At 23.8% G+C, this 62,377-nt stretch overlaps 1 protein-coding gene across 1 annotated transcript; it reads left to right on the top strand.

Moving 5' to 3' along the window:
• Positions 1–3,707: 3,707 nt before the first annotated feature.
• On the top strand, positions 3,708–50,805 carry LOC136835125 (DNA polymerase delta catalytic subunit-like). The gene is given in 7 exon segments (XM_067098326.1): positions 3,708–6,304; positions 6,307–6,375; positions 6,378–6,623; positions 10,605–10,727; positions 10,826–11,629; positions 12,311–12,317; positions 50,664–50,805. Coding segments are annotated over 7 exon segments (3,984 nt in total). The 5' UTR covers positions 3,708–3,711.
• The last annotated feature ends 11,572 nt before the right edge of the window (positions 50,806–62,377 follow it).

The following is a 62,377-nucleotide window of genomic DNA, read 5'->3' as shown; positions in this document are numbered from 1 at the left end:
TATAGTCTTTTAAAATGAAATGGTATATCAATTATTTATAATTACTTTATGCTACTACTATTTTAATTATTATTCTTAACCAGCGAGTGTGTTTGTGAGCGCAATTACGACGACGAGAGGTTAGGGGGTCAGAGGTTGCCAGATACACTGTCCTAACTATAAATTTAAATAATAAATTTCATTGTGAATAGAAAGAAATTACGCACTTTTCTTTGATTTATTGCTTCATTAACTAACTTCCAAACTAATTTCCTAATTAGTTAAGCCATGCAATTTATTAACATGTTAGCAAGAGTCCCCGACTTCTGCCTAGCTGGCAAATGGTAAATGAATACTTTCTACTATGTGTTCATCATCAATCACGGAGGCCGGTCAACCAACCAATAAGCATTGAAATCAAAGGGGTTAAACGACGATCGACAATGGGTTCAATATTGGTCTTCTAAATAAATCGTGTCGTTGTCATCCTCTAAGTGATGATAGACCAGAATCTAAAATACTATCATCCAACATCATGATACGAAAAAAAAAACTGTAAAAGGGAAAAAAGTTTAGCATTCAAATCCAAATGACAATGTTTTTATTTTTGCACTGACGATACTCGGTCGGACTAAGCGATCTTTTTATAATATATATATATATATTATATATTATATATATATATATATATATATAATAATATTTTTTTGAGAACAAGTTCATTATCATATCTTCGCTATATTGTTGTTACTTGTTACTTGCTTTGTAAAACTAATTGCTAACAATAACGGTGCATATATTCGATTACGGTATGGGCGGGGCTATAACAGCAGCATGGAGTGAGCAACCACCATAAGAGGCGGGGCTTGTAGCAGAGATGGCGAATATTTTCTAACCGCCATTTTCCAAGATAATGAAAAACAGTTTTTAACAAATATCTCGCTTGGGACTCACTTTAACAGAAAATATGTAAATACATAAAATAATCTACGCAAAATTTCCTATAATTACTTTTCAATGCATATTTTTTTATGATTGTTTTTGTTTTATATCACCGAATATAGTGAACTACATTGTTCTTCATAGAAAAGTAACTATTATTATTTTTCTTTTTCTTCTTATTTTATTATATATTATATTCTTATTCTTATTATTATTTATATATATATAATATATATATATAAGTATAAATAATAAGAATAAGAATATAATATATAATAAAATCTCAAAAAACTAACGTAGATATATTTTTGAAATATTTGTTAAAAATAATAAAATTTTATTTGATTAAAATTTTTTATACTTATTTTGTACGCCAATGTTTATACTTTTAGGTAAAACTAATCACTCGATTCTAAATTTTCCATCACCATTTTAAAAAAAATGAACAAATGTATTTTTTGATTCCTTCCTTACGTTGATGATTATTTTTGTTTTACATATCCCACCAGTAAGGAAGGAATATAAAATGAATATGTTTTGACTTTAATAAAGTATAAACATTACCGTACAATTTACGCTAAAAATAAATCCATCAAATAAAAATCTACTATTTTTAAAAATATCTCAAAAAAATATCTACGTTAGTTTTTTTGAGATTTTTGAAATAACTTTTCTGATATAAACGACATTTAAAGAAGATAGGAATAAAACAGAATAGAATGAATACCATCATTGAAAAGCTAAATGAATTTACTCTTAATCTCAAAAGAGAAACACTAAAAAATACGTTATGTTGAAAAAAAAATGAAAAAATATTACCCCCAAAAAAATCTAACCGTAGAAATTTTTTTTATTTATTTATTATTTATAATTATTTCTTTATTCTTTTTATTTTTATTATATTATATATATTATCATTCTTATTATTATTTATATATATATATATATATATATATATATATATATATAAGTATAAATAATAAGAATAAGAATATAATATATAATAAAAATCTAAAAAAACTAACGTAGATATATTTTTGAAATATTTGTTAAAAATAATAAAATTTTATTTGATTAAAATTTTTTATACTTATTTTGTACGCCAATGTTTATACTTTTAGGTAAAACTAATCACTCGATTCTAAATTTTCCATCACCATTTTAAAAAAAATGAACAAATGTATTTTTTTGATTCCTTCCTTACGTTGATGATTATTTTTGTTTTACATATCCCACCAGTAAGGAAGGAATATAAAATGAATATGTTTTGACTTTAATAAAGTATAAACATTAACGTACAATTTACGCGTAAAATAAATCCATCAAATAAAAATCTACTATTTTTAAAAAATATCTACCTTAGTTTTTGAGATTTTTGGAAATAACTTTTCTGATATAAACGACATTTAAAGAAGATAGGAATAAAAACAGAATAGAATGAATACCATCATTGAAAAGCTAAATGAATTTACTTTAATCTCAAAAGAGAAACACGTACGTTATGTTGAAAAAAAATGAAAAATATTACCCAAAAAAAATCTAACTATTAGAAATTTTTTTATTTATTTATTATTTATAATTATTTCTTTATTATTTTTTATTTTTATTATATTATATATATTATCATTCTTATTATTATATTTATTTATATATATAAAAATATATATAAAGTATAAATAATAAGAATAAGAAGAAAAAAAATTCTAAAAATCTCAAAAAAACAAACGTAGATATATTTTTTGAAATATTTGTTAAAAATAATAAAATTTTATTTGATTAAAATTTTTATACTTATTTTGTACGCCAATGTTTATACTTTTAGGTAAAACTAATCACTCGATTCTAAATTTTCCATCACCATTTTAAAAAAATGAACAAATGTATTTTTTGATTCCTTCCTTACGTTGATGATTATTTTTTGTTTTACATATCCCACCAGTAAGGAAGGAATATAAAATGAATATGTTTTGACTTAAATAAAGTATAAGAATAGAATGAATACCATCATTGAAAAGCTAAATGAATTTACTCTTAATCTCAAAGAGAAACACGACGTTATGTTGAAAAAAAAATGAAAAATATTACCCGTAGAAATTTTTTTAAAAAAAAATCTAATCGTAGAAATTTTTTTTTTTTCTTTATTTATTATTTATAATTATTTTTCTATAATTATTTCTTTATTCTTTTTATTTTTATTATATATTATATATATTCTTATTCTTATTATTATATTTATATATATAAATATATATAAAGTATAAATAATAAGAATAAACATTAACGTACAATTTACGCGTAAAATAAATCCATCAAATAAAAATCTACTATTTTTAAAAAATATCTACGTTAGTTTTTTGAGATTTTTGGAAATCAATTATACTAACATATCTAGATACAAGAGATTATATATATATATATATATATATATATATATATAAAAAAGTGGATGATGATGAACTGAAATTATATTTCTTAATCTATGAAAATGGCCAAAAAATAAGGACTTAAAAGAATCAGGAAAATTTGATGGACTAATATTTTTTTATAATAAAGTTATTAAATTTATTTAATTTTAATTTTTTTTACTATTTGAGTAATAAAAATATCCTTAACACAAACTCATTCATCCATTCTTATTTTTAAAACTTGGTGACATTATTAAATAAATTTTTTGTTTTAAATATAATATATATATATATATATATATATATATATTATATAAAGGAAATATTTTACTTATATTATATATATATATATATACTTTTTATAAAAACACGATGAAAAGAAAAAATGAAAATAATAATGATGTTAAAAATAATAAAAAAAGATTTTCTTATAAAACGACCTTCTGTTCCTATTTTAAAAACTACTAGAGATTCTTTTATATTTTTCAATTTAGAAGTTGATGATTGTACTGGATTTTCGCCATTTTTAACAACGAAAGAACGTTATCGTACACCCGTCATACGTATGTTTGGAGTAAATAGTTTAGGAAATTCAGTATGTTGTCACGTTCATGGTTTTTATCCATATTTTTACGTTAACGTTCCGAAAAAGTTTGATCTTCATCAAGTAAATAATTTTAAAATGACATTAAATGATAAAGTTTCTAATAAATTACGCTGTTTAAATGGATTAATTGCCAAATTTATCACGTCTGTGGAAATAGTATCTAAACAGAATTTATATGGTTATAATTTCAATAATGAAAAGACTAATTATTTTAAAATAACTGTATCATTACCCAAGATAATTCGTGATGTACAGCGCATTTTAATAGAAGAGAAAAGTGTTTTTTATTTTAAAGATTATGAAAAGGTTCAATTTTATGAAGCCAATGTTGACTTTATACTAAGATTTATGATTGATACAAACATATTTGGTTGTTCTTGGATAGAATTACCACGAAGAAAATGGATCGTTAGAAATGAAAAATTAAAAGAAACAAAATGTCAAATTGAAATTGACGTTTTACAAAGTAATGTCTTGGGTCACGATCCCACTCAAACGCATTGGGCTAGTAGCATCGGACCTCTAACTACTCTTTCATTCGACATTGAATGCGCTGGTAGAAAAGGAATTTTTCCTACGCCAGATATTGATCCTATTATTCAAATAGGTAACGTTATTATAAAACACGGACAAAAAAATGATAATGATGATGATCAATATTCACATGTTATTTTTGTCTTGGGTGAATGTTCACCCATTGATAATGCTAAAATATATACTTTTCAATCCGAGAAAGAAATGTTGGAAACTTGGTCTCGTTTTGTTCAAAATGTAGTGGATCCCGATGTTATTACAGGATACAATATAAACAATTTTGATTTGACATATTTGGTGGAAAGAGCTAATCATTTAAATTCTAATCAATTTTATCTTAGTCGAATAGTGGGTTTAAAATCAACCGTTACTACAAAGACTTTTGAAAGTAAGCAAATAGGTAAAGCTATTAACAAAGTCATAAATATAGAAGGTAGATGTATATTGGATGTATTAAATGTTATTAAAAGAGATTATAAATTACGTTCTTACAGTTTAAATGCAGTTTCTCAACATTTTTTAAAAGAACAAAAGGATGATATTCATCACACACAAATATCAGTTTTACATCACAAGAACGCTCAAACGAGACGAAAATTGGCCGTGTATTGTTTAAAAGATGCGTTTTTACCTTTGAAATTAATAGATAAATTAATGTTATTTATCAATTCTATCGAAATGGCTCGCGTAACGGGAGTTCCTCTTTCTTTTATTCTTCTTACGTGGGGTCAACAAATTAAAATCATTTCTCAACTTCTTAGAAAATGTTCAAAATATGGTGGTGGTGGTAATGATGATGATTTTATAATTCCTTCGTGCGAGGACCGAGAAAAGGGCAACGATTATCAAGGAGCTACTGTGATAGATCCAATAAAAGGATTTTATAACGATCCTATTACCACGCTAGATTTCTGCGCTTTATATCCTACAATTATTATGGCTCATAATCTATGCTATTCAACGTTGCTTAATAATAATAAGCATACAGCCTTATCGAGTGATAATTATACTAAAACACCATCAGGTAATTATTTCGTCAAACCTCATATACGTAAAGGCTTACTTCCTCAGATATTGGAAAATTTACTCTTAGCTCGGAAAAAAGCTAAAAATGATTTGAAAAGGGAAACGGATCCGTTAAAAAGAAAGGTATTAGACGGTCGTCAATTAGCTTTAAAAATATCTGCAAATTCCGTTTATGGATTTACGGGTGCCCAAGTTGGTAAATTACCTTGCGTAGAAATTTCGCAAAGCGTTACGGCATTTGGACGAGAAATGATTATGTTTACCAAAAACATGATTGAAGAACAATATCCAAATGCTAAAGTTATTTATGGAGATACGGATTCAGTAATGATAAATTTTGGCGTAAAAACCGTTCAAGAAGCCATAATGTTGGGTCAGGAAGCGGCGGATAACGTTACGAAGCATTTTATTAATCCTATTAAATTAGACTTTGAAAAGGTTTATTGTCCATATTTACTTATCAATAAAAAACGTTACGCGGGTCTGTATTATACTCGACCAGATACTTTTGATAAAATTGATTGTAAAGGAATAGAAACAATTCGTAGAGATAATTGTCATCTCACCGCCAACTTAATAGCAGAAATTTTAAAAATAATTCTCATTGAACGAGATACGAAAAAGGCCGTTACACTCGTCAAACAAACCATTTCAGATTTACTTAATGACCGAATTGAGTTAAGTCAACTGATAATAACTAAAGAATTGACAAAAACTCAAAACGAATATAAAGCAAAACAAGCCCACGCTGAATTGGCCAATAAAATGGCCATTCGAGATTCTGGAACAGCGCCCACACTTGGAGATCGAGTTCTTACGTTATTATATCAACAACAACAACATCTAAAAAAAAAATACCTTTATATCAAAAGGCTGAAAACCCGATTTTGTTTTGAAAAATGGTCTTCAAATAGATTATGAATATTATTTATTAAATCAAATTAAAAATCCTCTATTACGGATATTTGATCCTATCCTTGGAAAGGACACTGAACAAATTTTATTACGAGGTGATCATATGATTATTATAAAAACGGGAAAAGAATTAAATGTTTTAAAAGTACGACTACAATGTACAAATTGTCAAAAATTTATTAATCAAAATAACAAAAATTTATTATGTATTCAATGTAGAAAAATAATAAAAAATAGTATTATTATTCATTGCATAAAGGATTTTTTTATATATATATGTATGTTATTATATATATATATTTTTATTTTTCTCTAACAATGGTGAAAAAAATTCATTTTAAACATTTAATATTTTTATTTATTATACAAGATAATCTTTTCAACAATTTTTTCCTTTGATTTTTCTTTGTACTATTAACTCTTCTTTTCCCTCCAACAAATCAGTTTTAAAAGTTTATTATTCTCTTTTCTCAAAGCTTTACATTCCTCTAAAAGTTGGGACAAATCATTACATTCATTTAAAAGTTTGGATAATTCTATTCTATTTGCTAGGGTGGGAGGTAACCATACTTTTGGACAAGTATTTACAGCGATCGTTGGTGATGATGTTCGTCCAAAGTCTAAACATTTTGATCCAGCAACTTCCCAAGATGATACCACCATATTTGTTTTCTCTGCAATATGAATTCAAAATGCGTACACATGTATATATAAATGTAAAATGAAAAATAATAAAAAAATAATAATAAATAATTATTACTTTTTATATTAATAAAATATTTTTATTTTATTTTTTCATTACACTAAATAACCTTTTCTAGTAAAAAAAAATAATAATAAATAATTATTACTTTTTATATTAATAAAATATTTTTATTTTATTTTTTTTCATTTTTTGTTATTCAGTATCAAATTGATAGCTGAAAATTTTTTTATTATTATTAATAAAAAATGTAGCTATTTTTATTTATTATTATTATTACATTAAATATTTTTTTATATTTTGTAGATATATATAATGTTAATAAACTTTTGTCAATATATATAAAATAATAATTATATATATTAAATAAAATAATTATATATATTAAATAACCGTTTTTAGTAAATTTTTTGTCGTGTCAAGAATCATAATTTTTATTTTTAATATGTTTTTATATGAATAAAAATCATCAATAGATGACAAAGACAAAAAAATTATTTTTATTATTTTATATGAATTAATTCTGAATATGGAATATACACAACAATTTTCCCATCAAACAATTCGAGAATACACGGTGTATTAGATATCCTCTGCTGATCATCGTCGTACTTTTTTATAGGATGAATGACTGAAAAATTATAATTTTTTATATCTCTTAAATTCAAGATATCCCTTTCTCGTTGAATATTAAAATCAAAAAACTTTAAATGAGACTTTAACTTTAAAAATTCAATACCCTGTTGATTGGTTATAACAGACATGTCATTATTAGAAGAATAATGATATGTCATTTTTTAATTCATATATATTTATTTAGTCATGAAGAAATATATATATTTTTCATTTATTCTATATATATATATAATTTATATATATATGTTTTTATATAATAAAAATATTATATATATATATGTTTGTTTAATAAAATATATATATATATATATACGACTTAAAAAATGAACAGTTGTGTAAATTCTTCTACTATATTTCATTTCATTAGTGAACCTACAAGTAGTTTGAAAATTTATAAAACAGGGTTAGAAAAATATAAGCAATACAAAGTAAATTATGATAAAAAGAATCTAGTACTTTCATTGCCCGGGTTAATAAAAGTTTTTTATAAAAATAATAAAGAATTGTATAACGTGTCTTTTATTGATGTATTAAAAGTAATATTACCAGATGAAAATTATAAATTTTTAACATTTGAAAACTTTTTGCGCTTTATATTATCAATCATATTTTTCACCTATATTATTTAAAAAAATAATAAACCATTGAGGTTATATTAAGTCCTTTTCTATATATATATATATATATATATATATATATATATATATATTTATTTATATAATATAATGGGAGTTCATTATTTGATAAATCACTTTAAAAGTTATTTTATTCCAATTTCTCTTTGTAATGATAATAATAATAATAATAATAAAATTTTAAAAATGATAAATTGAATTTTATTGGAGTAGACAGTACACATTTTTACATCAAACAGCAATAATAAAAAATAATGATTATTTAGATTTTAATGCTGAAATATTGAGTGATGCCATTTTGCATTACGTTGCGCAAGTATGTAATTTTTTCAAGTTGAAGATGGTAGTAATATTATTTTTTTTGGCCGTTGATGGATACCCTCCGGTTTCAAAACATAAAGTGATCGTTATAGATGATGAAAAAATATTTACAAATTAATTAATGTAGGCAAATTATTTAAAAATAGTTTTAAACTATTGGAGGAAAAAATGACACGAGATTTAAAAACATAAAATTTAATTTTGTAACAAATCTTGAATCTGATATTCAAGTACGTGGAGAAGGAGAAATTGAACTTTTAAATTTGCTAGAAATTTATCATCATCTACTAATAATAATGATGATGATGGTAAAAGTGTTATTATTTCTCTTGATTCTGATGTTTTAGCAATGATGACATTTTTAAAAATTCAGAAATTATTCTCGTTACTCTAATTTCAAAACAGGCATAGGACTTTTATACAACTTGGATAATTTATCTAATGACTTAAAATTAAATTATTATCAACTTATAAATTATGTTATTTTACATTTTATATTTTTTGGAAGTGATTACAATTCTGGGTTATTATTAAATTATAATGATGAAACCAAAAATGTGATATATAAAGCTGTTACTGAATCATCAACTAAAATGAATTTTAATGACGTCTTACAAATTGCTAAATTATGTAATGATACTTTTAATGATAATGATGAAAAAAAAAATGTTTATTTTTTTATAGAAGCCCTTTGTGCTATAACTTATTACCTCTCTTTAGGTGAAAATAAAAATATTTTAAAATTTCCTTCTTATTTAAAAAAATAAATATAATTTAGCAATTTTAATTTTTTATCCTTCATAAATAATTTGTCCTATACGGTCCTTTTTATTAATATCATATTTATTATTAGATAAATTATTTAATACAATATCACCATTTTTATCTCCGCCAATTACGATAATTGATGATTTTGAAGCTAAGCCAGATCGGCTAGCGTATCTAATATAATAATGCGAAGAAAAAGAGAGATGAGGAAATTTTATACCTGTAGAAATAGTAATAACATCATTTCCATTTATCGTCATGTTTTGAGGTGAAAAACGTCCCAAGCAACAGACCCTCGTCATTTTTTTCGCCAATATTCAGTACCACCGTTGTTATTATCTTTATTATTATTATTTTGTTCATTATTATTATCATTTATTAAATATTTTAACAATCTAGCTATAGCTATAATATCACCCACTTTAACATTTTTTTTCTTTTGTTTTTGAAAAATTATACATTATTATTCCTATATTACCCGAATAATCTCTATCAATAATTCCTCCCAATACGTCTACATCTTGATCTTCGTCCGGTTTACTTTCTAGTTTGATGTAAAAATTATTATTATTATTATAATTTAAATTAATATTCGTAAATATTAATCTTTTTCTAGGGTGGTATATTTACATTAATAGGACTAAATATTTCATAATAAAATTTTTCATATTTTTTTGTGGAGAAAATTGCAGAAAATTTAATTTTGTATATTCCATTTTGTATATATATATATATATATATATATATATATATATATATATATATATATATATATATATATATATAAATTTTTAGATTAGTTTTTATTTTTATTTTATTTTAGAAAATTTTTTATTAATAAAAACTTTTAATAATGAAAAAAATTTTAAATTGTATTTAAATTATTAAATTTCATTTTAAAAATTATTGTTTTTAGAGGATTGTATATATATTTTTATTATTATTAAATTTTTTTATATATATATATAAATATAATATAATAAAATGGTAATGTCATTTTTGTTTAGCTTAAAAGGGTTGATAGTTGTCAATCTTGCATTAGTCTAGTTTAAACTTTGTCGTGGTATAATTTCTGTTGTAAAAAATTTATTTAAAAATGCCAACCCCAATAGAAAATGATTTATTTTTAACAGACGACGACGATGATGATGATGATGATGAGATGAAAGAAGATGATAATTTTAACGAACAAAAAATGGCTGAAGAATTGTTTACTGCCATCAATAATATTAGGATGGATAAAGAAAACGATGAAGGTTCCTGGAATCCAACAGAATTTGTGATTCTTTATTACCACAATCACAAATATCTTCCTCTTCTATTACAACAATACAACAACAACAAACAACGACAGTTATCACCAGAAGAGGAAGACCTGTTACAAATAGCAGAATTGGCAACAACAAAAAAAGTTATCACCAGAAGAGGAAGACCTGTTACAAAAGCAGAATTGGCAAAAACGAGCGAGTTACAACAACAACAACGACAGTTATTGGCAGAATTGGCAGAAAAAGGAGCGATAATACAACAACAACTAACAGAATTGGCAAAAAAGGAGCGATAATACAACAACAACAACAGTTATCACCAGAATTACAACTAGTAAAATTGGCAGAAAAAGATGAAGATCTGTTACAACAACAGTTATCGGCAGAAAAAGAAGCGGTAATACAACAACAACAATTATCACCAAAATTACAACTAACAGAAAGGGAGGAAGATCTGTTACAACAACAGTTATCACCAGAATTGGCAGAAAAAGAGAAAGATCTATTACAACAACAGTTATCACCAGAATTACAACTAGTAGAGAAAGAAGAAGATCTGTTACAACAAACAGTTATCACCAGAAAAAAGGAAGATCTGTTATCACCAGAATTGGTAGAAAAAGAAGCGATAATACAACAACAACAATTATCATCAGAAAAAGAGGAAGAGTCAAGGATTGTAATGCAACAAATGTCTGATGAAGATTTAGTAATCGCAATCACAAAGAAACAATTCTCTGAGACAAACTGCAGCATTAATAATGAAGAATCAATAAAAAATTTACAAAACATTTATACACAAGTATCATCATATAGTGAGAAGGAAAGAAATGATGATAGCAGCAGTAATAGTGATAGCAGCAGTAGTAGTGATAGTAGTAGTAGTGATAGTAGTGATAGTAGTGATAGTGATGATGATTCATCTTATGATGATGAAAAAACGTGTTGAAAAAGAAAAGAAAAAATTTCAAGAGTTTATAGTGCTGATGATGGTGGTAGTGTTGTTGAAAAGAGAAAATTATCATCAATAGTTTATGATAGTGATGATGACATCGGTGTTGTTGAAAAAAGAGAAAATTATCATCAACAGATGATGACATCGGTGTTGTTGAAAAAAAAAAATTATCATCAACAGATGATGACATCGGTGTTGTTGAAAAAAAAAAAATTATCAGTTTATGATAAAAAGAAGAGAAAATTATCTTCTACTGATGATGATGATGATGATTTACACTTGTGTAACAACAGTAGTACTCATTCAGATCAAAGTTTGAAAAAGAAAAGAAAAATCTAGAGATGGTGAAAAGTTTCATAATGAAGAGAAAAATAACAACAGTAGCAGCAGTAATGGTATAAAGTTTAACATTAATATAAAAATGATCATGATATTAAAGTGAATGACACTCTTCTAATCATTGAAAAACAAAAATGTTTTCTTGTTCTTCACCGATAACTCGATGTCTAGTGGTTTATGAAAATTCCCCAGTACAACATAAACGCATTATCTTAGAGTATAATTCAGACTATATTTATTCTGATGAATACGATAGTTTCAATCTATCCTTTTACAGACAAGATGTAATTGAAGCAGTAACAAAAGGCCAGTCTATACCAATACGCGTTGAAATGAATAATCGTTTAAAAAACCAAGATCTTTACAATTGTATACGATTGGTGCAAGACTTTTGGTGTAAAAATAATATTGGAGATATATTGGAATACCAAACTTGCAAGGAAAGATGGTCTAGAAAATTATACGATGTCAACAAGTTTGTTTCCAAATACAAACAACAAAGTGAAAAAAGTTGGAAAGACTTTTGTGCTGCTGAAAAAGGAACAACAACTGATGAAGTTAAAAGAGAATATGAAACAAATTTTAAAAAATATTTTGGTAGTTTAAAACTAAAAGATATTTTAACAACTAATGGTATAGGAAAAGCAGATTATCATTTCATTTGTCAGAGTTTAGGCAACAACTTTCCTTTGTCTCCCAAACATAATGGAGATCGTGTTGTTTTTGAAAACTTTTTAAATTTATTCATTACTACACAGAAGGCAAACATAAGAACAATAACAACAACAAATGATGATGATGATGATGATGGTTATCAACTCTCAATAAAATGTAAAAAAAGATGATGTGCGTCTGTTTTTGAGGAAAAATCTTTTGTTATTTTCTCAAAAGATGCATTGGTTAATGTTAAAAATTCCTCAAATTTAAATCTGTTATGTAAAGATGTCTTGAATAATTTATTCAAAAATTATCAAGAAATGATAATAACAGAGGATCAGTTTCATGTTGCCATCTCAATTAATAATGATGATGACAATTATGATAATGATTATGATGATAAAGAAATTAAGAATAATATCGGTCAAAAAGAATTAATAATGAAATAAGATTAATAAATAATGATATAATATATATATAATTGTACCATTTGTAAATAATTTAATTTACTTTTTGAAAAGGTATTATAATAAACATTATTCTAGTGTTGTGTTGTAAAAAAAATGGAAGAAGAAAAAGAAGTTGTCATTGTTGTTGAATCTAATAGAAGATAAATAAGTTTATATATATATAATATATAGTAATGTATATATATAATAATAATATAATGTATATATATATATAAAAATTGTATATTTTTTTAAAAACATAAATGTAAAAATATATCTGTAAAACAATATAAATAAAATAATAAAATTATAAAAAAAAATTTTTATTTTATCACATTTTAATAAGGTCTTACGTTTATTTTTTATTTTATATATAAAAAACAAAATGGTAGTAATAGATACACGTGGAGTATTTAATAATCAACACAGGCAATGGGACCTATTCAATGGAGAAAGAGACGGTCATCCATTTTATTGTTTGGATTGTAATAAAAAAGATGTGAATGATAGTATATTAGAATTAATGTTGAGATTACATATAACTTTTAAATTACAAATTGAAAATGATAATTTTTCTCGGCTTTTTAATAAGTATAAAGAAATAAAATTTAATTTACTTTATCAAAAGGAAATCATTAATAATAATAAAGATATTAAAAATGAAACAGATTTAGTGGATTATTTTCTAAGAAAAAACTTATTTTAGGTGTAGGTTTTACCTTGACATCATTATTTGAACCAAATCTTTCACAAACATCTTTTATCATTCCTATTCTTAAAGAAGGGAAAATGTGGCAACTATTAATCCACAAAAAATCCTTAAAAAAGGGACGCAACCTGCGTTGATAGAGACGAATGGTTTTTCGTATACTTGGTTTCCTTTAAAATGTCTATTTTGTCAAGATTATCCAAGAGATTTATATCCTGGTAATTTTGTAATAAATCAAAATATATTGTATATGAAATCGTTTATCTGGGTAGATAAACGTAAAATTCACATTAGAAATATAAAAAGAAAAAGGTTAATAATAATGAAAAACAACAACAACGATACAAACAATTTATTATGTATAATGAATCAACCATTATTCATTGGCCTTTTTAGAAAATTATTACACAACAGTAATGGATAATAATGCTTTGAACAATACGGCTAGTTACAGTATGGGTGACGTGTTTATTTCCTTTATTGATATTTTAATCGCAAAAATTCAAAAAATAAATAAACAAAATGAAATTATAAATAAATTGAAACCATTTTATTATTATAGCAATAAAAAGAAAAATAATAATAATACAAGTTTTTCATCTTTGGACATAAATTTTCAAGATTTAATCAACATGTACAAGATTTGTAACGAAAAAAAAATATGAAATCATTAATGGTGAAAATATAAAACTTAAATCAGAAGATTCATCATCAAATAAAAAAATAATAATAATAATAATAATAATGATGATGATGATCCAGAAAGAGAATTAATTAAGTTAATATTATCAAAAAATAAAGATTTATTAAATAATGTAGATTTGACTAAAAAAATAATTAAATGGTTTCATTTTCCTCGGGACCTATAACTGAAATATCCCTTATTAATAACCTATCTCAAATGATTAAAATGGGTGAAACTGATATTACCATTTCTCAGACGAGTATACTAGATAAAGACTACATTAATTTTGACAGACAAAAACAAGACGTACCGTCGATAATTGGAACTGGCAATTATTTAGATTTTCATAGAATTGGTCGATTTACTAAAAATGCGCCTACTAATTCTTATCACAATATTTGCGGAATAGCTTGCTCCATACAGAAAATGTTGACCAAAGACTCAAAAACTACAAAACCTAAATACATAAACAAAGATAATTTAGGTTTTATAGATTTGATCGTAACGGCGGATACGCCTAAAAATTCTGGACTAGTATTAGAATCCGTAATCGACTGCTTCATTTCAAGACCGGGAGCGGTGATTAATGAGTACAACAACAACATGGACAAAATTTTATATAAATTATTTCCTAATGGATGTTGTAAAATTTCCCATCCTGAAAAGATTAAAAATTATTTACCAGACGATGAAAAATTTATTTATATATGTATCAATCACGTTTTATATCGAATTATTCCCCAAATTCCCGCTATATTAACGGAGCGACAACTACGATATCTTTACGATCAATTTTTGCATGATTTAAATTATTATAGAATGACTCAATATGCCTTAAAAATTCTCATTCCATTTATTGAATTAACGGAAGAAAAAGAAAATAAATTTTGGGTTTGTACGAGTTTTAGTAAGAATTTTTACAAGTTGCACGTAGATGGGTTATTTTATTCACCTAGGGAATATTGTTTATTAATTAATAATAATAAAAATAAAATACCAAACTTATTCGGTCCTTCTCTCCGTTTGACACCATTTCCCACACATTGTCATTTACCACGATCGGTCACGCAGCTTATACCGCCAAAAATTTTATCGAACGCCCACAAATTCTTTATCAATAGGAGAATTACATCAAAATCTCAAACGGTGGCCTTTTATTCATCTAAATCTTATCCTACAGAATTGATTAATCAACCAGGATGGTTTCCAAAAATTTTAATCGCTGGGGGTTTTAATAATCAAGAGGATGGTATTACAGTTAGAAGGGGGGCGATTGATAATGGTAAATTTTCAGCCGTTTAAATGCGCATTTAAACAGCTTCCATAAAACTCGTATATAATAATAATAATTTTGCTTCGTCGTGTATATCTTTTAAACCTTTGATAAAAAAATCTGACATTTTACGTATAGGAATGCCCATAGGATTATTTGAAGTCACAAATAATAATAATAATGAAAATAGTTTTTTATATCTTCAAGAATCATTCGAAATTACGATAGAAATATTTTCTCCCGAATTGATTGTAAAAATTTTACAAACGACAAAAAATGGTAATGAAAAGGAAATTATTATAAAAACGAAAGAAACTATTACCTTTTTCACGATGTTCCAAATAACTGGACTATATTTGTTTTTGGATAGGTACTAAACAACAACAAATGCAAGAAGAACAACAAATATTTTTTAAAAAAAGGAAAGAGCATCTTTCCCTTTCCTCTCAAAGAAAACTCGGTAACTATAGATGTGAAAATATTAAATGTGATAACATTGAAAATGCTTCTTATTTTAAAATGTATTTATGTTACGCAACTCAGTTTATACCTTCTGTCGGTGATAAATTACAAACTACTACTACGAATAAAGGCGTCATTGTGGATATAATCTCGGATGAAAACATGCCCTTTGTCATTCATCCTCAAACAAAAAAGAATATTATACCAGATTTAATAATTAACCCATTTTATTTAAAAAGGCAAACGTTGGATAATATTTTAATTACGGGATTTAATTTAACGAATAAAAAAAGAATCCATATTTAAACAATTCTTTTCTTTTTAACATTAATGATGCTATTCATTATATAGAACTGGGTAATGAATTAGTTACTGGTGATTTGATAAATCCCACGTCGGGTTTACCTATATAAAACCTATTATTTTGTCTAATAATAATAATAAATCAGCGGTAGATTATAAAAGAAAGGAACAATTAAATGAAAATGATGGATTTATTTACGTAATGAGAGAAAATCCCAATGATCCCCTTTATACCTCACGAAATTGTCAAAGGAAGTCTATATACCACTAGGTATTTTATTGTAAACAACCACAAGGCGACTTCCATGATGCAATGTTCGCATCCTGATGAAATTGTAAGAATGGAATTTTCAGGGGCCCCCACTCGAGGTAAAAAAAGGAGGATTTGCTACGGGACTTCAAGAACAAATGGCTTTTAGTGGAATGGGTTTGGCGCGGTTTAATAGCGATATTAGTCAAATTAGATCTGAAACTTGTATCTTACCCATTTGTAAAAATAATAAAAAAGAAAAAACGATAATGAATTTATAGCTTGTTCAAATACTTTTAAACGAATACACGATGAATTTATTCAATCTAATATAGACGTTGAATTTGACGTTACAATTATCAAAAAAAATTTTCGTTGGTTAAATAATTATATTTAAAAATATATATATATACACTTTATTTAAAAATAAAAATCTGGGGTGATACACACCTTTATCCACTTAATAATTATATATATATATACACTCTAGCAACACATTTTATTTTAAAAAATAAATTTTAATTCATCTTAAAAATTTCATTATTAAAAACTCTACGGGTGGTATATATCTTTATCCACATTTTTAATATTGATTCATCTTTAAAAATTTTTATTTTTCATTATAAAAAAACTAGGGTTGTACACATCTTATTTTAAAAACTCATATTATTAAAATTTCAAATATTATTTTTTAATAAATTATTATTGTAGTTTTCTAAAAAAATATATATATATATATATACACTCTATAAACATTTTATTTTAAAAATAAATTTTAATTCATTTGAAAATTTTCATTATTAAAAACTCTAATGGTGGTACACATCTTTATCCACATTTTAATATTGATTCATCTTAAAATTTTATTTTTCATTATAAAAAAACTAGGGTTATACACATCTTATTTTAAAAAATCATATTATTAAACTTTCAAATATTATTTTTTAATAAATTATTTTGTAGTTTTTTATAATATATATTTTAAAAATAAAAACTTTAATAATAAAATTTATTATTATTATATATATATATTTTTATTATTTTATATAAATAATATTTTTTTTGTATTTTATAAAAAAAAATAATTAATTTTTGTTTATTTATATATAAAAATATAAATAAATATATATATATATATATATAAATATATAATAAATATATAATAAATATATAATATATATAATACTAATAATGACTTTGATTAATCTAAAAAATTTTGTTTTTGATTTAAAATATTCAATCAAAAATGTATATGACAAGTATTTTATTTTGGAAAACAATAATAATAATTTATTAATTTTAAAACATTTAAAAATGTATATGCAACTTTAACATTAGCCGTTTTGGCTGCTACAATTGGAGGATGTACACATTCATTTGACATTATTAAAGCTAGTTTATCAACTGCCCTCGCTAATTTAAGTATTGCATTTTTTCTTTTAATTATTATTCCACGTAATGCACAAAATCAACTAACGCGTTTGTCTTTGTTTGGTCTCTGCGCTTTTATAACTGGAATTAATTTAGGTCCTCTCTTTTCGCGATGACTATAGAAAATCCAGCTTTGATCTTACAGGCTTTTCTCGGTACGGGTGTCGTCTTTACTTGCTTTTCATTATCTGCATTATTCGCTCCTAAAAGTAATATTAATTACTTATTTTTAGGGGAATTTTGTTTTCAGCAATGATCATCTTAATTACACTCACCTTTATGAATTTTTTTCAATTCAGAATTAATTTATAATGTAGGAATTTATGTTGGATTGATTATAATGTGTGGTTTTATAGTTTATGACATGCATGACATTATAGAAAGAGTAAAAGGCGGCGATAAAGATTACTTTGCGCATAGTATGAATTTATTTTTGATTTTATTGGTATGTTTAGACGACTTTTAATCATTCTCGAAAATAAACAACACCGACGCTAAAAACGAAATAAAAGTTTTTAAATTTAATCAATAAAATATAAAATTAATTTTAATCAAATTAAAAATAAATCTTTTTATTTAAAAAAATTTTTTAGTTTATGTTTTTGTTTTTATTATTTTGTTATTATAAAACATTTTATATATTTATTTTTTCCTTTTGTTTAGTTTTTTTTATAATTAATTTAATACAATATTTTTATATATAAAATTAAAACAAATAGGTTCTTCTTATATATATCTTTTAATATTTTTTTCTTATTCATGTCTTTATTATAAAAATATAATTTGGCGTTATATTATAATAACCACCAATTTTTTACTTTTTTTAAATTTTTATAATAATAAAATAACAATTTTTAACTATAATTTTATTGTAAAAGTTTTTAAATTAATTGAAATACAAAAAAATGTCAAAAAATATTTTTAAAAATTGTCAATCTTTATATATTTTTTTATTTTTAATTCTAAAACAAGAAAAAATTATAAATTTACAATTTTATAGATAAAAATTTTAAATATTCATCAAAATATAAATAAAAATGAAAAAATTAAAAATTTTTTTATGAAAAATTTTTTAAATTTTACATTAAAAAATAAAAAAAAATTATAAATTTACTTTTTTTAAATAATATTTTTAAAATGACATTTTTTTTATAAATTTTATTTAAAAATGAAAATTTTTCATTGAAATACAAAAAAAATGAAAAAAATTTTTTTAAATATTGTCAATTTTTATATTTTTTTAAAAAATTCTAAAAAAAATGAAAAAAATTTTTTCAAAATATGAATAAAAACTTGTAAATATTCATCAAAAAAAATAAAAATGTCAATAAAAAATCTTTTTATGAAAAATTTTAACTTTTACTCTAAAACAAAAAAAATTTATAAAATTTTTTTTTATAATGAAAAAATGTAAATTTTTCTTTTTTAAAAAATGAATAAAAATTTTTAATGACAATTTTTTTTAATAAAAAAGTTGTAAAATGAAATTTTTTATCAAAATATTAATAAAAATGTAAAAAAATGTAAATTATATTTTTAATGAAAAAAGTAAAAAAACTAATGAAAAAAATTTGTGCATTTTTTTTTAGAAAAAATGTATTATTTTATTTTTTTTATTGTAAAATTTTTTTTTATCAAAATATTAATAAAAATGACAAAAAACTTTTTTTTTTTGTAAAAAAACTATTATTTATTGTTTTTTTATTAGTTTTTATTGTTAAAAATTAATAAAAATTAGTTTTTTTATTAAAAAAACTATTATTTATTGTTTTTTTATTAGTTTTTATTGTTAAAAATTAATAAAAATTAGTTTTTTTATTAAAAAAACTATTATTTATTGTTTTTTTATTAGTTTTTATTGTTAAAAATTAATAAAAACTAGTTTTTTTATTAAAAAAACTATTATTTATTAATTTTTTATTAGTTTTTATTGTTAAAAATTAATAAAAATTAGTTTTTTTTATTAAAAAAACTCAAAAATTTTCACAAAATATAAAAAAGGTGTAAAATATTACATTTTATCGCGTAAAATTGATACAAAAAACAAAAATTTTAGTTTTTTAATGTTTTTTGGTTGAAAAACTAGAAAAAAACCCGTATTATGGCAATATTAAGTACCCGAGTTCGGTTTTTATATGGGTTATAATATGGAAAATTCTATAATATTATAATATTTTACATCATATTTTAAAAAAAAATTCATAACATTTTTGAAAAATTCATAATATTTTTCAGAAATTCATAATATTATTGGAAAATTCATAATATTTTCGTTAAAATCTATTTTCTTAACCGTAATATTTTGAATATTTTTAAAAAGTTAATAAAAATTACATAAAATTACTGTAAAATTACATAAAATTACACCTAAAATTGACCAAAAAGTGTACCAAAATCAATATTTTTTTTTACTCAAAAAAAATTTTTTCCAAAAAAATTTTCAAAAAAAATTTTTCGGCCTAGAAAATAAATTTTTTTTCATTTTTTATATTTTTATTATTTTAATTAATTTTTTAAAATATGAATCGTTTAAAATTTCTTGTAAATAATTATCAGTAAAATATTAATTTTTCATTCTTTCGTTTGTATAAACTAAAAATCTAAAGAAAAATAAATAAAAATTTTTGGTATATATTTTTTTTTAGCATTTCGGCGTTGTTGTTCTATATATATTTTTTCTAAAAATATAAATCATTTAAAATTTCTTGTAAATTATCTGTAAAATATTGATTTTTCATTCTTCCGTTTGTATAAATTAAATCTAAAGAATAAATAAAAGTTTGATATATATTTTTTTGCATTTCAACGTTATTATAAAAATATTCTCGCCATTTCTTTAAATGCATTTGAATTGTTTTGTCATAGATTAACAAGTATTCTAAAATTAATTTAAATGCTCTTAATTTATAATATTCTTTTTCAGTTAATTTAATTATATGTGGTGATAAATTAGTATTATTGTTGTTATTATTTTTATTACTTTTTATACGATATACTGGTATAGGTCTATTCAACATCATTATCAATTTTTTATTATTTAAAATATTTTTTGTTATATTTTCATTATATTTTTTGTAATATATAATTAGTTGTTTATAATAAAGACTAAACATAAACATTCGAATTTTCAATTTACTATATAAAAATTGTATTTCATTGTATATTGCTATAATTTTTTCATTTTTATTATTCATGTTTTTTTTTTATTATAATAAATAAATATAATAAATAATATAATAATAATAATAATTCTCATTTATAAAAGTAATATATATATATATATGGTTGAGGTTTGTGGTTTCATATTCATTCTCGTTGTGACAAAGAAGATGAACAACAACAATAACAATAGTGATGATGGGTCATCAGTAATATTAATTCATGACCCAATAATCTTTGATAAAAAATCAGCGGAGGAAAGTTTAAAGAAAAATGTCTTACAACTATATTCAAACAACACTAGTGCACAGTTTGGACAAATATTTAAAAATGAAATGTTTGTACTTGATAAAAATAAAAATACGCAAACGTGGAAAATGTTTGAACGGCCAACGAATGTGGAAAGTATAATGGAAACAACTTCGTGGGAAGAACGTGAAATTAACATTGAAAAAAAATTATCAAAATTCAACATTTTGCAGAATAATAATAGTAAATTCTATATGATACCGAAGGACAAATGTCTTTAACGTGTAATGTTGATACAAAAATGCCATTTATTTTTACTTTATCTAACATTATTAATTCCAAGTATTTTGACACAGTAGTCATACCGGAAAATTTACCAGATGATCATGCACCATTATACTATAGTAAATTATCAATCAAGGATGTTCCGTATAAACATTCTGGTGATGAGAGATCGGGTAATATGTTATTACAACATTTAACCTTTACTAATAATAATAAAGAAACAAAAAAGTGTTACGCTGGATGCGTTGTTTTTCAAGGATACCGCAAGCAATCTTTTATCAGTTTGAGGATTGTGAACCGAATATTTGTATTACGGATAAAAATAATGACGGTAGTTTTAATGTATGGATTTACCATTTCCCATTAATTAAAGATTTTGTGGGCAATTCTAGTATTGCATTCATGGCTAAATTTGAATATAGCCCCGAAAGCAATACAGTAAAATGGTCATTTTTAAAACAACCTTTCTTTTCGGAAGAAAGATTTGACGTGGGTTTGATGATGAAGCGTTACCAAAAGATTTTAAAAATTTAATGATCAAATAAAAGAAAAACATTCTTCTACTATGAAGATAATAAATAATAATAATAAAGGAGAATATTTACAAAACTTTAAAAGACTAAAATTACATCATCATTATTATCATCATAAGAAGAATAATGATGATAATGTTGTATTAATCATTCAAGAACCTCTTTTAAAGAGAGAAAAGGAAAGTTTAATAACAAAAAATATGGTGGAAAAGATATCAAATTTAACCACCGTAACAACATATATACATTTCATCATAATATAAAAAAATATAATGTCGATGATGAAGATGATGATGAAGATGAAGATAAACATTTTGCGTTATCACTTCCAATAGGAGGAGGATCAGTCATTTCTGAACACGCATTAATAAAACTTTCTAAACCCATGAAAAACTCTGAAATATCTATGGAATATTCCAACGATATAAAATATTCCAAAAAGGCCATAATGATAGTTTCTAATGATTATAATATTGCCAATGCTCCTATTATATATAGTAAAATAAATGCTTGTTTTATTGTTGTAAATAATAATGATGTGAATCTTAATGATTTAAACATTTCTTTGGCTTTAATACATCAAGGACCCCTATCTACCATTTTTATGTATATGCCTTCTACAAATAAATATTTTTATATCCGTGGATTATGCGGTGACGATAATTTGAAATATGGAGACGAAGTTAAACTCGAAGATATTATTAATAAATATGGTTGGTCATCATCATCATCATTAACTGTCCCGGCATTTCCCCAAAATACGGATAAACAATCTATTTATGATATAAATGGAAAAGAAGTTTTTACCTTAACCAAAGAAAATAGTGAAAATTTTAATTTTATTTTAACGGCGGTAGAAAAATATGCAAACGAAATATATATAAAAGAAGAAGATGAGAAAAGGTTAATATTAGCTTTAAATGTGATTTTTGCTCAACTAGAAGTAGTAATAACCGGAGCAGTTTTTAATGAAATGATAAAAATGTTGGCCAATAAATTAAAAAATATACACACAAAAGGAAGTGTTTTTAAATTTTTATTAGAAAAAGAATTGATACGTGTAAATGATGAAAATTATATAAATAATAATGTGATTGATAACAGTGCTTTTAATAAACAGTGGTTGCAAAATGAATTGAAAAAATGTTTACCCAAAGAAATTACGAATGATTTTATTGCCTTTAATACATATATTTTAAATGTTAAAAAGAACTTGACAGATCTAATCATCATAAAAAAATACAATGAGATCATTTTGGACGTTTTACAACGATGCGTATCTACTAAATCATAAATGCGGAACGCGTAAAAGAGATGTTAGTAAAATGGTTAAAGTTCAAAGTAATGTATTAAACGTAAAATGGTTAAGTTCTAAAGAATTGGATTCGGTTTTAACGAAGGGATGCGAACAAGAAGGAGCGTTAATATATAAAATTAATTTTAATCAACTTCAACTAGCGTTAAAGGATGAAGAAAGAGATGATATCAATTTTTTATCTAGAGATGATAGATTTTTGAAACTCCGGGAGACTTGGCGGCCACATATTTGGAATCTTCTTATAATGAAGGAGGAAAGGAGGGTTATACACTCGCGTTTAAATATAATAATTCACCGATGATTATTATTCCCATTTTAGACAATATGATAAAAATAATGAGTAGCGTTGAATCGGTTACTAAACATAATTGGACTACGGTGATACCCAACGGAGATATAGATTACGCGAGAATAATGTTGAGAAATACCGTTTCTCATTTGATGAAAGAACGAGGTATTATTATCGAAGCCAGTTCACCCATCGTTGGAAGGATGGTTTTACGACTCTTGTGTAACGCTATACAACGTTTAACTGGTAATATTAACCATTTAAAATCGAATGAAAATGACGGAATAGTTAAAAAAGTACGAGGATTGATGGGCTTAATTTTTTCTATAATGGCGAGTGGAGTAGATAAACCCCTAACCCCCCTTTATCAAACTTTTCTATATAAAAATTTTAATAGAATTCCTAAATTTAATTTTATTGAAGATGTATACTTTGTCGAACAAATTTTGGATTTTTGGCCTTGGGTAAAACTAGACGAATTAAAAGTAAAATCTAACGTTATCAAATTTGTAAGTTCTAAAATTAATAACATTATTACAGCTACATTACCTCAAGTATCAGCGGATGATGATAATATTAGAAAAAAAATTCAACTTTTCAAGGTTGGAGAAAAGAAAAATATAATTTTGAAGTAGTACGTCCTTTAGTTACGCTCACCATAAGCTGTGGTAATACTAATAATGAAGAATTCATTCAATTTATGACAAAAGCTGATGAAGAATTGACAACATATAGTAAACCAAATATTAAGAATTTTAATGTTGACAATAATGAACTAGTGAAAGAAGAAAAAGAAGGAAATATCATTTCTTTGCTAATTTGTCCACAAGAACGACAAATTTCTTCTTTTAATAAACTGACAAATGATGAAATATTTTTATTGAAAATAAAATGTCCAATTATATAAAAAACCGTCAAGAATATTTGTCAAAGGAAAAGAGTAAAAGATGTAAAAATAAAACATACTTTTCATTTATTAATGAAAATAATATATCGTTTATACAACGCATGTTAAAATTTTTTGATAATAAAAATAATAATAATAATAATGATGATAATAATTCACTAATAAAAGGTATTAAAAGACTTAAAACATTTTTAACATCATCATCATCATCAACAACAACATTTAATAATGTTGATATGCAAAAAACATGGACATTTGTTCAATCTATTGCTTACGATAATTTTATTAAAAGGGGTGCAATATTAAAATATTTATTGAGCCAATATTGAGAGAAATAAATGATAAAATCATTTTAAAAATCTCATGATGATGATGATGATGAAGAAGTATTGATAAAATTGAAACAAAGTAGGGCCAATTTGTTTAAAGTGTTTTTAATTTCCATAATCCTTTTTATAAGTATGGACATTTACCAAGTCCGATTAAAGCTCTTTCATTGTGCCAAACAATAAATGATTTTATTTGTATATACATTGGTTATAAAAATTTATTAAAACTTGGCCGTGGCCGTCAAAATAAGTAGTGATGATGTAAAGAAATATTCCAACGTATTGTTTATATATATGTATCATTCTAATAGTGGTCATTTTGATAACTTGAATGTAAATGCTAATGATGATGAGAGAGAAGAGTTTAAAAACATGATAAATAAAAGACACGAGAAAATAATCAAAATTGTTACAAATAATTCAACGGCACAAAAAATGTGGTCTTGGTTTAGTAAAAATAATAATGATGACGACGATGATGATAATTCCAACGAAACTTTAAAAGATAGAATTAAGAGGGTTTCTTCTTCGTTTTAAAAATTTGAAAAAAATATATATATTTTATCATTTGTTGTAATTAAAAAAATAAAATAACATTTATATTTATGAGGAAATTTTATTCATCCTTTTGATTTTATTTTTTTATATAAACTTGAATCAATTAAAAATAATTTATTTATTATTTTTATTAATTATATATATATATTATATTTTTTTATTATATTATTATTATATATATTTTTTATATTAATAATAATATATAATTAATAAATACACACACCATTTATTTATAAAGGGTAAATTATCATTAAAAATCTGACTGATATAATATAATTGTTTATTTATTGTTTCAATAAAAAAATATACATAATCAAATTCGTATTACAGGTTTGGTTTAAAGTTGACAATTAAAAAAATGTTTATTATTATAAAAAAATTTTAATAAAAAATCATTTTAAATCAAGACGTTGGATAACTGACGCTAATTTTTTCTTGTCCCGAAAAAGCTGATGGAAGAGGGACAACCTTTTCTCAAGGAGGGCATTCTCTGCCCGTAGAGTAGACAATTCCCGAAGAAGCTGTGTTATTGTAGGTGTTTCAACATTTAATGATTCACCTTGACGCAACTTCTTTCTTTGGTGTTGTTGTTCTTCTTCTTCATTGCCTCGTTTTTTAGTTTTTTGAATCAAAGCTTCTGAGAAGTGTTCTTGCCTATTATTCTTCTTCTTCTTGATGACATCATCATCATCATTTCTATTTTTTATTAGTATTATTATTTTCCTCTGCTGTCGCAGAGCCAAGACTGGAGGCAGTGTTGCAGAATTAGGAACAAATGCTGCTACTATGGGGGATATCTTGCCGAGATCTAGACATGAAGAAGGCATGGTTATAACATGACCACTTCCAGGAATACGAACGAATGATCTCACCGGGTCACCTATTTGATGAGGGACTACCATTATATCTATAGAGAGTCAGTCAATTGCTCTTACCTCCAACGAGGCTTTGAAACAACTGTAACCCTTGTTGTAACAAGACGAGAATAAATAACCACCATGTGATGCAACATAGAAAAAACTATTAACGTTTTATCATTATTTTTCTTCTTTTTTGAACCTATATATATATGTTAACTCGGGGAAAAGGTATTTAATGTAATATATAAAATAAAATAATAATTTTTTTATTTAATATTTTATTATATATTATTTTAACATATATATATATTAAAATAATAATAAATACGACAAATGGTTATATTACGCGCAGAGGTAAAAGAAGAACAACAACAACACCAACAAAAATTTTCTAGAATACGAATATGCACTGTTTTGCTAGGTATTATTATTATTATTGTCGTCGTCATTACAACTATTTTTTATCCTTTTGTATTTGAAAAGACAGAAAAAAAAGAAATTATTACCACAACTGAATTTTTAAAGAATTTTACAGAAAATGAAACTACTACTACTATTAATCATGATGATGATGAAAATAAAACTATTACTATAATTTCATCAAAAGAATATAATAATATTTCAGAAGAAGAAAATTACAATAATAATAATGATACTATTATTATTACTACTTTTAAAAAAGAAGAATATGACGATACTACTACTACTACTACTTCTTCTTCTTTTAATGATGATGAAAAAAAATATCTAAAAACGGTTATACCATTAGATAAGAAGAATAAATTATGTTTAGATGTACATCATCCCGCTAAAATTGAAGAATATATAAAAGCACAAAATAAAGAAATACAACCATTTATTGACTATTGTAATAAAAATAAAATTAATTGTGATGAAAAATTTAACAATACATGGCCTCAATATTGCTATAAAAAAAAGTGGGGATTATTCTCTAATAGTCCTTGTATACTTTTAAAACTTGATAATGATATGTCCCAATCTGTTCTTCAAGATAACCCCCACAAACAAATATTTAATAACTTAAAATTAAAGTGTAATAATAATGATGATAATGTAAGATTTTATCCTTATGACCATTTTTCTAAAAACTCAACATTTCCCGCTTTAATTGGAATTGAAATTTTAAATTTAAAAGATTGGTTTGAAATTGATTGTTATATATTATTATTTAAAAGTGGTTACCAGATTAACAATGATATATCATTAAGTTTTAAAATAAGTATAAATTGTTAAAATATATATATAATAAAATAAAATGAATCAACGCACATTTTTAAAAAAATATTCACAATAACCATTTTTTTCTGAACTTCTGTAAACCAGATGAAATATATTTTTAATTATAAATATATAATTTAAATGAGTTGGTACATTTTTGTTCATCATCATCTTTTTTTTATGTATATCTTATTGTAGTCGGAATTTTTTTCATTGCCCTCGTTTTTATGTAATTTTTATAAGCATAATGATTACATTTTATATAGTAGCCTTTATAAAAAAAAGAATTCTTTTCGTCTGTTTTACCACAACTTTTATTATTATAGTTAATAATAATTTGAGATTTATCTTTTGTTCTTTGTTTACGCTTCACTACTACAGTTTTCTTTACATCTTTATTATCATAAAGAATGATAAAAAATTTCATCTTTAAATTTCCATTTGTTTCTAGTTTTGTTGAATAATTATTAATTTAAAATAATACTCTTTTCCACAACACTTACAAATAACATGGAAAGGTTCTTCTTGTATCTTTTTATTATTATTTTCATTTATTATAAATCCATTACACAATTCAATTCTATTTTTTATTAAATATATATTATCAATTTCTCTTGTTTTTTTATAAAATTGGTCTAATAGCATTAAATATTACATCTTCATTATCAAAAAGGTGTTTTAAATTTTTGTATTCATTTTTCATTAAATGTGACATTGTTGATTGATTTGATTAAAACTAAAGAGCACTATTAAATCGTGTAAAAAAGAACAATTTACTTATAATGATGATTATATATTAAAAAAATTACTTTTATAAATATATTTTTTTGGAGGATTTTATATTTTTCTTTTCTATTTTAAATAGAACATTATTTAAAGGGTTGTTGATTTGGTTAAAGCTGAAGAACATGTGATATATATATATATACTGGAAAGGGACATTTAAAAAAATTGTCTTTGATTTGGTGATTTAAAAAAATAATTAAAAACAATAAATTTTATGAATTTTTTTTATTTAATTTATATATATATATATATTTTAAAATAATATTAATCGTCGAACCAGTAGTTGTGAAAAATAATACATAAGAAAAATGTCATTTTACAGAATCGAGACTTTAAAAGTATCGTTCCAGAAGTGAATACAGATTTACATACATATTTGATGTATAACTCTATAGGAAGAATACTAAATAAACCTTTCTATAGTGATCAAACAAGATTAGTTTTAAATACATTTCCAGAAGAAAAATAGATTGGTTAAAAAGAATATTAATGATGGGACGAAGAAGGGATATATGTACATTAGAATATTTCAAAATTGATTTGAAGGAAATAGATAGAATTTATTATATTGACTATACTACCATCAAGCAATTTCAAAATAAAATTTGTATGATTGCTCGCGTAAATCATCGAGGAGAATCTCGCATCTACGTTGAATTATGTGCATGGGGTGACTATTGGGACGGAAAAAACTGGAATGGCAATATTTTTGTCAGTAAAAACGTTGTTGAATTTATGAAACTTTGTATAACGAGTAAAAAAAACGTGATAAATGGAACTTGATACAAAAATCTCTAAAAGAGGATGGTTTTTAGTCAATATCACATTTGATGATGATGTCATTTATGATGATGATTAGATAAAAAAATATTTTTACTATATATATATCCATCGATAATTTTTCAATTTTATAAAAAAATAAAAATTTGGTTGGATTCTTATTACTTTATATATAATCCATTTTTTCATGAAACATGTCTATGAAAAATTTATTCACAATTTTTTTTATATAATAATAAATGTGAATATGGAAAACAATCATAAAATATTTGATTTTTATTTTGGCACGCAAGATTTGTTGTTTGGTGCAATATATAAAAATTTTTATTTTTATACATTTTATATATATTTTAATGATGGATATTTTTTTATTATTCTAATAATCCATTGTATCATTTCAATCTCGTATTTATGATAAATTTATTAATAGATTTTTAGTAGATACTTTCTAAATTTTATTATATATATATACACATTCCCATATTTAGATAAATTTATAAAACTTTCATGACTGAAAGGTTATATATATATATAAAAAAAATAAAAATAAACCTTTAAAAGATATACTTTTGATTATGGTTCTATTTCAAACGGAACTCTTCTAAAGATGAATCAAATGTACCCTGGTTTAAAAGTGCCGTCCCAGCTATAAAAAACAATAATGATTTATATTCATGCAATGAATTACAAGAATGTCTCAGTTCTAATAATGTGAAATACTTTTGGAAAACAACATCACAAGAAAAATTGCCTGAAAAGTTTAAAATCACCATAGAGATGATTGATAGATTATTTGACATGGATAAATACATAGAAAATGATAAAGATGTTATGGAAGATAAACTTTTAAATTTGAGGTTGGTTATCCGAATAAATTTAAAGGATAATAATGAAGGTAATGATGATTTTTATTATATTAAATTTGCTGCACAAAAGGGTGGTGTAAAATATGGTTTTGTTTGGAATGTTGATATCTTTATCAATAGCATGTTAATCCATTTATAAACTGGTTGTAAAGAATGGTCACTTATCTAAAACCGTGGATCATGTAAATGAAATGTTAAAGGAAGATGGAATTGTAATGTCCCAGTCAAAAACCTGGTTTAAAAGCTTGTCCCAACTATAAAAAACAAATGATGATTTATATATATGCATGAATTACTAGAATGTCTCAATTATAATAATGTGAAATACTCTTTGGAAAACAACATCACAAGAAAATTGCCCGAAAAGTTTAAAATCACCATAGAGATGATTGATAGATTATTTGACATGGATAAATACATAGAAGATGATAAAGATGCTATGGAAGATAAAATTTTTAATTTGTGGTTAGTTATCCGAATAAATTTAAAGGATAATAATAAAGGTTATGATGATTTTTATTATATTGAATTTGCTGCAGAAAAAAGTGGTGTAGAGTATGGTCTTGATTGTAGTGTTGATATCTTTATCACTAAAGATGTTAATTCATTTCTAAACCATTGTGTAAAGAATGGTCATTTCAGCAAAAACTGGGATCTTGTAAATAAAATGTTAAAGGAGGATGGAATTGTAATTAAAATTCCAAAAAAAGTATAATACTTTATACGTTGAATATATATATATACACATATGATAAATATTATGTATGTTAACAATTCAGTTTCAAATGTAAATGAAATGTTTGTTAGATAGAATTGTAGTTATTTTTATTTCTAAAAATATAATAACATTTAACAGATTACATTTGAAAAATTTAATTTTTTTCATATTCATAATTATTAAATAATTTTTTATTCTATTATTTCATTTTATCATCCTGTATTTTTTACGGAAGAAAATATTATATATATATATATAATAAAAAAATATATTTACCATTTATTTATTATTAAAATATGTTTAACAAAAATAAATTTATATATATAATTTTTTTAAAAATAAAAAGTCTAAAGAAAATTAATTTTTCTGTATATGTATATATATATAAATACCACCTTTATTAATTAAAAATATTAATAAAACAAAACAAAATACATGATAGACACTCTCTCCCACAACTTTTAAAACAAGATACAACTCATTACCCCCTTCCTTCTTTTTAATAATAATAATTCTTCTTGGTTATTATTATTGGTGTTTGTTTAAAATATTTTTTTGGTTTCTCATCATCTTTATTATTATTATCAGTTTTTTCGTTCTTTTTAATTAATTCCTTCTCTTTCTTTATTATTATAATATCGTCTTTTTTACCAATTGAAATTTGTTTACATTTTTTTGTTGTTGTATTCATTTTGTATATATTTAATTTATTTATATATATATATATATATATATATATATATATATATATATATAACAAAATATTTTATTATTATTATTTTTTATAAAACATACAAATATATATATATATATATATATATATATATATATATATATATATATATATATATGTAAACAAAGTATTTATTTATAATTAAAATAATTTTTTATTTTAAATTTTGTCAAATTTTTTTAGAAAATATTGAGTAATTCATTTAAAATATTTTCTATATCATCATATTTCATTAATATTATTAAAATGTTTTCCTCTTTCTATAACAAGTGTGGGTGGAGAATTTTTAATCATTTGATTATATTTTTCTCCCAATTTTTCTAAATATTCTCGAGTAATATATTGTTCCCCGGGTCGATTTCGATTTTTTATTCTTTCTAAAAGCGTTGTAACATCTAGCCCGTCTAAATAAAATATAATGTCTGGGTAAAGATAAGGTAATGTTTGATTACAAATTTCTTTAAATTTTATATAATTTTCATTTTGAACATTAATTTTACCTTGTTCTATCAATAAGGGGGTAAAACATTCTATACAGGAAAGAGGTGATCGTTCACCAAAAATGATTATTGGGGGGGGAGGAGAAGGAGAAGAAGAAGAACTTAAAGACAATTTTAAAAGATTTTTAATGGGCAATAATGTAGTACAATAGGCTATTATTTGAAATGGCAAAGCGTATTTGTATGGTTCGGAATAATATAAATTTAACATGTCTGTTTTTTCCCATATTTCTACTGGTTCTGATATTATAAAGCAAGTTTTGTTTTTATTCAAAATGTTTATTTTATCCCTTATTTTATTTAATAAAGTTGTTTTTCCTACACCTATATTGCCTTCTATAGTAATGTAGATAAAATTTCTACATTTTAATGTATTTTTTATTAGAGTTCTTATTGAATCCATCATTTGTTTTTATCAATAAAATTTATATATATTTATTATTATATATATATATATATAAATAAATAAAAAATTTAATTTATTTATTTTTATAAATCTTTTAAATTTTTATATATTTATATTATAATAAAATTTCCTCCTCTTAATTTTTTATTTTAAAGATTTTTATTTATAAAAATATAATATAAATATATATATATAAAATAATAAAGAGAAGATATATATATATATAAATAAAAAGAAATGAAAATGATAAATTATTATTATTAACATCGGGTTGTCCCCCCTTGTCTCCTCCTCCTCCTTCTTCTTCTTTCAAGAAAAAGAATAATGATGATGATTGTTTACCACCGATATCACCTTCTTATCACGTACCATTATCACCTTGCTGTAATTCATTTCAAGGAAGAAAGTAACGTAGGCAACAACATAAAAATGATTTTTCCTTCTGAAACCAAAAATGTTGATCACTACTAATAGTATTTATTTAGGAAAATCTATAACAACATCATCAATACCAAATGACGACGGTGGTGGTGGTAGGGGTAATAATAATTATTATAAAAAAAAAATTAAAATAATTTCATCCACGACATATTATGATATAGTTGAAAATATACTAATGATACAAAAGGAAATAATAAATAAAAATATCAATAAAAATTTTAAATATTTAAAGTTAATCTGGACTAGGCACTTAACAAAAACTTGTTTTAAAATTCAAAAATTTATGATGGAATATGTTCAATGTTGTTTTTTCAAATTCATGAGTCTGTTGCCAAAAAAATAAAAATTGTCAGTCCTCACATCGTAACGTATTTTCAATGCTAAAACGTTTTTGAAACTAGCATAAAATAAAATTACAACAAGAAATAAAAGGATTTGAAAATAAAATGTCAAAATCTTCACGAAAATTTATTTTTATTTAAAATATATAAATTTATTTATATCTCCAATTTTTTAAATAATAATAATAATAATAATTCTTCCTAAAAATTCAATACCTTTTAATTCTTATGTCTCGACATCAAAAAACAAGTTGAGATTATGTTTTATATTATTCAATAAAAAGCATAATAATAAAGAGAAAATAATCCCCTTTGCCTTTTTGCAGGAATAAATAAACTCATCTTTTAAAAATTACTTATCTACCATTGATATCGCTCACAAACTAAACACGGCTCAATCATTTCGAGAAAGGTGGTAGTTAGTATTTAGAACCATTTGTTGTAATCGTAGACACGTTTCATCAGCCAGAGTAGTTATAGTACCTAGATCTCATTTAAAACCGCATTTAATGTATTTTACCCACGCTATATACGTTCAATTAGGAGCCCCTAAATACGTTCTTTGTCATCGATATCCCAAGCTCGATTTAAGTATGAGTTTTCATATCGTTAAAAACACTTGGCAATATCCTTGTATGGCTATATCAACTTCAATCATTTCTGGTAATAACGCTGATTTTGACGGGGATTGTCTACATATAATTCCAGCAACTACTTTAATTACTCAAGCTGAATTGTTTTATTTAGTACATCCCAAATATAATATAATTACGCAAAATAAACTTAGGGTATGTTTTGATCACGACGAACGCCAAACGCCTTTATTCAAGAGTACGGTTTAAAAGCGACTAAATATTACCGAGCCATTTTTAAATTGGCTATGAAAAAGGATCAATAACAGCTTATGATTTTTGTAAACTGAGAGATATTTGTTATTATACTCCAAGGATGAAAACGGTACTCGTTACATCGGAGATTTGCAGATTTTTAAAACATTATTATTCAACAAATAACGGAAAGGAAGCACTATTTACATTTTATTCGTGAATGTATACAACAAAATTTCTATTCACAATGGAATTAAAGAAATTATAGATTCAACATTTAGATTTTTTAGATCATTTATGGTAAATTGTGGGAGAGCCATTCTACGAAGCCAAAACGTGTTTTTTAGAAGGAATGGATAGAAACGCTTATCAATACGCTATAATCGTAATAATTTAATTAACGGGTTTTTATACGACATTACTATTAAATTGACGATTGTAATTAAATCTGTTTATATCAGATTTGGCGATGATGATAGCAGAGTATATACTATGATGGTATTTTAATAGCTTGGAATGTTAAAGACATTTTATAATATATGTAATAACATTTTTTTACCATCCTACTTCTTCTTCAAACGTTATCATGTCTTCTTCTTTATCGAGATGTTTAACTTCTAAGTATAGCTTTAGTGCACTCGTAGTTTATCATCATCGCTAAACAAGGTACGATAATTTCTAATCTTTTTTTATTATTATTATTTTCTAATGATAAATTATCATCATTATAACATTTTACGTGAATTACCAATTCATTATTTTTGAATCGAATAAAGGAGAACAATGGACAAGCGTACAAGATTTTAGGATTGTTTAACAAATTTGTAAAATAATCATCATCACCGCAATCGCAAGTTCTAATTTTAAATCAAACTCGGCAGCAGCGAAGGGGGTAAATCGCACAAACAAGGATCCTTGTAACAACTCGCACGGGCGATGGGATTAAATATGTATCCACGATTCTTGTCAGCATTGACATTCACATTTTAATTGAAAATTGCAAAATAGAAATCTTCAGATTAAATTTTTATAGGCATATCATCCGGTGATATAATTTACCATCTATTAAAAATTTACCATTGTGATCTTCAGGCGTTGACAAGGATCAAACACATCCAATTCAGCGTTATACACCGTACCTTTGAATGATATATCCATTTTGATTTTTAGAAGAATATTTCAAAACCCTCACGTTTCATTACATTTTATATTGTTGCGGTGATAGAGTGTTTATAGTCGCAATAAGATTCTCCTGTAATAATTGCATACCACATTAGCGAAAAATTTGATGATGATTCATTGAATATATACTAGAACCATATTATTATCATCATCTTCACCGCATTGACGACTTATTTTTCATACATAAAGGAGAATCTTTATCTTTGGGTGAAACGTAAAAGTCAGTGGTTTGTAGTTTCCATACGGATTATTATTATTATTAATCTCCTGAATCTAAAGTAATATTGTACAACCAACTATTTAATTCTTTTATAATCCTTTTCCCAAGCATTATCGATATTTAATAATTTTATATATTTTAATAATTTATATCTTTTTATATATATAACATAAATTTATATATATAAAATATAACATGGAAATATTAAAGGTAAAATATAAATTAAACAAATTTTCATGTTTTTTTTATTATATTTTTTATTTTATTTATTTTTACATTTTATTATATATATTTATTATTACATATATTTTTTCTTGTTATATTTATTATAATTCCTTAATTATATGTCTCTCCTTTTATAATTATATATATATATTCATGTTATATATGTGTGCCTCTATATATATATATTTATTAATTTTAAACAAGGATGTTAACTTAATAATTAATAAAATATATATATTTATTATAGAAATTAATTCACTTTTATAATTTAATATATCCTTCATTTTTATTCCTTAAAACATTATAAAATCATTATTATGTATAATATGATATTCTTTGTTTTTTCTTTTACAAGATTTGATATGGAAAGCATAAGGAGATTTAACCCATTTTAGACAAGTAACCATCTACTACGATATTATTTCTACACATAACCAATTTTCATAATGTTGTTGTAATATAATAATGGATGGTATAAATATAAAAGTTATGTTGAGAATTATAAATAAAACATTATGCATTATCAACACGTTAATATCTACCTCTATTATGATAATGATGAAACATCTATACTTCTTATTCTTGATGAACATTCTTCACGATGTGAATTTTGACTTTTTTAATATCTATTCTTTTCTCTTAAAGAAAGCATTACTATTATCCACCGTAATTCTAAAAATTTTAAAATCATCATACTTTGAGTTTATCTATTATATCATTTTATATCTGACATTCTGGGTTTTTGAATACCGAATTCCCAAGATAACATTTTGTTCTACATTTTGTTTCTTCTTTCTCTTCTTCTTCCTTTTTCTTTCTTTTCTTCCCTTTTTCTTTTTTAGAAGTCAGTCTTTGTCTGGAATGGATAAAGATGAAATACTACAACTGCCGTACTTTACTTTGGTGGTAGCAAATAACACTGATAAGTTAAAGGCAACAACAACTTCTTTTATTATTGTTCTCTTCTCCAAGGGGGAGATGATGGTGGTAAAGGAGTGTAATGGTGGTGGAGGATGTTGGTAGTGGTGGAACAAAAATTCCTCTTGTTGTTGGTTTTCATCATTATTCAACTGGCTCTTTTATCATTTGTAACACAAATGTCAAGTCATTATCATCATTATTAATTTCCGGTGGTGGTGGTGGTACAAACTTTCCGATTTACCCTAGATTCTTTCTTCTCTTCTACTATTTGTACGTACTATCATCATCATTAGCAATAGTATTATTCACTTCTTGATCGTCGATGAATGATGTTCCATCTTCTACCAATTCTTTTCTGTTTGTAAAGTACCATTAGTAATTTTCATTTTTTCATTATTCAACATGGGTTGATTATAGTTTATTAGATTATTATTATTATTCAGATGAAGAAATTTCTGATTTGAAACAAATTCTTCTGGTGGTGGTGATAATGGTGAGTCTAATATTTGATACGATGACGACCTACGACATCATCATCATCATCCATTGTTGGATGCTGTACAAAAGTTGGTAATATTTTTTTACCTTCTTTTTCTTCTTGATCGTCGATAAATGCTGTATCTTCTACCAATTCTTCTTTTTCTTTAGTAGATTCATCGTGCTGTACAAGAGTTGGTAATATTTTTTTACCTTTTCTTTTTGATCGTTGTTATTACGTCATCATCATCGCAATCTTCTATTAACAACTAGATGATGCTACTGAAAATGTATCTTCTAGTCGAATTTTTTAGTAGAATCTTTGGGATGGTGGTGGTAGAAATGTATCTTCTTCATGATGGAGTCGTAAATCCAATGGTTCTTTCTTCTTCAGTAGAATCCATCAATGATTGCGTGGTGAAAATGATCTTCTTTCATGCGATGGAGTCGTTCTTCTTCTTCTTTAGTAGAATCCACAATGATTGGTGTGGTGAAAATGCATCTTCTTTCATGCATATGGAGTCGTTTTCTTCTTTAGTAGAATCCATCAATGACTGGGATGATGAGTGGTGGTGGTAGTGGAAAAACATATCAAGCAACGTTCGATTTATTTGTGGAATTGCTTCATCACTATTATTAAATTCAAGTTTAACTTGGATAAAGGCAGTGATAAAAATTATTATTGTTAGTGCTATTGTTCAATATTATCACCCATATTGTTTTGGTGATTATTATTCATCATCACTGCTGCTATATTTTTCCACCTTATCATTAGTATATATATATACTAAACACGAATTAATTCTATTTATCACTATACGTTGGTACTAACTAGTGGTGTCACAGAGTGAATATCTGCACACACTGAATTGAGTTACTGCTCAATGTTGATGCCTTATATACCCTCATCACTTCATCACTACTCATTCTCACATATGTGTGGTTATATATATAATAAAATACAAAATATTATAAACTCAAGAAATATATTTAAAAATATATAATAAATATATAAATATATATATATATATATATATATATAAATATATTAATAAAATAATGAGAAAGGAAAATTTATTTTATAATAAAAAATAATAAAAATTAAATTATAAATATCTCAGAATAATATACAAATTTCATTATTAAAAATGGAAAAGACACTCATCATCGTCATTTAAAGAGTTTAAATTTAAATATTATATGCTACTATTTGAAATAAAATTATGTTGAAAATACACATGGAAGATGAAATTCCAGCATGTCATGAAGCTAAGAAATGTTTTTTATGGTTAAAACAAGCATTAATAACTTATTCTCAAATTAATTTAGCTTTTCCTGCATTTAATTTTACAAATGATGAAAAGTTTGATTGTTTACAAACATCATATAATAATACAGAAACAAACTTTTAAATAATAAAATAAATCTCAATAACTTTTTGAACTTGATACATTGAATGAATTGAAATCTTATTAAATTCTATAATAGAAGTAACTAATGATAATGATGATGAAGAAAGAAAAAGCTGTTGAAAATTGTTTAGTAAAATTAAAAGAATATTTTGATATTTTGTGTGAACAATACGTATTTGGATTTGGAGGCGGTGAATGATCATACATAGATAAATTAATATAATAATAAATAATTATTATTATATATTATATAAAATTTAATAACTACTGTTGTATTTTATTAAATCTATATATATATATATATTAATTTTTTATACTGATTTTTTTATATTTTTTATTATATATATAACTTTTAGATTTTTGAGTAAATATTATTATTATATTAAATTTTTATAAATTTATATATATATATATTCGAATATGAAATTAATATAAATAACAACGATATATATATATATATATAATAAAATATATATACAGTATATATATATACTTTTATTTAAAAAAAGTAACTATAATGATAAAGGTGATTTATTTGTTTTTACTTATTATTATTTTATTACTACTTATCTGGAGAAGAAGAATAATAATAATTCCATTTTTATGGGAACAATTCTTGGAAAATGAAGGTGAAGTAGTTTTCAGTAGTAATGGATTTTTTCATTTTTACAAGTTATGATAATAAAAAATTAGAACAGTGTATAGATGAAATTCATAAATTTGTAATTCATTTTACTTTAAATAATGAAAAATATGAAACGATCATCTTCGATTGATATATACTACAAAATTTACGCTGTACTTGAATCGTTAAATACCAAGAAAATATATATAACAAGTTTTTAAAACGTCTGGGAATTTTAGATAATAAACATATTACAGAACTTTCATCGTTGAAAATAAATATAAAATGTAATAAATAATATAGATGAAAACTAAAACTTATCAACATGGACAATAAAATTGAATGTGATAACACTATGGCTACTTCTGTTATATCCAATATTAAACCCGAACACAAATTGACTCAATTGTTTGATTCATATTTTAATTATAATAATAATAATAGTAATGATCAACCTGAGGAATTCAAATAAGAGTAATGGTAATATATCCACAGAAACAATTCTTTACAAACAATAAATACTATTCAAATAAATCTTCAACTATTGGTATGGATACGCTTTTAAATATTATTAATGAAAATAAATATAAATGTTTTTATGGAAAATTATCACTGTATTGTTACTCTACTCAAGAACTCGAAAACATTTTAACATGTTTAAAAAGATTTATGAAATACCTTCTCTAGTATACCCTGTATTACTCAAAATATAATTCTATATATTATATAATTTCTGAAATTGTTTCGTTCAAAAAACAAAATGATACTTTTATATTTATATTAAGGAATTTCTAAAATCTATCCTAGACAAATATTTTTTATATAAAGCCACTCTTTTGGTTTTTAAATAAAGAAATGTAGGAGAAAAATAGAACTAGAAAATAAATATATAGCCATAAGACAAGATCAAGGATTTTATATAGAATTATTAGATATGAATATTTGTAATTTGTAATTCAATTATAATTATATAAAATTATGCACTTCTTCTACCGCATTTTCCTTTGTCTAAGTAAACCCATCCGAGTTGTTTAAATATCATTATTTAAACAAATGAAACCGCAACATTGATAAACTGTAAAAGACAGATAGTACGAGAATTTCCTAAAACTATTATAAAAACACAAACCAATTGGATTATAAGTACTTTATATTCCTTTCATCTCACTCAAGTTTGTGAATGGGATACTGATATTTCAATTACTATTATTAATATTCTGGCTGGTATTTCGATCAATCCTAAAGCTGGATGTTATTTAAAAGAAGAAATGTGCATTTAATTACTTTGATGAACAACATAATGAAGTTGTTAAAGACTTTATTACATTTGATTCAGTTAATACTAATAATGATCGTATTATCAATGTATTAAATTATTTTAATATAGTCATCCATTATATCTTTTGCCGTATTTAATTCTTTATCATTGATAAAAGATTGATGATTCAAATGATGATAAAATTGAAAAGGATAGGAATCATAGTCTGTGTTACTTATTATTATTACTACTAATGAGTATAATTGTGTGTATTTTTATTATTTATCAAAACAAAAATGAAATTAGTAATGAAAATAATAATAACGTTCATCATCTTTATCTTCATTTTCTTCATCATCATCATTCAATAATAATAATATTATTGAAATGAAAAAAATGTTATTACTTACAACAACAACATTTATAAACCCTGATCATCATCATCTTCAATAACAACAGCAGCAGTAGCAACATCATCACAACCACCACCTACTTCTTTACCCTCTTACGAACAGCGCTACTTTATCCTCTTCTCAACAAGCAGCTGGCGCTATTTAATAATAACAAAAATAAAGATAATTTTCCACTAGTACTTCTTCTACCGGGCAAATAACAATGATAGATTTTGACCCTAATTATTTATCTCCTTCACTACCACTCACCACTCAATCATTATTCCTCAACAACAACATCATCAATACCAAAACTTGAAAGAAGTGGATGATAGGTTATATGATTTGTTTACACAATTTTTTCGTTGTTGTAAAATTTTAAAATATAATTGTTTAGTAGTAATAATCTTATTATTTTTCCAATTGATAAAATGGGACAATTTGAAGAAAAACATATATATTGGATTATACGAATAAATAATTTACCTGATGGCGATTTAGACGTTTGGGGATTTTCAGAAGAGGTAATATACATTTCCAACTTTATCATTTATCAACATTTTTATCAATATTTTGCGTTTTATTAAAATTTTAATACATTTTTGTGTAAAATCATATCATCATTATTATTTTATTAGTTTAATATATATTTTTTCATCAAAAGGTGGAAATCTTATTATTATAAAACATTTATTATTGCTAATTTTGTTTTTATTATTATAAAATAATGTAAATACTGGTTTTAATGAAATTTTTCTATTTTCTAAAATAATGTAAAAGAATGTCATTTGATTTTTATTTTTATTTATATATATATATATATATATATATATATATATATATATATATATATATATATATATATATATATATATATATATATATTTCTAAAAATATATAAATTATAATAAAATGTATATATATATATATGTAATATATAAAAATAAAAAATTGTCAAAATAAAAAATGTTTAATTCACTTATAAGAGGGATTGAAAAAAATAAATGTACTCCAATCTTGATTTAACCAATGCCAAGTTTATATTTTACCTTGGGAAAAATGATAAATTTATTGATAAAAAATTAAATTATAAAAAACTGATTTAGGGGCAATTTTATATTATCATGGGATGATGAAGTATATATAGAACTAATAGATTGTTTGAATATCAAGCAGTCAGAAGAAACCTGTTTTGGGAGTTTTACAATTTAATAAAAGGGATAAAAATTAACTTCTGTTTTTGGTTTTGACATTATTCCATTTTGTATTTATACATAATAATTTTAAAATCCTCAAGACATTTTAAAATATTAATGTTAGAAATGTATAAAATAAATAATTATTCTATTAGCATTTTTGACCATTTTATTATAATGATATTTTATTATTATTATTAAATAATAATAATGAAAATTTGGAAAATTTAATTCAAAACATTTAACCAACATTATTTAAACTAAATGAAAATGATGAAAACTTTTACGACAAATCTCGCCAAGTATACAATATTGTTAAAAGATGGATTTTACTAACTAACAATCAATTATTAATTATTAATAAATAAAATGAATGAATGAATGGATAATAATAAAAATTTTAATTTTCAATTTCATACGAATTGTACAACAATGGTAAATAAACTATTTTAGATTTATCCATCATTTCATTTTGATAATCGGGGGGGATAACAGTTACATTATTATTTTTATTGTTTGATTTTGTTCAAAACTCCATGATCTAAACGCATAATTTCCTCCGGTTTTATAGCCATCGTTAATCCAGGCCATTGTTTAAAAGCTGACCCAGAGGATTTAACGTACTTTTCCTTTATACGCAGATTTTAGTATGATTATGTATATAATTGATGTCCTATACTGGTGTTGGATAAAACTGATTATTGGTAGTTTCGCATCAATGTTTCGTTTCAAATCCTCTACTCCGTAGCTAGTTTGAAGGCAGAAATGGGACTAGTTTCATTTCTCTTTATATTGATTAACTAAATGCCTTATGTACAACCGCCATGTATCACTTAGGAAATTTAATCTCCTAAAACGTTCTGCCTGATTTGGTTTAATGCAGCGATGAATCCAATCATTTCTCATTTATAATTTCAGTATTGTCATTATTATTAAGTTGTTTTACTAAAAGTTCACCTTTTTGGGAAATAACAAATTAAAGGGGGTTTCTAATTTTTAATGGGAAATCTAATGAACTTGAACGGGTTTAAACGATTTTGTAAAGCATAATAGGTAAATATCAGTTATATGAAAAGAAGAGGGATAAGATGATGATGGTGGTGGTGGTTTGCAATTTTATACAAAACGTTTGAAAACTAAATTTTTCATCATCATCATTAATACACACTTGGCAAAAAGGCTTCAACAAACCATTGTATGACCACATACACATCCATATCCGGGAACATATTTATTATTAGGACTATTGAATAAATGTGGACTTAGAGCATCATAAAAACAGCGATCATTTTTATCAAAAATTTTTTTATTATTATTATTATCATAATAATTTTGATTTATTTCTTGACATTGTGGATAAAAAGAATCCATAATTGGAATTTGAGTTTTTGAAGATTCAGACTTACACATACACCATCAGTAAAATGGATTAAAAGTTGAAACATCTAAATTTAATATATTTGAAGCTTGAGCATTTTGATATACTTATGCTCTTATTAACTTTCTTGAATTTCATCGCAATATTCACTCACCAAAATATATTTTGTTCATAAATAAAACAACCCCACTGCTGTAAATCTCGACGTACGTTATTTGACCAAAAACCGCAAGATTGACTATAAAAGATGATGATGTCATCACTATAAACATTATTAGGTATTTTATATTTATTATTTGGGGAAAGGATTAATTTGTGTGTTTTTTGCATCATATACTGTTTTTAATGCTTACTAGGCATAATCTTTTCCTCATCATCATCATCATTTTCTCATATACTTTTTAAATAAAATTATCATCTTCTTCATTATTACATATTATTCATCATTATCAAAAGAAGAAGAAGAAGAATTTTTATTCATAATTTCTATATCTTTTCATTAATTGTTTTTATTGATAACCTTTCCACATTTTTTTATTATAAAATTATATTGTAAATAAAATATATAATATAATAACAAAATATAATTATTGATAAAGTAAAGTTAAATGTTTATTAAATTCATTCATTTTTATTATTAGAAAAATATTTTAATATATATAAAAAATATTTATGAAAATAAATGAAAAGAAGTATAATAATAGTATGAAATCATTAGAACCACAAATGAAAAATTGAATGATGATGTAAAAAAATATAAATTTACTTTAAAATATCAAAAAAATTAAACTAATTATTGATTTTTTAGAAATTGAAAAACGCAATAAATTAAAAAAATTATTAAATATAAAATTGTTAGATATTGATACAATATTTTATTTAAGAAATGATTATTTTAATAATAAACATTTTTTAATTGGTCGACTATTAAAAAAAGATGAACCTGGTCATTTTATTTGAAAAATTCGACTAAAAGAAGATGATGATGATGATAATACAATGAGGTTGCATAAAAAAATGTTTTCTTTTTCGTCTACGGTGCTGATGAGATAAATTATTTTTCTAATAGTCCTATTAAACTTGGAAATATTTAAAGATCACATAACATTTTGAGTCAATATAATATGGATTTATTAAACTGTTAGTCTTGTGAATATTTTCCAGATTTATCTTTTAATTAAAAATATTTTTCAAAATCATGAACAAATAATAAATTAAAATTAAATAGTTGCATTATTTTATTTACTTATTGAAAATAAAATAACTTTAATATTATTAGATATTTTTTATATATATATATATTTTTTTTAGTTATATTCAAGAAAATATAAAAATCACATAAACCACAAGATTATTTTATTTTATATTTTAATAATGTAAAATAATAATGTTTATTATTGTTATTAAATTTTTTAATAAAATAATATATATATAAATAATATAATATATATATATATATATATATATAAATAAAAGTAATAATATAATAATGAATATAAAAGAAATATAAAAAAATCACACAAAACTTACTAAAAGTTATTTTATTGTTATTTTAAATAATGTAATAAAATATATATATATATATTAATAATATTTATTCTTGTTATTAAAATTTTTAATAAAATAAAATAACAAGTGTCCCCTTTAGGAGAAGGATCCGGGAGGTGGTGTGGGTGGGGTGGTGATGTTTATATAATAAAAGATGGGTGATAATGTTTACTAGCCAACCAGTGGGTGGAGTTTATCATGACAGGAAGAATAGTCTTTTATATATATATTACTTGAAACTTTTCTTTTTTATAAAAACACATAAACCTTGAAAATATAATCTTGAATATTTTTATTATGATGTTATGTAGACTGTGTGCATCATCACTTAGACAATAATGATGGGGTGTGTTTTTCAAATATAATTAATAAAAAAATTTATATATATAATAAATAAATATATATAAAAATATATAGACATTATCAACATGCAGAAATAATTATATCACATGCATAAATGCCAAAACAATAGACTATTCATTAGAGTATAATAGAAGGAAAAAGTTTTGAGTAAATTAGCGTAAAAATGAAAAATTGAACGGGTGTGCTATTAAAAATTGGTCTCCGTAGATTTTAGCGGTTGAAAATACAAATTTAATATTATTATTATTGTAACGAAGAATATGATTTGCATAAAGATTTAGTAGTCAATCATCACACATATAAATGATGATGATTAAAATCAATAATATTTCATAAAATGTTAAATCCTTATTGTCTAATGAATTTGATAATTTATTTTCGTTCTAAAACTACTAAAGAGTTTTTATTCTTTATTATGAAAAAGAGATTGATAGTTTTAGACTGGCCAATTAAGTGGTTAAAACCAAAAGATCTCGCTTAAAATGGTTTATTATTTAAGAATACAGATAGAGTAATACAGCCTTTGTCGCATAACTATTGAGAAGTTGACTGAAACAGATGACATAATGTTGACCCACGTTCGTTTATCAAACGGATAAAATCATTTTGTCCATTTATTATGATGATGAATAGCAGCATACTTTGACTTTTATAAAAGAAAACGCTATGTTGAAATATACTGCGTATGATAAAAAGAAACAATAATTTATTAAATACACCCATAAATTTAGTAATGAAATGGTAAATTTTTATAGAATTAGAAAATTTGGCTTGGCTACAATTTTTAATAATAATGAAATGGCGAAATTTTTATATGGATAAAATATTTTATAATTCTTAATCGATATAAAGATGAATTTGTTAAAATTAGATGAAAATGGACGATAAAGCTGTTCGATATGAAAACTTGATTGATCAACACCCGTACCGATACAAGCTTATTCGCGAAAGTTTAAGCGATTATCCAAAGCGCTTAAGTAATTTTCAAAACTTTTGGTTTAATGGTCCAATGAAAGAGTAAATCAAACGCTCGAACAATCGTGTTAAGTGATTTTTTTATACCGTATAGTGAGATTGTAGTACTTTGTTTCTACTGTTTAGTGGACTTAAAACTGGGAATTGATGATCTGGTAAAACACGCAAAATATTATCCAACCTTTTGTTTTAATAGAATATTTTGAATAATAATATTATCAAAAAAATTGAAAAAAACATCACCTCCTTTAACTCATAAACATTAACAACTTAAAAACTTTTAAAATATTTATAAAAATAATAATAAACTCAATTTAACACTGATACAAAACATTTGAAAAGAAATCACCGTAATGTTTTAAATTTCAGCCACGATTATTAATACAATAATAATAATGAAGATTATTCTAATGATGATATTCGCAATAATAATAATAATGAAAAAAGAAAATTTATGCAAAGTATGTTGAATGTATAAATACCGTTTATGTTATTCTTTATAATTGTAAAGTACATGTCTACGCTTTAGTTGTTTTACAAACACTTTATCAAAAAGAAAATACACTTTGTTTACAAATTGCCCAGTTTGTCGTGAAGAGGCTGTTTTTTCAATACTTATCGTGTTTAATTAAAAAAAGATTTTTTTTATTTTCGTTATAAAACATATTACATTTTTATATAATATATATAATGTTGTGATAATAATAATTTTAAAAATAAACAAATAACAATGTTTTAATAAAAATAATGAAAATAACGATACTTCTTCTTTTCCTTTACCTACTTTTACTGATATTGCCAGAGGTTATTTTAATAATAAATAGAATATTATCAGAAAATTTTGAAACATTAAAAATCAAAAATTCAAAATATTTTAAAAATATTATAATAAAAGATACCTTGAAGGCCATTACACCCATTCTCCCAATTTTCTCAAGAATTTAAAGATTTATATCCATCAGATTTTTCCGTTGAATTTACTACATTGGGTTGTACATGCTGAAATGTTATAATACTGATTACAATAAGCCAAGCTTTGTCTCTTCCTTTGTAATTAATAATTTACATTTAGTAAAATGAGCTGTTATGAAGTATTAAAGAATGTTGAGTTTATTAGGAAAATTAAAGAAAAAATATTACAGCATGACACAAACAGCATCACAAAGTAATTAGATTTTCAACATTTTCAGAAAACATTATAATGATGGTACTGGTATAGAAAAAGTTTTTTGTGGAATTCAATTGGTAAATTTGGAAAAGATTCGCCATTTATCCAGCCTCGAGATATTAGTTAGAAGAAAAGAAAAATAACAATGATGATTCAATCTTAACGATGAAGAGTTTATAAAAATATCAACAATGAACCCATAAAATTATGCGACATGGTGGGACTAGTAGATTCACTTCCCTTTACAATTTCTTTCAGTTCCAACAAAATGTAAATTTTGTAATGAAGTTGAATATTGTAAAGATTTAGAAAATATTACTTACAAGGAAAATGATGAATGTCAAACTTTTTAAACATAGAGTAATGTTAATTATATTTTTGTACAATGTAGTTAATCAATTTTCTGACCAAGACGCGTTACTCTTGATGGGTAGTCCTATTGGGTTTATCGTAAAAACGGCAGTGGGAAATGATAATAATCAATTTTCATTAAATCCACTATATTCAGAAAAACGAATAAATCAAAAGAAATTAGAACGCAGCCTATTTTCATTCTAAACCTGGAGCAGAATCTTTAACCGAATCGATAAATTAATATAATTGAACCAAAAATAATAATAATTTTTCCTTGTGTCAAATAAAAGAAAATATCGTTACGGAAATTAGTAACGATATCGGTAAAAACGTTGTAGAAATTTTAAAATCAATGGGTGAAACCGTTTTAATGGAAGAAGGTTTAATTTCATCACCAATTTTATTGTCCTATCTTCTTGAAATATTATTCAATCTTATAACAGAGTCTTTTAGCTAAAGGAGGAGGAGGAATTTGCCGCCGCTAGTTATACCAAATTGTTTAAATTTAGCCGCATTAATCGTGAAACGGCCGTTGTAGAAATGATGGTAAAATCACGACGAGAATCTTTAATTCCTTTATCCCAGGTAATGAATGTACATATCAATAGGAATTATTACCATTATTCCTATATTTTACTCTGCCAAATATAATATTGAGGTTATAATCGAGAAATTACTGTAAAAGTTTATCAAAACAGCACGAATTTTATCATTAATTTAGTTAGAGAAGTTTTACATTCTTTTTCTTCATCATCATCATCATCATTACCTTTATCAATTTCCCCCGAATTGTCTTTTATTTCTATTAATAATAATAATGATGATGAAAATAATGATGATTCAACTTATATAACTCCTCTTATTACACCTGAATATGTGTATTCTTTATGTCTTTTAAATTTTCACAATACTCATTCAAATGATGAAGTAATAAAAATTGGACACGTGGGTATAAATCCCGAAGAAGAACGAGAGCTCGTTCAAAAATATTTGTCATTTTTAAAAATTAACAGCGCGGGGCAACGTGTAATAATAATGAATGATGATGATGATGCTTCTTTAATTATTTCTTCTCTTGATGATATGATAGGTAATAATGATGATATTGATAAAGTTATAAAAAAAAATAAAATTAACACCGCAACTTTGGAAAATATGCCAGAAATTATGCAAAAAAGGGTCGACGATATCAACGCAATTTATGATTACAAAAGTATGGATGTCACGCAACAAATAATTGCCACTAATAACGATTTATACTTTTGTATGAGTATTTTAATTGTTTTGTTTTATGTTTTATGTATATTTATTATTTTGCAATTGTTTTTGTAAAATAAAAACTACAATAATGTTTACATTTATATTTATATGTCTATATTTATTATGGGTTAATATATTTAAATTAAAAATACACAAACATTCCGAAATTTATTTATAAATTCAAATTTTTATTTATTATTATTAATAAAATAAAAATTTCCATTATCATCGAGAAAAACATTATTAATTGCGCTATATTTTAAATCTATCAAAAGAGGCTTTTTCTTGATTAATAATTTTATTTTCAAAAATGATAATGATGCCATCATAGGAACCTTATGAAATTCAGCTAAATTGGGGTGGAGCATCATCATTTATTATTATTTTATTAAAAATAAAATAATAATTGGGCGCAATGAATATTTCTATTTATATTATTAGTAAAAAATAAAAAAATTAAAAATATATTTTTTATAAAATAATAATAATAAAATTAATTTCTTTTTATAATTTTACCATACATTGTATAAACATCTTTTGAAATTTGCATAAAATTTTCATTACTATTTTTAATTGTATTTATATACTGATTAAAACTCAATAGGTTTTTTGACTAAATTTTCTAAAAGTTTAACTTGTTCTGGAGGAATTTTTAAAACCACATTATCATTATTTTTAAAATTATCATCAATACCATAATATTCTCGTGTTTTTACTAAAAATTAAAATCTGCTTTAGATTCACTATCATCCTCTCTTTCTTCTTCTTCTTCCATTACTACTGCTGCTGTTGTTGTTGTTTTATTATTATTTTCAATTAACTTTATATTAAAAATAGAATTTTGTGTAAGTGTTTAATGTTAAAATATTTAAAAGTACTGAATATGGAATAAATTGTCTATCCCACCAAGCTTTTTTTATTCTTCTGCAAAGTTATTAATAAATTCTTCGAATAATTATTAATATGATTTTTAAAATGTTTTTTAATACAAATCCAAATAATCTACATTTTTTCTTTTTGTATACTTATAAAAAGAAAAAGAGTTGTCTTTATATATTTATATTTTATTTTTTTATTCCATAACATTTTTTAAAAAATTATTAAAATAAAATTGGATATTTCTTCCTTCTTCTTCTTTACTATTCTTTTTTTCCTTCTTTTTATTTTTAATCTTTTCTTCTGATGGTGGTAGTTTTTTTTTTCGTTTATCATCATCATCATTTGATTTCCGTTTTTTTACCATATTATCATTATTTTTTTGTTTTTGTTTTTTTTCTTCTCCTAAACTAGGTTTTTTTTTGGTAATTTTTTTCCCTTTTTTCTCTTCTTCTAGTGATGATGGTGGTATATCATCATCATCTTCTTCTTCTTCTTCTTTAGATACTAGTGGTGGTGGTGGTGATGATGATGATGAGGATGATGAGGATCATCTTGTATTAATAAATCTTTTAGTTATTAATTTTAGAAAAAGATGATGATGTATTTTCCATTTCTTCATTTTCTGTCCGCGTTGCTGGTCGATAGAGTCGTCATTGTTGTATATACTGACGGCGCACAAAGTGATGATTGATGGCCAGCGCGATGTTTATTTTTCTTATGATCTTCTTTTATATATGGAGAGAAAACATTTAAATTTTTTATACTTCTTTTTAATTAATAAAATTCCATAATAGATAAAATTTTCTAAATGTAGAGTAGTTGGGATAAATTCATCATCATCCTTTTCCTTTTTTTCTCATTATTATCTCTTTTTATTTTCTTTTTATTATTATTAATTTTTAAATTCTTTTCATTAATATTATTATTATTTTCAATAACAATTTCCAATTGTAACTTGTAAGCAAACCACAAAATTTTATAACAGTAAGATACTATAGGAATTAACTTTTGTACTTGTTTCGATTGTGGATATTTATTCAAATACAAATGTTGATAATTTCCATTGATAAAACTATATACACAAGCCATTAATATTTTTTCATCAATTTTATTTTCAGAACTATCATAGAAAACATTTTGATTTTCATCGTTAGATGTTATGGCGTTACGAACAATATTTACCATTTTTATTATATTCAAATGATTATTTTCATCAGAAAAAGATAATTCTGATAGTGGCTTAAATTCTCTTAAATGTAATGTTTTTTATATTTAAAACTATTATCATCTCATTGATAATAATAATTTTTTCTTTTAATGCTGCTACCCTGCTGCTGCTGTTAATAAATCTATATGAAGATTTGCTTGTAATTTTATAAAATTTATAACAACTATTTAAAAAAAAAGTACAACTCAGAATTTTATAAAAATCTTCTTCATCTATTGTATTATTATTATTCAAAATTTTATTATCTTCATCTATCGTATTATTTTTAATAATAATGTTATGCGAAAAGTTGTCACGTACAACCTTTAATATATTTGGGTAAGTGGCCGATGTAAGAGGGGTGGTGGAATTTCACTCATTAATCCAACAGGATTGATAGTATAAGATAAAATAGCATTATCTAAAATGACTTTTTAAAATTTTAATTCGGATTTTTCTTCCAAATAATTTCTATTAATAATTTGTAAAAAAATATTGTTGATGTTTTTTTTACACTCTTCCATTTTTTTATTTATTGAAAAAAAAATGTGGGTTCATAAAATTTCTTCAATTAAAAATATGAATATAAATAATAGATGATTGTTTTATAAATGTTCAAAAAATAATTTAGTTTTAAAACTAATGATGGTAGTCATTCTGTAATTACCATTGATGGAAATTATAATAATGATGATGAATTGGCGCTTATTGAAAATGCCAACAGAATGTTTATATGTAAAACCTTTAATACAAAAATATTCATGGAAGGTTGTTTGCCTTCAAAATGCTTAATAACAGAAGAAAATTCATAAATATAAACCGAGATATCTTACTAAATACATTTATATACATGTTAGAATTAATATTTCAAATCAGTATCCTTCTGATATAGCAATATTTATTCGAGATTACGACCAGATCATACTGTGTCCTTTCAATAAAATTAATGAAATTATTACACACGTTTTAGAACAAACTAAGAATCAAATAACAGATTTTAATAATACTTCAGAATCATCATCATCATCAATTCCCATGTCTTTTCTTTTACAAACATTCTTAATATTTTTAAAAGAATTTCAAGAAAGGTTAGAAAAAATGCGCACATTCAAAATACATAATCATAAATTAAAACGAAACATGAATTAGGGGTGGAATACCAAATAATCAAAACCTTAAAATGAATTTAATGATAATACTAATAATAATAATATGGAACTGTTTAATTACGCAGTATTATATAAATGATCAGCAGAAATTATTCACAATGAAATTGTAAAGAATTAGACCATTATTTTTAACAAATTAATAAATGAAAATAATATTAACACATATATTGCATCAAATATTACTATTAATAAATAATAATAATAATGAACCAATTTTTTCAATAAAATATTACTTTTAAAATGATGTTTATAGTTTGGTGAAATTTTAACGCTTTATTTACTTATTATACTATCAAAATTCTACCGATTCACGCCATGATGGATCTTATATTACGGTATATTTTTACGACGAAGTGGATTATTGGAAAATATTCGGAACATATTCAATATCCAATAATACTGTTGATAAATTCTTGTTATAAAATTTAGATAAAATGAATATTATGATGACACAGACTTTAGAAAAAATTTCCACAAATCTATAAACAAACAATAAATTTAAAAGTCTTATAAAAACAACACAGCCTTATGAAGAAAATAACAATGATGAAACTTAAATTTTATTATAAAAAACAGCCGAAAAATAGATTTAAATAATTCAAATTTATTACATTCTTTGTATTATATTTTAGAAAATTATAGATATGTAATCAGAATATTATTTAATTTTACTTTGTTTTTATATAAAACGAGCGCATTAAATAATGGAAATATAACAAAACAAATAGACAATCAATATTAAAGAATTTATTGAACCTTTTCATAAAATATTAACCTGTTTTTATTTGTTTATAAACAACCCAGCAATAAAAACAGAATTACAAAATAATAATAATTTTAATAATATACAACAGCTACTAGAATCCTTTAATATGCTTTATTCAAACCATCTTTCGTCGTGTCTACAAACTTTATTAACTTTAATTGCCAAATATAGCATGGAAAAGGATAAATATACCGCAAATTAATAAAAAGTGTTTAGGTTTAAAAAATAAAGAAAAAGGATTAGGATAACACTGCTTACATTCTAAAGTATCCAGATTTTCTTTTATTATATTATAGTTTAATTTAAAATTTTTCGGTATAATAATTTCTCGGCCAGTCACACAATGACCGCATTTAAGAAAATAATAATCAAATCTTATTCTATGTTTTAGTATATTTAGTCATTATTGTACAAGTTTTTATTAATATGATTACATTAAATAAAATTAAAGATATATCATTTAATTCACATTGATTATGTTGTTCATTTGCCATATTTTATCGTTTGGTAAATAACGATTCTTTACATTACATTTAAATGCTCAATGTAATTAAGGGCGACATTTTTATGATTCTTATTTGTTTCAATTCGAGGATAACATATCAGAAAGATTTTTAACCTATTAACTGACGAATTTGCGCATGCTTATCAATATTATTATTATTATTAATATAGAAAAATATTTATTATTTCATCTCTTTCGTCAAAATATTTTTTCCCATTTAAAAATGTTTGACGAAGGTATACTACAATTTACATATTTTTTCCAAAAGATGTATTAATGACTCTCTAAAATATTGATCATTATCAATACAAATAGGAACGATATCATATTCTGTTAGTATATCATTACATCCTATACAATAAGTTTTAAAAGTAAAAACTGATTCGTCATCATTGTTATTGTTGTTGCCGTCACCACCACCATCTACTGCTGCTGCTACATTATCATCATCATCATCATTGAAATCCTCTCTATTTTCTAATACATTTTCAATATTATTATTATTATATAGTTTTAAATCCTTTTCAATACTAATATTGTATTAGAAAGTAAATTTATTCCCATTATCTACCCATTAGTAATTTGTTTATGATAAATTCCTAAAGGATTGTTTTTAAAATATCAAATTATTAATTAAATTTTCTTTCTTTTCTGTTGTAAGAAAGTCGCTATCATCTTTTGTTATCACGCTTTTTCTCAAGTAAACTTGTTTATCGATAATAAATCCATTGGTGATGCTACCCATTCTCCTTGTTGTTGTTGTTGCTACATACATGATGAGTTATTCATATTCAATAACATTTTATTATTATATATATATATATATTTATTTTAAAAATAATATTTAAACTCCCTTTTCTTATATATATATATATATATATATATTTAATTTTTATTTTTTTATTTATATATATATAATATAATAAAAATGAATATATATATATAATAAAAAAAGTCAATCACATTATTATTATTATTATTGTTGTTGTTGTTGTGATGATAATAAAAAATGGTGGTGAGAGAAAATTACTACACCAATAATATATTATTTAAAAAAAAAGAATTTGAAGAAAAAATAATTACAAAAATGAAAAATAAAAATTATAAAAAATTTTTTAATAACAATAATGAAATGATTAAGGAGGATAATTTTAAAAATGTGATAAAGATTTAATAAAATTTATACACAATAATAATGATGATGATGAAAAAGGTGATGAAACTTAAAAGATGTTATTATTGATTTTAAATAATAATAATAATAATGAAGTTAAAGAAGAAGAAAAATTTTTGAACAATTTTTAACAACATTGTAGTACATATTTTTTATATTATGTGATATTTCTTTATAACATTATTGTTTTATTCATCATGTTAAAAAGATAATTATATTTAACTAACTTTTATTTATATTATATACATGATGAGATCCTAGATAATTTTCATTTTAACGCAGTTGGTAAAATGATTAATTTGAATCACCTATTACTAGCTCGAGAAATATTAGAGCTTCAAAGAGGAATTTTCACGATACATATAATTTTTATATTTAAAATATTTGATTATTTTATTATTATCATCATTTTGTTGTTTTAATAATACAATTTTCCTTTAGAGACGTTGTTAATGTTTTTAGAAAAGAAGGAGTGCAAATCGTAAAATGTAATCATATCTCAAACATTATATATTCACATTCCAACATTTTCATTATACTAATAAAAACAACATTTTTACACAACAAAAACAAAGACCTACACAACTCATCCCAAAACCAAATGATAAATGAGACATTAATAATCAATAACCTCTTGATTACAGTCATAATAAATAAAATGATAACAAATAATAATAATAATTTAGCTGAAAGTTTTAACCTTCAATCTTTCGAAAGAAGAACAAGAAAAGTTGAGAGAACTTTTAAATGATAGATCAAAAAAATTGAATGAAAATTGCGTTTTAATGCATTTACTCAGCCAATTGGTTGAAAATGGTATAAATATTGATATATCGCGTGATTTTCAAAAAATTTATAAAGATTTTAACAATAGAGATTTAAACGATAGACAGGAAAGAATTTTTGATGAATTTTGTTCCCTGTAATGCTTGTTAAGTTTGGCTTAATTTCTGAAAATGTTATAAAACTCATAAAATACATCTTGTTTAATGAATCCAACAACCTGGAAATATTCCTTATAATATGGGTCCATGACATCACTACATGGCTTTTGGAAATTGATGAAAAAAAGCATCCATATAATATTAACAGTTTTGCCAAAATCATGCATTTCCCCCCTGGAGTTATTATTTTACCAGACAGTAAAATTAAGGATGCAAATTTCTGCTGGCTGCGGGTTATGATAAAATAATTAATGGAGTTAGCATATGTATGATTAATTCAGATCTGGGAATAAACGCTACCGATCCCAGACAATTTCGATTTATGAGTAGAATCGTTTGCAATTCATGGATATTATAAAAGAAACCGCAACGGGCCTTGGAATTGAACGCGGAAAAAGAAAAGGACGCATAACGATGAATGCGGAGAATAATAATAATAAGAAAATAATCAAGGGTGATACGTACTTTGTCAAATTTGGGTATTAGAGGCTAAGATAAAGATGTAGAACGGGTAAAGATACTCACCATACTATCAGAAGATGATGATGATGGAATTAGTCTTATAAATTTATTGAGTGACAGTCATTGTAATAATGATGATGATGATGATGATGATAGCAAGGCAGCGATGATGATGCATGATAATATTAAAATAATAACAATTATCGTGACAATTATACAGAGTACATTCCCAGCGTTGATGATGATGATAATTTTGACGAGAATAATATATTTCAAAACGGAGAACCATTAATTTATAAAAGTCCGGAAGATGATCCTTTAAAACCCGATGAAATTGGAATGAGAATATTTGACGTAATAATGTGCTGATTACGACGAACCATGTCAAATTTACAGGCCTATGTTGAAATTGTTATAATAATCAACAAAAAAATGATAAACATAGATCGTACATTTTAAATCCTTCCGCTATTCAAGATAGTAAATTAATATCGACCACATTTACATTTATTAGCTTATATATACCACGATCAATTAATCAATGGCGAATTACTCGAATTACTGCCGTTTAATGGAAAAATGTATATTACATAATACAAATATATTATCTGTTAATCGTCACGGTGTTAGTTTCATTACGACGCGTATGATGTTTTACACGAAAAGAATAAATGTAATTCATTCAATTTTTATAATGAAAAGTTTGAAATGATTCTCCCATTTCTTTGTAAAATTGTACCTACTGGGTTTCTAATACTAATCTAACATCCGCCGGAAATGTTCACCAACGCTGTTATATCTAAAGGAACTATTAAAAATTGGGAAAGGGCTTTTGAACGATTAACTGATGAAAAATTAAATAGCTTATCAATTTGATGATATTAAACTGCACTCCGTTAATACACACACATCATACGTCAACTTTTCATAGTTATCATTCAATGTTAAAATCTACCAAAGACATTTTAACAGATTATTTTTGCGAATTAAAAGATGATGTAGGAGAAAATGTTTCTTACGTAGGTAACGAAATTTTTTACGATATAGCCCGTAAAATTTACCCCCAAAAGATTTTAGACGTTAAAAGTAACAAAAAACGCCATACTTTAAGTTTTGACGTAAAAAATAATACTAAACCCATTATTGATAAGGTACAAACACCCAACGTGGTTTATATACCAAACTTGGGACTCGTTAGTTTAACGACTATATGTAATATGTCACCGTTGACGTTACAAGGATCTACGGTTTATTATCCAAATGTCGTTAATAAATTTGATGGAGAAAAAAACAAGTTTATTACAAAATCTTCCAAAAATTGCATGCTAAATAATTCAGATGATGAAGAAGAAACGATAGGCAATGTTTTAGCTGAACGCGTAAGTCATATGCCTTCAAGAAATAAAGTTCCTGATAATGCCATAAAAGTATACGGTGAAGGTGATAACTTGATCATATGTCATTTCATTTAGAGATTAAATTGGTGAAAACCTAACTTGTTCGTCACATCAGGAAAATTATCAAAATGAAAAGAATCCAGCGTGTTTGAAATCAATATAATTATAACTATTTAAAATAATAATAATTTATTCATTTCATTATAATGTGTATTTGACTAATAATATGAAAAATAATAATTATAAAGAAAATAGGAAAAATGTTGATAATAAAAAATAAAAAAATGAATAAAGATGATGATTATGAAGTAGTAGATGATAATAATATTAATAACAATGATGATGATGATGATGATTTATCATTATCGTGGGATGATGATGATCTTTTTTTTGATGGTGGTGGTGGTGATGAATCAAGTAATGATGATGAAGAACAAGAATCATCATCATCATGTAGTAAACTAAAAAAAATGATGATGATAATTATTGATGATTCACCACTAACACATGTGACGATTAAAATATTAATAATAATAATAATTATTACACAATTACCTTTTGTTTGATAGTAAAACATTAACTTTGATTTAAGGCACAGTGATAATGATAAAATAAATATTTATAATAATAACATTGAATCTTTTAAAAAATTAAAAGTGATAATTGATCAACAATTTAATAGAGTGAATCAAAGTATAATGCAGTCTCACGCAAAACTGGTAAAATGTATATACTTCTTTATAATAAAACAACCGATATATATAAATTTATAAAGAATTATTAAAACCTTATTAGACGTGATTTATAAAATGTTTTGATATTTATATGTCATAAGTGATAAAATTATTTTTACAAATAAAACACTATATTTTAAGTATAGAAAAGATTTTATTTATTCATAGTAAAATTTTATTAGAAATATTCATTTTATTATTAATATAAAAGAGACATTCTTATAAATTATCTAATATGGTGGTATATCAGCAAATTATTACCCAAAAATCAAATTATGAAAACATTTTGGATAAAAAAATGACTGAAATTTTTAATCTTGAACAAAAATTTCGAAACACTTTTATTATTTAAAAAAACAATAAAATTCATTTTAAATTGTTTTGGATGATGATGATGAAGGTGATGGTGTATCATCATCATCATCATCAATACGATTAAACGAATTTAAAAATGGGCAAAAAAATGATCGATTTAAACAATGGTTGCAAAATGTATACGGTTTATTACATTTTTCACACCAAGGAAAAGTATGATTTTCACAAACGATAATTGTTTTTTTATTACCATTTACTTCACATAGACGTTTTTTAATTTTATCGGTAAATACTTCCATTGTACAAAAATTGGGTATTTCATTTTCCTCCATTTCTTTTCCTTCTTGTAATTTTTTTCTTATTGTTAATAATGATGATGGAGAGGAAGGGGGTACCGGAGTAGGAAATGGAGGTGATGATGATTTGAGGTGAGGAGGAGGGTATGAAAAAGATAAATTATTATTATTGATATTCAGAGTACGAAATTTTTCCAATATTTTTTCATCGTCGGTGTCAGAAGAAGATGAAGATGAATAATAAAAAGACGATGAAGAAGAAAGTCGTCGTAATTTTGATGAAATGTTTTACTATCATCTTCTATCTTCTTCTTCATCATTAAATTCTAAAGAATAATACTACTACATTGTTGTTGCTTATTATTATTACTAAAATAAAAACTTCTTCATCTCTTCATCATAACATTCCTTCTTCTTCTTCATCATCAGATTCATTATCATCATTTAAATGTTATATTATTGTTGTTGTTACAGCGGTAGAAAATAATCTACGTGTAATGTAGAATTTTATTATTATTTCGGGTTCAATATAGTAGTAGTAGTAACGGTCGTCGCTGCTTATGATCAAATTTCACAAATAACAAGTGAATTCTTAAATGCTTACTCCATCATCTTCCTTTTTTCCTCATCTTTTCCTTTTCATTATCATTTCCATGATGTATCTATTATTATCATCATAAAATCCTCATCTTTATTAATTATTATGTTTTTTCTCCTGTAGCCATTTTATTATTTTATTTATAAATTTTTTCATCTATTACTATTATATATTATATATAATAAAAGGTTTTATTGTATCAATAGGAAATATATCAAATATATATATATATATATATATTAATATTTAAAAATTTTAATTTTATTTTATATACTAAATATTATTACTTTTTTTATATATATATATATATATAAAGTAATATATATATATATATATATATATATATATATATATATATATATATATATATATATATATAATAATAATAAAATAATTAATATATATAAAAAAACTATTTAAAAAATGGATTCTTTAGGATCAAAATTAATAGGATTGTACATACTTTATTTTCATCTTAATAATATTAGCTTTAATATTAGGAGGATCAAACGTGGTATAAAGTTTTATTTCTTATATTCTTATTCTATTCTTTTTTTATATTATTAGTATGTTTAAATGGATTAACAATGGTTCATTTTCATATGGATGTATCATACGATAATGATAATGATAGTAATAATTCAACACAAAGAATATACGGACTAATTTGGAAAGAAAAAACATCCCAACCAATTTATAACAATGCAGTGCGCATAATATCAATCCAGATCCTTCTTCGTCAAAAGAGGAAAAAATAAAATTGTCTGGTAAAGATTGGGAAACTGCTTGGACGCGAGCTATAATGGGGTGGCGTAGACAACGAAATAATAATAAAAATGATGATGATGACGAGAAAAAACAAGAAGAGGAAGGAAGAAAAAGGAGGAGTATTTTTATTATATAAAAGTATTTTAATCATTTAAAAGTTGAAAATTGTATTTATCATTTTATAATTGGGTTTAGTTTTATCTAAACGTTCTTTGACTATATAAGTAACACTAGATTTGTTTTCTTTGAATCTAGAACGACTGTGATATAGAACTGTGTTTTAACAATGGTGGTGTAATAAAATTGATATTCCTTTCGACTCCATACCCATCTTCGTATAATATTTCTCCTTGAAAAAATATATAGTAATCGTATAAAAGAAGCGCAATTTTACTTTTTCTCAACCTTTGAATTTGTTTCATTCTTTCAAAAGCATTTAATGTACATGTTTGAATATCTATTATAACGAGAGGTTTAGGTTTTATTAAATTATTATTATTACTACTATTACTGCTACAAGTATTGTCAAGTACAAGCCATATTCTACGAGAAATCTATAATCCTTTTTAAAATATACAAATTTCAGGAGTGTAACAAAGGATTAAAAGACAAGGAAAGGTTTATATTGTAAAGGATGAAATAAGAGTAAAAATTGTAAACGTATATGAATACTTCATCAAATTTTAAATATTTTTTTAATATTGGTTTTGTATTCTTTGATTTAAAACATGAATGGGTTTGATTACTGGGTAAAATGACTAGTTTATTATTATTAAAAATTTGCAAAGGCATTTAAACGCCATCTTAATTCAAATAATTTTTCAGAAACGCCATCATCATTATTATTGTTGTTCATAATATTAAAAATTTGGCGTTCGAGGAATAAAAGGATAAGATCTCGAATAATCATCCGGACGTATTCTTTGATATAATATCGTAGATCCATTTTCTAAGTATATAGTTTTTACGGTTAAATTCGCACTTTCTAAAAATGACGCAATACCGAAAATTTCTCGGTCATTATCTTTATTAATTACAAACGTTGGTTCAGAAAAAACGGGACCTTCAATACTCGTAAATAAAAATTCTCGAGTTAATGATTTTGTTAAATATACTTCGTTAATATAAAATGTTTTTTTATACTGAACTGTAAAAGTATCATTTTGAAGATTTATACATCAACCACTTTTAAATAAAATTCAATTTCCTACTAAGAAAGTTCATGTCGGAAAAATCATTACAAGTGACATTTAATTTTTTATCAATAGAGGATGAATTAGGCTTGATGTACTCCTCTATATTCTCTTTCTATTGTATATGATGAGAGGGGGTGGTGATGATAATTTAATTGGTGTGATGATAATTATTTTAATTTGTACGTAAAAAGAAATTATAACGTTATTGATCAATCTTCTTCCGTTGACATTTAATATGTTTTACGCAAAATTGTTTCTGTAAAAACAATCTTGCTTTAGTTTTTTCTAGATTTAAGAAGGAATTTTATGGGCGATATGTTTAAAATTCCTTATTGGTAGTAGATTACTGTAAAGATAATAAAAGATATTCTAAACTATTAAATTTATATGTAATACATTACTCATTCTTTATTCTATTAACATTGCTTATCATCATTTTTTGCATTAATAAAGTATATTATAGAGCAAGAGAGAGTAGAGAAAGAAATATAATAAAAATTAATGAGCTTATTATTAAAAATATGATTTATCAATTTTACCTAATTATTATAATAATAATAATGATAAAACAATTTTAAGAAAGAGAAAAGTGTGATGACAACAATGAGCAATGAAAAGAAAAAATAATCATGATGAT

This window comes from Macrobrachium rosenbergii, chromosome 55 (genome assembly GCF_040412425.1).
Source record: "Macrobrachium rosenbergii isolate ZJJX-2024 chromosome 55, ASM4041242v1, whole genome shotgun sequence".
Classification (NCBI taxonomy): domain Eukaryota; kingdom Metazoa; phylum Arthropoda; class Malacostraca; order Decapoda; family Palaemonidae; genus Macrobrachium; species Macrobrachium rosenbergii.
The sequence above is the reverse complement of the archived record's forward strand: the minus strand, read 5'-3'. Positions and strand labels throughout refer to the sequence as shown.